Source organism: Seriola dumerili, unplaced genomic scaffold (genome assembly GCF_002260705.1).
Source record: "Seriola dumerili isolate Sdu_G_001 unplaced genomic scaffold, Sdu_1.0 BDQW01000110.1, whole genome shotgun sequence".
Lineage (NCBI taxonomy): Eukaryota > Metazoa > Chordata > Actinopteri > Carangiformes > Carangidae > Seriola > Seriola dumerili.
The window spans coordinates 12406515-12467462 of NW_019174365.1; the positions used below are offsets into that span (position 1 = coordinate 12406515).

At 41.0% G+C, this 60948-nt stretch overlaps 4 protein-coding genes across 5 annotated transcripts; 3 read left to right on the forward strand and 1 right to left on the reverse strand.

Moving 5' to 3' along the window:
- The first annotated feature begins 4510 nt into the window (after positions 1 to 4510).
- On the forward strand, positions 4511 to 15941 carry LOC111223541 (clumping factor A-like). The gene is made up of 16 exons (XM_022747732.1): positions 4511 to 4587; positions 5814 to 5872; positions 7987 to 8004; positions 8232 to 8264; positions 9853 to 9888; positions 9975 to 10013; positions 10382 to 10417; positions 10518 to 10550; positions 11018 to 11056; positions 11956 to 11997; positions 12514 to 12552; positions 12707 to 12742; positions 13334 to 14179; positions 14365 to 14421; positions 14720 to 14769; positions 15497 to 15941. The coding sequence occupies exons 1-15, from the start codon at positions 4577 to 4579 to the stop codon at positions 14728 to 14730; spliced, it is 1335 nt and encodes a 444-aa protein (XP_022603453.1). The 5' UTR covers positions 4511 to 4576; the 3' UTR covers positions 14731 to 14769; positions 15497 to 15941.
- Positions 15942 to 37473: 21532 nt separating this feature from the next.
- On the reverse strand, positions 37474 to 46325 carry hsf1 (heat shock transcription factor 1). 2 transcript variants are annotated; one of them, XM_022747357.1, is made up of 15 exons: positions 45901 to 46325; positions 44974 to 45082; positions 44616 to 44752; positions 43928 to 44052; positions 42674 to 42749; positions 42453 to 42514; positions 42051 to 42129; positions 41830 to 41948; positions 41562 to 41746; positions 41283 to 41421; positions 40189 to 40260; positions 38971 to 39076; positions 38765 to 38818; positions 38458 to 38515; positions 37474 to 38359 (listed from the first exon to the last, which is right to left on the reverse strand). In XM_022747357.1, the coding sequence occupies exons 1-15, from the start codon at positions 46024 to 46026 to the stop codon at positions 38172 to 38174; spliced, it is 1635 nt and encodes a 544-aa protein (XP_022603078.1). In that variant the 5' UTR covers positions 46027 to 46325; the 3' UTR covers positions 37474 to 38171. The 2 variants fall into 2 exon arrangements, with proteins under 2 accessions (XP_022603078.1, XP_022603079.1); XM_022747358.1 differs by lacking the exon at positions 40189 to 40260.
- Positions 46326 to 47924: 1599 nt separating this feature from the next.
- On the forward strand, positions 47925 to 56394 carry bop1 (block of proliferation 1). The gene is made up of 16 exons (XM_022747270.1): positions 47925 to 48085; positions 49407 to 49643; positions 49761 to 49871; positions 50163 to 50317; positions 50417 to 50534; positions 50869 to 50970; positions 51114 to 51326; positions 51438 to 51599; positions 51736 to 51816; positions 52155 to 52224; positions 54208 to 54340; positions 54917 to 55100; positions 55177 to 55468; positions 55607 to 55691; positions 55865 to 55972; positions 56065 to 56394. Exons 1-16 carry the CDS (start codon positions 47969 to 47971, stop codon positions 56216 to 56218), a joined length of 2322 nt encoding a protein of 773 aa, XP_022602991.1. The 5' UTR covers positions 47925 to 47968; the 3' UTR covers positions 56219 to 56394.
- A 732-nt stretch (positions 56395 to 57126) lies between these two features.
- On the forward strand, positions 57127 to 59751 carry wdyhv1 (WDYHV motif containing 1). The gene is made up of 6 exons (XM_022747563.1): positions 57127 to 57188; positions 57845 to 57944; positions 58227 to 58277; positions 58389 to 58537; positions 58680 to 58804; positions 58898 to 59751. The coding sequence occupies exons 1-6, from the start codon at positions 57127 to 57129 to the stop codon at positions 59041 to 59043; spliced, it is 633 nt and encodes a 210-aa protein (XP_022603284.1). The 3' UTR covers positions 59044 to 59751.
- Positions 59752 to 60948: the final 1197 nt, after the last annotated feature.

Sequence of the window (60948 nt, forward strand, 5' to 3'; positions counted from 1 at the left end):
TCCTTCAGCCTCTCAATAGTCATCATGAAGACATGACTGCTCACATACATCAGGTTTTATTTGTTTTTATGTATTTTTCCTCTGTGCTGTTTATTTGTATGCGTTCCTCCAGATGCTCTACATTTTTATGCCTCCACAACGTCAGAGCCGGAGGCATATTGTTTTCGGATCGTCTGTCCGTCCATATGTCCATCTGTCCCATTATAGTGGACACGATGTCTGACAGTAATGTCCTGACAGAACTTTATCACATTTGACAGAAATGTCCACTTGGACTTAAGGATGAAGTAATAAGATTTTGGTGGTCAAAGGTCAAGGTCATGGTGACCTCACAATACACTTTATAGCCATGAGTCAAATATATATGACTCTGGATAAACAGGAATGTAATGTGAAACTATAGTCTGAATGCAGAGGCACACAACCGCGAGGTGATACTTCTAATTATTCGTGTATTATGCCTGTATTTTTATTTGATTGTAATCAACAAATAATCTCATAATTCGATTGCTCTGTGAATCACCTGTTGAATTTAAGTTCTCAGTAAATAATCTGACTCAACTAAATATATGTAACAATAAAATCATAACAACAGTGATAATGAAAATTTTGAGTTCAAGCTGAGCAGGAAGCAGATCAGCTGATGACCAGAAAAATAAAGGTTTCTCGTTCAGTGAGTCGGGTTTCCCATAAACTGTCACAGCAAGGAAATACAGCACAGACTGAACACACACAGTGACACAACACACACACACACACACACTCAGCAACACAAAACACACAACACAAATAGTAACACAGTAGACAGACAGTAACACAACACATCAATGATGACATCACATTTCATTTAAGGGTTAGGATCTCAACAACACATGTTTGAAGTGGATCTGATGAGCAGTGTCAGATTGGATAGACAGACAGAGATTCCTCTATTAATTAGTAGCATAATATAATATAGTATATAATGTTGATATTATATAATATTATTTAGAAAAACGAAAAAGAAGAAAACCCAAACCACAAAACAGAAACACAAAATAAAATCAATCAAACTGAAACAGGATATTTGATAAATCCTGATAACAGACTGATGAGAAATAATAATTGTAGAAATAAATCATTATACATTCGTCTGATTTTAATTTGTAGAGCCTACTGAAAACATTTAGACCAAAAAGAACCAAATCTGTGAGTTTAGACTCTGATAGTGTACATTATATATACATATAAACATATAGTCATATGTATGTTTATATGTCGATACTGTATATATGCTGCACAGTGGCTAAAGATGGCACTCAGACCCCTTCAGTTTTTGGGAAACTTTATTTTATTGTAGATTTAACTGTAAATGAATGGAATTTCCATGTTTGTCCATCAGTCAACAGTCAGTACCCATAATGACTGTTCCAGCCTCCTTAAACAAAGACTGAAATATGTAAAAGACGCCAAGACTTGAGCCGCCCAGTGGCATCTTGATCCAGTCCTGGTTCTGGGTCATGTTGAACCCTGCACGTGTGTGGTTCCCATCAGTCCATTTTGTTGATTTTAAAGTGGTCTGGAATGTGGTCAGTCTGGTTCACACCTCGTCCAATTAGGTTTGAGTGTTCAGAATGTGGTTTATTATCCACCCAGCGCACTATAATTAATAGGTTGACAAGAAAGCTCATTATTAAAACTAGGAAAAGGACTCCTGTGCATTATTTGATTTTAGTCATTTACAGGTCTGGATTAGTTAAATAAATATCAGTAAATATTTGTTTCATTGCCCCTGTTGTGTTTTCTAAAATATAAAATCATACAGTCAGTGTTTTACACAGCGTTTGGAACAGCAAAAATATTTACCACTGTATGAGAGAGTGAACTTAATGTCGTTTAAAACAAGAAAAGAAGTGCGTGCCGAGTGTACATGAACACCCCCTCTGTTACCCTGGAGGGTGAAGGTTTACAGTCACTTAAATTTACATGACAAAAATTGAATAACATTGTGTTGTTGCAGTTTGAATAAAATGAACTGGGGTTTGTGTTACAGTTTTTCACTATTGCAAAAACACAGTTCATGAAACCAGGGCCCTGTTTCTCAAAGCTCCACACACACACACACCAAAACCATATACACAAAATACAAAACATCTTACATCTCTTACAAAAGCAAACACTACATCGAAAACTATATAAACTCTTCTACAAATGATACTTTAGCTTCCAAACTTTACACACAAATATCAAATATATAGATCTTTCCACGGCCAGCAACACAGAACTGTGCTAAATCTGAAACAGTTTTCACATTTCTACTTTTCTAATGATATATGCTATATCATAGATAAGAGTATAAAAAAACTATTACCGTATGTTTCTGACGTTTCTCATTTGTAGCATGCTGTAAATATGAACACAAATGCAATGGGGAAACAAAACGTCTTTATCCTCAATAGTGAACTGAAGATGACATGAACATACTGTACTGTAAAATACAGCAGGCCTGTACAGTATTTCAGTTACTGTCTGTCCCGTCTCTGATCTCATCTGTAAGAATTGCCCTGTTTCCTCTGACCCGTCCTCTGTCTCCTCTGTCTCCTCTGTCTCCTCTGTCTCCTCTGTCTCCTCTTCCTCCTTCACCTCTTCATCTTTCTGGTCTGCATTTTTCTCCTCTTGCTCCTTCTCCTCTTTCTCCTCTTGTTCCTTCTCCTCCTCCTATTTCTCCTCTTGCTCTTCCTCCTCTTACTCAAACACCTCTTCCTCAATTTCTTTTTCCAAAATTGTCCTCCATTGTTGTGCACACAAGAGCAAACCTGACTTGTAATTATGGTGATCAAGCTGTGATTTCTGTGTGATCTGACTGTTTACATGTGTTTTCACATATGCATTCTGAGTTCAGGTGATTGCTAATTGAGCGTGGTGTTTCAGTGGCAGTGTTTAGCAATTAACACACAAAGGCTTTTAGTTATGAATGATGTGTGATGAGAAGTGTGTTTTGCAAAACACTGTGTGTAGTATTTTTGCAAAATGTGTAAGGTCGAGAATGTGCGTATAGTTGTGCCAGGCTGACATTTTGCGTATGTACCTTGTGTATCAAGTTTCAAAATCTGTGTATTATTTTTAATTTTAGTGTGTAAGCAATCCTAAAAAACTGTAACTGATACAACAGTACCTGCCACAATCTACGGGCAATTATTTGTTAACATACAGTGATAGTCAGAGTGTAAATACACGTTAACAGTAACAATTTGAAAACACGTTATTTACATAAACATTTGTGTGTACATATGTGTGAACCTGTGGAAACTCTTTGCCAACTCCAGGTCTTTACTTTCAACTCTTTAATCACAGATGTGACAAACTGTGTGTGATGATGAGGAAGAGGAAACACTGTGAGAGCGTACAATTATTTATCACAATTATTTCTGACACAATTGGAATTTGAGGGTGTGTGTATCATCAGTAACACGTTAGGTAACATATTACTGACGTGTTCTTAAGTTCATGATCACGTGTTCTGTATGAATAGATTCCTTCTCATCACCTTTTTGTGTTTCTGGGACTTGTTGTCCAACCAGTTCTTCATACCACACATGGCACACACACACACACACATGCACACCATACACACGCACACACACACGCGCACACACATACTTAGAGAGGTAAACTCCACTCCTGTATGATCAGTTTACAGGCAGACTGCTCAAGTTTCCCTAGTGGTTTTCACAGAAATGCTCAAAAAGATTCACTGGAACAACATCTGGTATAAATCTGATATATTCTTGTATGAATCCGGTATATAAAGTTAATTTTGTCTTACAGTAATCATGTATGATATATTGTAACATACATGAAACGTAATATGTTCAGCTCCACTTCGTCCTGCTAAAATGCTCCCTACATGTTGATGAATTGTTAATAACAATTAATAATAATAGGCAACTGTAGCATTTTGCTGATAATAGTTTTGAATTTTAATTCATTTTGAATGGTGCATGTAATGCTGAAGGAAACTGAAAATGAAACTCATTTGATGTCTTTACTTTTAATCCTTCTTACTTCATTTTAGACAGTTTATCAAAATCAAATTTGTTCATTTTTCTTTAGTGGATGTTGTATCTTTAATCTCATTTTAACTGGATATTGTGTTTGCTCTCTTGCTGTTGTGTGACACTTGTCTTTGTGAGTTTCCAGCTTCTCCCAGATGTTGATCTAGCCTTAGCCTAAATCCAGATTAAATCTGATTTAATTATGGTTCTCAATCTGGATTGAACTCAGTGTAAATCTGGTCTAAACCCTGAGTGAATCTGGTCTGAATAATGTGATGAGTAGACATAAGAGGAACTGCTGTTTCTCATCATTTTGCCTTCACCTGAAACTAATTTAATCAGTTAAAGTGATCAAACAGTGCTAATGTGTGTGTAAACAGATGGGTGATCAGAGGGAGAAGGAGGAGGAGGAAGAGGAGGAGTAGAAGGAGGAGCTAAGTATAAATGCTGCTGCTCCCTTCAGTCGAGTTCAGAAACTCAACAATCTCTTAAGTTTTATTGTATTAAGTTTGTTTCCTGTTGACCTGCTGAACAACAACAACATGCTCCAACGGTGAGTTCACAGTCAATGATTCACTTTGTTCAACTGTCTGAGTCTCACTGAGATTTTATTTCAAATGACTGAGGTAAGAACATTTCTTCTACGTCACAGCTGCAGGTCGACAACTCTCTGCTCACTGTCACATTATCACTAATTACTGTAATCAGGTAATTAACCAAGGTTTGAACATTCTGTACTGTGAAGACCTGATGTTTTTAAGTCACATACTTCCAGAGAAAAGATCTGTTTTTTTTCTCATGTGATTCAGAATTAGACTTTATGATCAACACATGATGAACTGACTTATTAATTTAAACAACATGAAACTATATGTCTTTGATAACTGAAGTGAGACTGATGATGTTTCCTTTGAATCCAGGACTGACATGAGTATGCAGGTTTATTTGTTGGCTTGTCTCTGTGTGTCTGGTCTGAATAAATCCTGCAGAAGGACTCCAGTGTTTCAGGATAAAGCAGCAGTCTTCTCTGGTTTTTCACCCGACACTCGACTCTCATTATGAACCTTAAAGCTTTTCAGTCTCTGTGAGGATCTGAGCCGCTTTTCTCTCGCAGCTCATTTCTCTCTATACGTTGGAAAAGAACAGACGCTTTGTTTTTTTTTCTGTGGCGGAAACACAAAGAAACAGTCATTTAACCCTTAAGGCTGAAGACTGGTTTCACCCACCTGCCACTCAACACACCTGACATCCATCACTACCTTTGTCACTTTATTCTTTTGTTCACGTTCTCACATTCTTGTCTTTATCTGACATATTTGACATTCATTTTCTATTTTTATTCTTTATTTTACATTCTTTATTTTTTTTCTTTGTTTTTTATTCTTTACATTTTCATTTTCTGTTCTTTCATTTACATTCTTTACTGTTCTTCTGTTTATGTTCCTTGTGGGTTCTCTATGTTCTTTATGGTATATTCTTTACATTGGTCACTTTAGTTCTGTTGTCGAAGAGAGAAAACTTTGACTCACTGTCTGTGGTGGTGTTTGTTTACACAATGGATGTTTACTTTGAATTTAATATTTATATTTTGTGGTGTGTGCTATCAGTTTACACTGAGGAGATTTTTAAATCTTTGTCAAAAGTTTTGTCCTCCTCAATTCCTGTATGACATCATGCAAAACACCATGCAAACAAGCTGCAGTCAAATCAACTCATTCAATTTGAATTTAAAACTAATGTGTGCGCACGTGTGCGCGTGTGTGTGTGTGTGTGTTACAGGTGTGCAGTGTTGCTGCTTGTGGCACTTGCTGCTGTTTCTCTGGCAGCTCCAGTCCCAGGTAAGCAGGAAATCAGAAGTGATCAATAACAGAAGAACTCTTCACACACCTGTTTAGTGACGTAGATGTGTAGGAGCACTCTGTCAAATATGTAACCAATCCCCTCGTCCCACATAAATACACGTGGAATGTATTGATTGGTCATCGGTTCCCAGCCCCTCCAATTTAAGATGGCTCCTCATTGTTGATAACCTTCATCATGATGAAGGTCCAGTGCTGAAACTATGCAAATAAATTATTTATTACATGTCAGTCTGTTTGTGGGATTTTTTAATTGCTACTAAAGATTTATGGTAAAAATATCATCATTGTTAACTTAAAATCAGTTATAGATCATTATGATTTCTTTATTGTCTGTTGGCAATCACAATCAATCACTAATGTATGATTTATTGAGTCTTATGTATGCAGGTGTGCAGAGGTTTTATTGAACAGTGTTACTCAGATGTTATGACATAAACTTGAATTCATAACAGCTATAAAACAGAAATTTAAAATGATAAAGTTAGTAAATGATGAGTGAGGACCTCCGGATCTGACCTCTTTTTGTAAAACGTTTGGTAAGATGAAGTGTATCTTATCAATTTATTACTACTGATTATATTTTATTAATCACATCATAAGGTTAGAAATGATTACCTGGTTACCTGAAGAATAATTAATAATTGCCATGTGTATATTTATTTGAATTGACTATACATTTACAATAAATAAAACTATAACGAGGAAGCTTCTATATATCTGTTAACTTGGTTCATGTAAACTTGTGAATAATAGAGAACTTTTTAAGGCTCACGTTATAATTATCTTTAGAATGTCGTGACTGCAGCAGTTTGAATATCAATACATCAATAACTAATCTAACATTATTGACACGAGCACACACACCCGCAGGTTGGTGATATTGCAGTCATGTGACTGAGGTTGACCACTCAGTTCAATGAATGTTAGTCAACATCATCTGATGTTGTCATGTTTAGATCATTCATTCAATCAAGTATCACATCAATCTTCCTCTGGGGGAGACGATGTAGACGCGATGATGTAGAGATGAAACGATGTAGAGACGAAGCGATGTCAAGACAAAATGATGTAGAGACAAAACAATGTAAAGACGATGTAGAGATGATGTAAAAACAATATAGAGATGATGCAGGGACAAGATGATGTAGAGACGAAACGATGTAGAGATGAAATGATGTAAAGACGATGTAGAAACGATGTAGAGACGAGACGATGTAGAGACGATGTAGAGACGAGACGATGTAGAGACGATGTAGAGACGAGACGATGATATAGAGATGATGTAGAGACGATGTAGAGACGATGTAGAGACGAGACGGTGATATAGAGATGATGTAGAGACGATGTAGAGACGAGACGGTGTAGAGACGATGTAGAGACGAGATGATGATATAGAGACGATGTAGAGACGAGACGATGATATAGAGACGATGTAGAGACGAGACGATGATATAGAGACGATGTAGAGACGAGACGATGATATAGAGACGATGTAGAGACGAGACGATGATATAGAGACGATGTAGAGACGAGACGATGATATAGAGACGATGTAGAGACGAGACGATGATATAGAGACGATGTAGAGACGAGACGATGATATAGAGACGATGTAGAGACGAGACGATGATATAGAGACGATGTAGAGACGAGACGATGATATAGAGACGATGTAGAGACGAGACGATGATATAGAGACGATGTAGAGACGAGACGATGATATAGAGACGATGTAGAGACGAGACGATGATATAGAGACGATGTAGAGACGAGACGATGATATAGAGACGATGTAGAGACGAGACGATGATATAGAGACGATGTAGAGACGAGACGATGATATAGAGACGATGTAGAGACGAGACGATGATATAGAGACGATGTAGAGACGAGACGATGATATAGAGACGATGTAGAGACGAGACGATGATATAGAGATGATGTAGAGACGAGACGATGTAGAGACGGTGTGGAGACGAGACGGTGTAGAAACGAGACGATGATATAGAGATGATATAGAGACGATGTAGATACGAGACGATGTAGAGACAATTTCTGACTCTGTGATCTTGTGTTTTCTTGTGTTACAGAGGGAACAACAGATGAAGGTAAATATCAACTTTAAATTTCTTAGTAAATTAACCTTTAAGTTGCATAAACAACAGCAGCCAATCAGAGCGCAGCAGATTTAGTAGGTGAGACTTACAGTATACAGTGTTCATAGCGTCCTCTAGAGGCTGCAGTTGTCATCCCAGATGCGGTTCACTGTTGATTTAGTGTCAGTCTCTGAAAATGAACTGTGAGAAAAACGTTTGTGTTTACTGTTCTGATTCAGACAGAAGTGCACCACTGCTGGCTCACCTTAATGGTAACACACACACACACACACACACACACACATACTAATACAGAAACACACAAAAAAACTGACCAACATTAATATACAGACACTCAAACTTAAACAAACACATAAACACATACACACGTAAACACACACATACTGATTGCTCAGGTTCAAGCAACTTTTTGATTTATTATTAGTGCTACGGGTGCTCAGCTCCGAGGCACTCCTCTACAGCTAGAATAGCATCTATTAATATTCCTATATGCCAAATTTTGGCGCGTAACTCGTCCCGCAGCTTTGAGAAAACCCTGGTAATATATACATCAAAACGTGCGTCTTGATCCCGAAAGAGGTGCTATGACTTTTGGTGTTAAAATTCCAATTTTTCCCAAAGTTATTCCCAAAATACTGGGAATAATAATGCATTAGGAATGCATTGGAGTATTCATTAAAAACCCACAAAATTTCAGCTTTTTTCTACAAAATTTCACCTTTTTTCTGAGTCACCCAGCTCTCTCATACCTGCACGTAGAAATGTGATTCAAACGGTGGAAAACTTCTGCTCTCTCCAAAACACAACAACTGTTTTTACATAACATGTAAACTTTTCAAACTATGAGCACTCAAAGGAGGAGTGCAAATCACTTTTTCTTCAAAGTTAGAGTGACAGCGTCAGTTGGCTAGAGTGCGTGAAGCAGTAAAAAATAATTATAATTTCTGCAAGAAAGTGTCTTTTTTGACATATTTTTAAAATCTAATGTCAGTTACTGTTACAGGTCTATTATACACTGGTAACACATTTTGTACCGTCTGGGGTTCCTCGCGTCCAAAAAAGGACACACAAAGAAAATGCTATAAAATCATCATATATCAATATTTTTTTCTGCTTTTTTTTGCATACATCTCTTAAACCACTTCAGTTCTGCTCAAACCTACCAAATGTTTATTAGTTTTCAGGATTTTAACCCTTTAAATGCCGGTTTGAAGACATGTTGCCTCTTGTTTTATTAAAAAAAACAACACAGAATATGAGATATTTCCCACATAATACATGACGGGGGGATGTGACATTGTTATATATCAGAGTCTTTTATATCAAGACATTTCTCAAAACCAGAATATGATCAGGGTGGCTTTTGAACACTGGAAATAAGTAATGTACTCATCCCGGCAGTAGCCCCCGTGGCACTCAAAATTTCCCTGGAATTTTCTAGTTATTATTATTATTATTAGTAGTAGTAGTAGTAGTAGTAGTAGTAGTAGTAGTAGTAGTAGTAGTAGTAGTAGTAGTAGTAATTATTCACTTCTGTTTTGGCTCAAATTGCTGTGAGTTGGAATGAGCTAGAAAGAATTTGGCTCAGTAACTGGACATGATGTGCATGAGCCCAATCGAACAGATGGTGGCGCTGTAGTTAAGACTCCTCTCCTGAACACACACACACAGTTTTGTTCAAACTGGGGAACTAGTGGCAGAACGTTGTAGTGATGAAACGAGTGTGTCAGTCCTTGAGTGAAAACACCTGAGTGACTGTGCTCTGAGCCAACTGAGCTGCTTCATTCTGTTTGGAATCAGAGTCACACAGTTACATTTAATTTGTCATAACTGTTGTAGGAGGAACTACAGGTGAACCTGTGACTGTAAAGCCAGGTAACAACACTACACACACTGTATACACACTGTTTACACATTATACACACAACACACTAAATGCACACATTTATTTGTCTACACAGATCCTACTGACAGCCTCGACTCTGTTGAACAAACTGAAGGTAACTTATCTATGTACTCACCTGTCTGTCTGTGACCTGTCTGTTATCTGTCTGTCTGTTACCTGTATGTTACCTGTCTGTCTGTTACCTGTATATTACCTGTCTGTCTGTTACCTGTATGTTAAACCTGTCTGTCTGTTACCTGTATGTTACCTGTCTGTCTGTTACCTGTATGTTACCTGTCTGTCTGTTACCTGTATGTTACCTGTCTGTCTGTTACCTGCCCTTTACCTGTCTATTGACCTATCTGTTACCTGTCTGTTACCTGTCTGTCTGTTACCTGTATGTTACCTGTCTGTTACCTGTCTGTCTGTTACCTGCCCTTTACCTGTCTATTGACCTGTCTGTTACCTGTCTGTGTGTTTCAGCTCCCTCACAATCAGATGAGACAACTGAATCACCAGGTTAGTGTTTGATGTGGTTAATTCAGTAAATGTGAATTTAATTATAATCCAGTTTAAACTGAACAAGCACCAAATTCTCATTTCTATCTTTTCATTTAAGACTTCACAACAGAGGAAACAGACAACAATAGTGGTGAGAAGAACATTTCAGTCTTTGGTATCCAGACTCTGACACAGACCATACATGGACGGGTTACTGACCTGGCCAATTAAGGAAAGGCCCAGGGCCCAAGCAGTCAGGGGCCTTCTCGGCCCCAAGACTCAGAACCTCCACATAGAGACTCACAATCTCCACATAGAGACTTAGAACCTCCACATATAGACTCACAACCTCCACATATAAACTCACAACCTCCACATAGAGACTCACAACCTCCACATATAGACTCAGAACCTCCACATATAGACTCACAACCTCCACATAGAGACTCAGAACCTCCACATAGAGACTCACAACCTCCACATAGAGACTCACAACCTCCACATATAGACTTTCTCAGCTTCTATACTGTTGCTTTTGTTACTACTGCACATTTGGCATGATGTGCGTGACACATCATCATCATTATTGCATCACTATACATTTATTTATTGCCACAGATGATTCTGACAGCATCGACTCTGCTGAAGAGACTGAAGGTAAACTGTCTGTCTGTTTCTGCCTGCCTTTCTGCCTGCCTGCCTGCCTGCCTGCCTGTCTGTCTGTCTGTCTGTCTGTCTGTCTGTCTGTCTGTCTGTCTGTCTGTCTGTCTGTCTGTCTGTCTGTCTGTCTGTCTGTCTGTCTGTCTGTCTGTCTGTCTGTCTGTCTGTCTGTCTGTCTGTCTGTCTGTCTGTCTGTCTGTCTGTCTGTCTGTCTGTCTGTCTGTCTGTCTGTCTGTTGGTCTGTCTGGTGTCCAGATTTCCTTCTTCCTTTTTTGTCTTGCCCTTTTTTGTTTAATGTTAATGATGTCACAGCTTATTTCACCTGTACTTAAAACAAACAGCAGAGTGAGACTGGGAGGAAACAAACTCCAAACCCAAGAGAGAATGAGGAAGTTAAACTCCTTAAACATACAAGGAAACATGTTTCTGTTCAGTGCTGGGCTGAAGGTGTAGAATGTAGAATGTTTGAGTTTCATAGATTGACAGCCTGATATGTTAAAGTAATTTACTTCCTTTGATTCTGGTAACTGTCACTCCATTTTCTGGGAGAATAACTACAGGAAACAGTCAGTCAGTATACACTATACAGTAAAAGTGTTTACCCGTCATACATTTACAAAGTGATGAACAAAAGGTGAGAGGAGTCAGAAGAAAACATGATTGTTCCAGTGATGTAAGGCAGTAAGAGAACCAACAGCTTGATCTGTCATGGTGATGTGAACATTATGTAATAGGCCGTGATTGTTCTGTGTCAGGGTCATGTGACTGTGTGTCAGGGTCATGTGACTGGTGATATTTCATGTTGTCAAACTTCTGCAATAATTTCTAATTGAAGTTAGAAATTATTGCATGAGCTACTGCATCACTCTCATTAAATTGCTGTTGTGTCTCTGCAGAAGTAAACACGAAGGAGTCTGACGCAGAGCTCATTAAAACTGGTAAACACACTAAATATCCATCCAGCTGAGAACAAGGACAATCAGAAGAGAACAGAGGAAACAGAACACTGTTCTCATTAGTACACAGTGACATCACAAGTTCAACAGTCAGAGAAACAGATTTATTTTCCAGAAAAACTGAATCATGAAACATTGATCTGATACTAATGAGCCAAAAACACAGAGACAGAATATACTCATAGTACTACTACCTATACTACAACTACTACTACTGATACCACAACTACTTCTACTGATACTACAACTACCACTACTCTTACTACTGTAATCGCAGTTGCTACTCCTAATACTACTAACACTATTGTTACTGCCATGGCTTGTGCTACTACACAATACAACACAAACAACTCAAGTACACAACGCTGAATCATATGTCAGGTATCATGTAACGTTGTTTCATGTGTAAACAGACATAATGTATGTGTTATGACATCATAGAATATCCGACACACATCACAATACATTCTTAGACATTATGTTGATTTGTTTCCACAGTTACTACTAATGATGTCAACTCTGCCGAACCATCACAAGGTAATCTGTCAGTTCACCTGTCTGTCTGTTGGTCTGTCTGTTCACCTGTCTCAAAAAACAGCAGAGTGAGACTAAGAGGAAACAAACTCAGACCAAACCCCAGAAAGAATGAGGAAGGTCATTCACAAAACATGTTTCTGCTTCTCTGTTTCAGCTCCTTTGGATTCAGTTGAGACAACTGACGCACAAGGTCAGTGTTTGTTGTTTAAATCTGATGTGTTTGAAATCAAAGACATACATCTAGAATACTTACATCTCTCTAATGATAACATTATGAGGAGAACAGCGAGAGAACCTGCAGTCCCTCTTCAGTTTATTACCTTTCAGCCCTCAAAATGAACTCAGAGCGATCAGTCAACATTTTTTTTACATATGTGAACAGTCCACATGAATTACCCCTCTGAAGTGAACCAAACTAAGACCAGGTGGTTTAAGTTCAGTCCAAAGCAGTATTAACCCTTTAATAATAAATAAAATGGCCTTCCAGAACCAGTTGTTCACGAGAGTCAGCCAAAGGTCGTAGTGTTTTCACCCTGATGATTTGATCAAACACATGCATGTTTGTCTTTGGTACAGTGTGTATGAAATTTACATTATCTTATAGCCAGTCATATGCAAAATATATCTTGCATCAATCATCCTGTGATTCAGCGCAGTAATTGGCTCATTGACACAAGCCTCTGTGATCAATACCTTAGACCTACCTGGATAAAGACTGGGCCACAGACTCACCATGATAACAAATAATAACAGATACCTGTGCAATATCTTTAATCCTCAGAAACTGAGGACACTGCAGCCGAGGTAGAGACTGACAGCACCACCACTGGTGAAGACAGTGATGTTGACTCAACTGAAAACTCAAACGCTGATACTGAGGTTGAAACTGACAGTGACACTGACAGTGATACTGACACAGAGGTTGAGGATGAGGATGAGCCTGAGGTGACCCCAGTAGACCAGGAAGATAACAAGAGCCTTGACGTCAGCGTTAGTACAGAGGAGTTAGAGGAAGGGGAGGAGGTGAGTGAGAGGCCAACAGAGGAGGAGGGAGATGAAACAGAAGATACTGATGTGTCAGAGGAGGGAGAAGCAGCGGAGGAAGAGCAGGAGGCAGACAAAGGGATTGATGACAGCATGTCCGAGGACGATGAGGGCAGTGACGCCCTGAGTGAAGCTGACAGTGACGATGACGACAGTGAAGCAGACAGCAACACTGACAGTGACGGTAGTGACGTCGACAGCAACACTGACAGTGACGGTAGTGACATAGACAGCAACACTGACAGTGAGGCTGACGGTGACGATGACGGTAGTGACGTAGACAGCAACACTGACAGTGAGGCTGACGATGACGATGACGATAGGGACGTAGACAGCAACGCTGACAGTGACGCTGACGATGACGATAGGGACGTAGACAGCAACACTGACAGTGACGCTGACGGTGAAGCTGACAGTAGTGACGTAGACATTAACACTGACAGTGGCAGTGAGTCCAACAATCAGAACAGCAGTGACATGGTGGAATCTGATGTTACTGAGGAAGAGGAGGAGGAGGAGGTGAATGAGGACAATTCTTCAAAGTTGGATACTGAGGACCCAGAAACTTCAGACTCCACTGAAGGTAAACTGCAACTGATGATGGACAGAATACCAGCATTGATCAAGAAAGATGTCAGACTTCATGAATTCTTTGTTATTATAAAGTATTCAGGAATCAGTTTCATTTCAGTTTGAAGAATCCAAACACAATGAAATGTTTGTCTCAATAACCAAGCTGAGGAATGTTCATGTTGTTTCTCGTTGCAGCAACATCTGCTGACCAACCAGACCAACCTGATGACTCCACGCCCGCCACCACAGAGGGTAAAGGTCACACGCTACTGTGACATCACACTGTCTCTCAGCCAATCACAGTTCAGTTTAGTTGAAGCTTTCAGAAACAAATTCAGCATTACAGTATTTCAGTTTAATTCTGTGTCAATCGATGGTCGAAATTTAGATGCAGGACTGGATTCAGTGAAATCCACCAAACCCCAGCAGCTAAAGAGCTTGTTTAATGGATGAGACTGAAGCATGCTGTTGTAGAGGGGCAATCATTCTGCAGTTTATTTCCTCTTTTATGAACCAGAATAACTTTTTAAATCTCTGTTTTCTCCCTTAGCTTTGGTTTAGACGCTCAGCATCTGAACTGTGGAAGCTCAGTGACTCCAGGTATCATCACACACTTTCATGCCTGATGGAGACAAACCTTTCAACTTTAATACATGACTGCAATGTCCATTTCTATGTAGATGATACAGTTTCATATGCCCCAGGCTCTGACTCATCTTTAGTCTGCCTCTGATTTTTTCCAGTGATCACAATGATCACTCTCACACATGCAAAAGCACATTGACAACAGACCCATCGGTCGGATGGGCTAAAAACAACAACATAAACCTATATATTTGCATATAAAGAGTGGAAATGAGATCCAATCACAAGTGATCACTCGTCCAGGTTCCTTGTTGATTGTGGTTATCATGTGTTATATTTGTTTGCTGACTGTCTGATTGTAAATGTGACCTGTTACCTCTCTTAACAAAGAGATTTCAGTCTCAGGGATGATCTGATCAAACTGTTCAGACAAGATTCAGGTGGCCCTAGTGAAAACTAAAGAGAAACCAGAAACTCAACATCAGTCTGACTGTAGTTTTTAAACGTTTCCTCCTGTACTGTGTTCAGGTGAACTGGTGTGGAATATTAATGTGAACAAGCTAACATTCAACATGAGTTTGTCCAACATCACTGACTGTTTGAGTTTTTAATGAGCTGAGGACTCACACGTGAACAGCCATAAATCATTATAACTATAGTCTGAGGGGAGGTTGGGGACATGATCATCACAGATACTGAGTTCAGTTTTCAAGTCACATGTCTTTGTGTTTTCTCCCATCAGAGCCAAGCCCACCACACAGTGGAATACAGTCGCCATGACAACAACAACAACAATAACAACAAGCTAAACTACAACTAAACTTCAGCCTTCAACCCTCTGTTGTCTTTGTTCCTTCGCTCATTTGTGATTGCTTGTCTATGTTTTTCAGACTCTGGTTGCTTTAGTGATAAAAATGCATAAGAAATCTATCTTTCACCAATCAACTGTTTGCTTCTCTGCAGTGATGCTGTGCTTTAACCAGTCTCACTCTTTGCTTGTCCGTCTGTCTTCAGTCTAATGCAGAAACATTAAAAAGCTGCTGATCTCAGATGTGCTCTTTGTGCACATGCAGTCCATCGTTTACTTTACAAACATTAATTACTGTTTTTAAAACAAAGATGTCAGAGACAAATGATTGTCTGTACACAGAGGAACTGCTAATAAAGTTTGAACTTTCCGAAACTCAGAGTTCAGATACAGAGTCTTTATTTTAGAGCTGAACAGCTTCAGCCTCACATATTTCAGATATTGCAGTGCTGTAAAATACAATTTTATCAGAACTGTTTTAATTCAAACCCTGTAGAAAGGGAATATGTCTGGTTCTTCTACAGAACACCGGAGAATATTTAAAACGAGACTGGAGACTCTTGACAGACCACTGCACAGCGAGGGTCATGTGGCCAGTGGGAACAGCTGAGATTGTTGGTACGCCAGCTCTCTGCTATGAAGGATTCTGTAGAAGAGGTGACAGTTTAACCCCACGTTTATCCAGGTCTCAGTTTATGTGTGTGTGTGTGTGTGTGTGTGTGTGTGTGTGTGTGTGTGTGTGTGTGTGTGTGTGTGTGTGTGTGTGTGTGTGTTTGTTCCAACTTAGACATATTTTATATCATTCCAGCTGTTTTACTATATTGTCTTTGTTCATCATCTGTTTATTCAGCAGCCTCCATTGAGGAGTTAGTTAGGAGGAGCTGTTAACGAAGACATTAGTAAACACTGAGATCTGATTACAGCTGTATTAATATATGTTAGAGACCATTTATTACACCTTTATAAACTGATTATACACATCAGTAAATTGGTTATTATGTCTTTATAAGCTGATCATACACATCAATAAACACATGATTACAGACACGTATATATACACATACACAGACATGGGTGAGAGTATGTTGAATCAAAAAAATCACATGAACAGATTTGACAAAAAGGAAGTGATGTCATGTGATCTATTGTGTTACATGTGTTTCTGTTAAACAGTCTTTCAAATTGTACAACACATTTTCAGTTTGTGTTCACCCCTTCTATTAAAATGCTTTTATTTTTTAGTTTGTGAACCTCCTTCCTTGCAAACATGCTTCAAATATTTGATGGAAGCAACGTTTTATGTGTTTTATACATTATTTGTGCTGTATTATAATCTTAATTGTAGGTCAGTGGATATTTATGGTTTTGTTTGCATTTTCCCATATTCCTGCAGCAGAGATAATGTATGGAACAATAAGTGATAAGCACTCGGGCAGTGGAATGTGTCCAGAACATGATTCGAATAAAAACTCATCAAACTCACAGTACGTGTGTAGTCTTTGAGAAAACACTGTTTTCTGAACAGATAAAAGTGGTCAGCTGGCGGTGAGACCTCCCGCAATGTATCAGTCTGTAATCGCATGATTATGTCTCTACTATAACACCTGACCAGAACAGGAAGCAACTTCAAGTACCACCTGATGAAGGTGAGGAAGCTGAAAATGTTGAATTCCAGCTACACAAAAGAACAATACTGGCGTAAAAAGCATCAGAAAACTACAATACATCAGATTCAGTTTGATTTTTAGTTTAATTATTAGTTCAGCGGCAGTGGTGGGTGGTGCTGCATGGTGTGACTTTACCTGGTATTAATGAGTTTCAAAGACACCACCTCCCTTTTCTGGAAAAAAGATAACACAGAGAACTGGTCAAACCAGATTCCTCAAAGTTCGAGTTTTCCAGTCACCTACAGCTCATCCTCATTCTTCTGCTCCAGCAATGTTGATTACGTTGTGTTCACACCTTGCAACATATTCATAACACTGCTCACAACACTGTTCACAACACTGTTCACAACACTGTCCACAACACTGTCAACAATATTGTTCACAACAATGTTCATAACAGTGTCCACAACACTGTTCACAACACTGTCCACAATATTGTTCACAACAATGTTCATAACAGTGTTCACAACACTGTTCACAATATTGTTCACAACACTGTTCACAACAATGTTCACAACAATGTTCATAACACTGTTCACAACAATGTTCACAACAATGTTCACAACACTGTTCACAACACTTTCCACAATATTGTTCACAACAATGTTCACAACAGTGTCCACAACACTGTTCACAACACTGTTCACAACACTGTTCACAACATTGTTCACAACACTGTTCACAACATTGTTCACAACAATGTTCATAACACTGTTCACAACATTGTTCACAACAATGTTCATAACAGTGTCCACAACATTGTTCACAACACTGTTCACAACACAACACTGTTCACAACACTGTTCACAACACTGTTCACAACATTGTTCACAACAATGTTCACAACAGTGTTCACAACACTGTTCACAACACTGTTCACAACACTGTTCACAACACTGTTCACAACACTGTTCACAACATTGTTCACAACAATGTTCATAACAGTGTCCACAACACTGTTCACAACACTGTTCACAACACTGTTCACAACACTGTTCACAACACTGTTCACAACACTGTTCACAACACTGTTCACAACACTGTTCACAACACTGTTCACAACACTGTTCACAACACTGTTCACAACACTGTTCACAACACTGTTCACAACACTGTTCACAACACTGTTCACAACACTGTTCACAACACTGTTCACAACACTGTTCACAACACTGTTCACAACAATGTTCACAACACTGTTCACAACATTGTTCACAACAATGTTCATAACAGTGTCCACAACATTGTTCACAACACTGTTCACAACACAACACTGTTCACAACATTGTTCACAACACTGTTCACAACACAACACTGTTCACAACACTGTTCACAACACTGTTCACAACACAACACTGTTCACAACACTGTTCACAACACTGTTCACAACACAACACTGTTCACAACACTGTTCACAACACTGTTCACAACAATGTTCAATGTATCTTTTTTCATCAGTTATTCATCATGCAGACCAACATTTTCACACCTGTGCTGCACCTGTTGGTAATGTATTTGTAATATATTCATGTAAAGGACTGTCAGGCCTCTGGCTGTGGACGTTCAGACCAGGGCAGATCACCTGAAGCAGATTACAGGTGTGTTGGAGGGTAAGGAGTCAGATTACCTGGTGCTGCAGGTTGGTGGTGTGGAAGACTGAGTCCAAAGATGGAGCAGATGAAGTTTCTCTGACATGATGAATGAAAACTGACCTGCAGGTCCTCAGAGGTTAACTGACTCACACACTCACACACACACACCAACAAAGAAGAAACAGAGACATAGGGAAGGGGGGCTACTTCCTGCCAGATAAACAGTGTTTGTTTCAAAAAGACTCCTTATTGGTTAATGGGGTCGTGACCGAGGCCAATGGTAGGGGGTAAATCAGTGGAGCCTGACACAACTGTAGTGTGTGTGTATGTGTGTGTGTGTGTGTGTGTGTGTGTGTGTGTGTGTGTGTGTGTGTGTGTGTGTGTGTGTGTGTGTGTGTGTGTTTGTGCACACGTAATTTGTGTGATGAAAAATAAAACCTTTATTTACCTTTACCTGAGACACACACACCTTATTAGTGATGGGAGACGTATTCAGATGTTGTTGTTCAGTAGCATCAGACAGCCATGGCCCTCATCTCTAGCTGTGTATGGCCCTCAGACACTTAAACGTTTCCCTGGATCTGCTCATAAATTACTTTGAGGTCTGTTAAAAACTCTTTATTATCTTCATTTATCTTCTATCTTCTATTATCTTCACTTCACAAGCTTATCCGCTGTTGTTTAAAAATACAACAGTGTGAGTCCTCTGGTTGGAGACTACACTGTAAACCCTCTCCACAGGTTTCATGAATATTTATTAGTATTTATTTAATGTCTGTGGAGTTTTTCCTCTGTGTTTCTGGAGTTTCTGGAGTCTCACTGGGTTCATGTTACCTGACTGTCCCACAGCTCTCGGTTACAGTCGGACATCAGGATCACAGGTCTAGGTGATCTCCAGTCATTCAGAACCAAGCTGGACCAGACTATACCTTAAAGTGCCCTTAATTCCTCTTCTGGACCTGATCCCAGAGTCAAGCTTGGCTCCAGCTTGGTTCTGGTTTCAGGATGTCCTGCTGCAGATGGATGCAGACTCATGTTCTGCCCTGATTCCCACAGAAAGCAGGAACTCACTTCAAAATAAAAGCAAAGAAGGTCACTGGCTGTTCTAGCATGTAAGACTGAAAGGACAATCTGATGTAAACAATCTGTTATACACAATCTGATGTGCACAGTCTGTTATCCAGACTTTCAGAGGTGTTGGTGGTTTTGATTCTAAAACACTGTGGTTCAGAAAAGATGGTGGTTTTGGTTCAATACTGAGAAAGTCAACATGTCCTGTCAGTATTTAATGCCCATCACTGTTTGGTGTCAGGAGGTGACAATGGAGAAAAAATAAAACATACTGACAGTGAGCATTTTGTGACCATGTTTGTTTAACTTCAGTCATTCTGTTGATAGAAATGTTTCGAGGTGGTTTTACATTTCTCTGATGTAAACCCTGGAGGAGGTGCAGACTGAGGATGATCTAGTAATAAACCTGTTGCTCCTTTTTACTTTGTCCACCAGGGGGAGTTGTTTATATTATTGATTTTACAATGACAGATTTGTTTTCTTTTGAGATAAGAAACAAATAATAATTAATGAGGCAGTACAATCACTGGCTCTTCTCCTGTAATAATATATGTTAAAATGCGATGAGAGGAGGAGGAGAAGAAGGAGGTGTAGGGAGAAGAAGAAGAGGAAGAGGAGGAAGAGGAAGAGATGGAGGTTCTGGGTGTAGTTCAGAGGAAAGCTGGCAGATCTGTGTCTCTGTAATGATGCCTCCTCTCTATACATCCTCTCGCTGACACAGTGTGAGAGAGTAAAGTTCACTGAGGTGAAGCAAACTTTTCTTTCTCATCATGAAACTGAATCAGCTTCAGGTTCGTTTCAGGTTGTCACTGTGGACTTCCTGCTGTTCGCTAATCTGTCGTGGGTGAGTCAATGTTGAGAGGTTCAAGAGTTGAACAGATTGTAAACATGAAGCATGACCGTGTATTTATTTCATTCATTGGTTCATATGTCAGTGTTGAGACAGAGAAATGACACAAAGTACAGATCAGATCAGCTGTCACTGCCATGTATATATCAATATCAATAATTGGTTTGTTGTCTATTGATATGTGCATGTTATACAACATTATTTTATACTTTACATGCTGCATGTTTATGCATTTGTTGATGTATTTAACATTTGGGTGGTGCATATTACAGTTTTTATGAATTGCTAAAACACTAAATTCCATTGTCTGAACCAAATTCTCAGTGACCTGAACCCATTTATTGAGTCAATCACTGTTTTGGTAAAACCAAAAACAACTTTCACCAAGTTAAACACAAGTTTCAGATTTCATTTCACCCCGCAAAACTCTAAACTAACTCACTAAAACACAATTTGTACTGTGATGCACTCATGATGCATAATGGCAACCACAGGTGGCAGAAGTTAAATATAATGACAACACAGGTGTTATAGTTTACATACAACAACTAAAAACTAAAAACACACTCTAATGATATAATGAAACCAATATAGCCTACTGTAAACCTACATGCTCTGGACACTGTTTTTGATTCTATTATGTTGTGTGTAATGAATTCTGTGCTTGATTTTGAGCACAGAGGTGAGGTGATTGAAGAGTCAGATTTGGTGAATGTAGTTTGACAACAGGATTTTGTGTTTGCAGTTTTGAGAAAAGCATGGCAGGTTTCAAGAAATGTGGTTCAGCAATTGTGAAAAACTGTAACATTTGGGTGGTCTATAGTAACTTTACAGGTCTCTCCAGGATTCTTGTCTTTAGCTGCGAAATCTCATGTTTCTGTGGAACAATACGAGTCTGTTTTAACCAAGAAGTTAATTACACCTGAAACCTGAGGAGGAGACAGAGGAGAGGAGAGGAGAGGAGAGGAGAGGAGAGGAGAGGAGAAGAGGAGTTTTAACATTGTTCTAAAGTACTTAGAGCTGTACAGTGTAGATACAGTTGTGTTATTCATACTGAGGAATATTTAAACTCTTTGTGTGTGTGTGTGTGTGTGTGTGTGTGTGTGTGTGTGTGCGCTCCCAGTTGATGATGTCAGTGAGCCAGTGCTCAAGTCAACATATGAAGAGGCGGGTCTGGTCATGACTTCCACTGCAGAAGGTATCATCTGTTTGATGTCAGCTCTTGTTCTAGTACGAAGCCTTGTATTGATCCCATTTGCTACAAGTTACTGCATTACAAGTGAAAACACTTCCATTAACAATTCCCTTAACAATTTCAAATTAAGAGCCCTTGTATGAGGTACTTATTTATAGTCAGTGTATCACCTGCCGTAAATTTGAGTCAGCAGGCTAGAGTCTGGAGAAGCAGAAGGAGGACATCACAGGAGCTGAGTGATGTGCTATTGCGGATGGGGACCGGAAAAAAATATTTTAGCCACTTAAAAAATGTCCACCTGAAAACCAGTATGAGTTTAGTGTACAGTATATTTAGCATATTTTCATTGCTTAATCATCAAACATCACTCAGCTCCTGTGACGTCCTTCTGCTGCTTCTCCAGACTGGAGCCTGCTGACTCAGCTCTACTGCAGGTGACACTGACTACAGATAAGTACCTCATGCAACCCCCTTCAACACACATACACCCACAATGACTGAAACAGGACAGTTGTACTTTAGACAGGTCACCTGTCCAGGTAAACCCTGCCCCTCCCCCAGTGAATGCTGAGATACACCTGCACAGGATACATGCTACAGAGGACACATGATGGATGGAAGTAACAGTTACACAACTACTACCCAGAAGTAGTTAGTAGTAGTATTTCTTTGGTTTTGGGTATAGCAGTAGATGCAGTAGCAGTAGTAATATTTGCTGTAGTTTGTATTAATGTTTGTAGTATCTTCAGCAGTAGTATGAGCAGCCACTCCCCTCCCTCAGTGTGTATAAATATGAGTGTTTGAGGGAGGAGCAGCAACTCTTCAGCTGCTTCTCTTTAGTTTAACAGGAGAACTCAGACAGCAGCATGCTGCCACCGTGAGTACTACTACTACTACTATTACTACTACTTGTACTGCTAATACTACTATTAACTATACTACAAATACTGCTCTTACTACTAATTATACTGCTAATACTTCTATTACTACGAAGTATACTGCTTATACTGTTGTTACTAGGGTTACTGCTACTACATTATTATTACTATTGTAGGTTATACTGTGTTGTATGTGAATGTTTTCTGAATTTAATGATATAATACTTTGTACTGTTGTCGTAATGTAACAGTACTGTAATACTCTGTACTGCTATAGTAATATAATAGTACTGCAATAAACTGTACTACTAACAGTATTGTTATACTCTGTACTGCTCTAGTAATATAACAGTACTGTACTATGTTTTAAGTATCAGTGGTACTGCAGTAGTACATCAGTGGTACTGCAGTAGTACCACAGTAGTACAGTAGTACTGTAGTAGTGCTGTAATATTATATTATATAAATATGATATAATTCTATATAATTCTGAGGTGTCTGTTGTTGTGACTTTGTGTTTCATCCTGATTGGATGCACATTTTGATTGACAGGCTGTTCATCCAGTCAGTGTTCAGCTTCATTTTCATACATTAGTACTGTTGTCAGCTCAATCCTTGTATCTCCAGAATGTCAACAGCTGTGTTTGACCACTGGAGATATGAGGTTTTACTCTTCTGTTGGCTGATCAGAAGTAATTCATATTGATTATATTGACTGGTATTGATTAGTATTGACTAATATTTGCATCCCCTGTAACTGATTGGTGTTGTTCATTGTTGACTGCTGCTGATCTGTGCTGACTGGTATTGATATTGATAAATACTATTATTGACTGTCATTCTGTTGTATTGATGGTTTTGGCTGGTACTGATAGTCATTGATGAGGATTGATTTATACTGACTGTTACTAATTAGCAGTATTTCTTGGTATATAAGGAACTGACCATTGTGGACTGATGTACAGCATTTCAGTAGTGATAGTTATTGATCAGTATAGATCGGCATTGATTACTGAAGTAATCTCTATCACATCAGAAACCTGTTGATAGTGTGGATGGTCGTCTTTCTGGCAACAACTGTCTCTACGGCTCCTGTGGAAGGTAAGAATACACACACATATACAGTATATATTACAGTATATATATAGACACAACACACATGAATTGAATGGGAAAGCGTTGATTTTCTTTACATTTTATAATTTAATTTCACTTTATTTTTTATGCTTTCCAGAGAAGGAGAGGGAGGAGGTGGAGGTGGAGGCCACAGAGGAGGGGGAGGGGGAGCTGTCAGAGGAGGAAGAGGGTAGGCCTGAGTGTGTGTGAGAAACTGGCTTTTATTTTGAAAAGGCTGCTTCCTGTCAGTGTCTATACATTCAAGTATAAACTCTGAATGAGTGCTTCTACTCTTGACGAATAAAACTGAATCAATGAAAACTTGCTTTCAAATTAATCAATGTGGTCCATTGATTTATTGATTGGTAGAACTAATTTGAAAACACAAACTGAACTTGACTTTACTTAATCTGTTGTGACTCAGCTTGATTCAACTCTACTTGACCCAACCCAACTTGTCTCAACCTTACAGGACTCGACTCGACTTGTGCCCAACCTGGCGACACAGACGAAATTCTGTATCAGGCAGTATAGTTTGGAGAGATTGGGGTTTCACCATTCAAAAAGTGATCCAATCACAAACTGAGTTATTGAATAAAATGTGACAGGACACACCCAACACGAGCACCTTTGAAACATTAGAATTAGGAATAAGAAATGCGTTTATTTGGCAGCTGTTTGATCAGGTCATGTGATGAAGGTTGTTGGTGTCTGTGGCTTATATGATTTAGTCATTCACATCACTCTGAAACCATGGTGATTAGTGATCAGTAATTAGCTCTAATTTTCTCATATCACTGCTATGCATATGACACCCAACTATATCCGTCATTCACGCCAGACGACCCCACGGTCTCTGCGCAGATCTCGGCCTGTCTCTCTGACATATCCGTAAGACTGAACTCCGCCCAACCAGTCTCTCCATCATGAAATCAATATCAAAATTGCCTCTTCATCTCTTACCCCAATCAAGGTCACAAGAAATCTGGGTGTCATGTTTGATGACCAGCTATCCTTCTATGACTATGTTGCATCTGTCTCCTGGTCCAACATCAGAAAAAACAAACCGTACCTGACTCAGTACATCACCCAGCTCTTGGTCCAGACCATGGTTATCTCTCACTCGGACTACTGCAATGCCCTTCTAGCAGGCCTCCCTTCATGCACAGTGAAACCCTTAAAGATGGGCCAAAATGCAGCAGCCCGTCTGGTCTTTGATCAGCCTACAAGGGCACATGTCACTCCGCCACTCGTCGACCTACACTGGCTACCCATGGCCACCCAAATCAAATTCATGTTACTAATGCTGCCTTCAGAGGGACATCTGGGTCTGCACCATCTACTTCAACTCAATCATACATCCTTCTCAGCCACTGTGTTCATCCAAGGAATGTTTTCTGGCTCTGCTATCCCTGAACACAAGATGAACACTAGAGTTCTGGTCTGTGGCCCCGATGGTAGAACAGGCTACTAAATGCTATCAGAGAAAAGGCATCTTTCTGTATCTTCAAGAACATCTTGAAGACTCATCTCTTCAGAGAGCACCTCCTCTCCTAGCACCTCTAACACCCTAGGTCTCCCTCTGCACTGAAGCTTTAGTTATTGACCTTTGAGTTAAGATTAGACTACATACAACTGTGGACACCATGGACACCTAGTTGTTTTCATTTATACTCTGGTGGACGCCCTCTTTACGTGTGCAATAGATCAACGTCTACGAATTCTGTGCATGCGCACCTCAAATCAGAACAAAATTACAACATCCATGCAATAGAAGAAGAGATGCTTTGTGTGCTGTCCATCTTCTGTCTAAGATTAATCCTTGGTGGGCTCCTCACAGCCTCTCTTCAAATTCAGTGTCCATGTTTGTTTTCCAGCTCATGCGTCATCCGCACCAGAGCCTCATGTGCACCCTTCAATGAAGAAAAATCTGAAAATCAGTGAACTGTAGCTGGTGTGTCTGAGTCAGCTCAGTATAGCTTTTATGTTTGTGTCATGCAATTAAAAAAATAATCTTGGTGATGAATGAATCTAAATCAATCTCATATATGAATATTTGCTGTGAGAAACAAGTTAAATAGTCCATCAAAAAATATATTTACAAAGGTAAACATACACTTCCATCAGAGAATCTGTCCCTGTCGAGTTGATGCTTCATTCTGTTGTTTCATATATAAAGTTTTCAGCTGGGTGGGAAAACTTTCTGTAGTTTCTCCATAAATGTTTGGCCACACTGAGAGCAGCACATAAAATACATGATGGTCATTTCTTTGCAGTATTTGATCCATGAGTCTTTCCTGTTGGAAAGATGTGTTTCAGCACCAGATCAAGTGCTGATTCCTCGTCTGTCCTTATTAGTAATTTTTGACTGTCATGGTACAGGAGCATCTGAATGATCTTTTCTTTTGCAAAGTGAATCCATTTTCATTTCCTCATGACCAAACAGCCGAGCAAGAGCGAGAGTACTTACAGGCCTGACACAGGTAGATGACATCCCACATAGGCTAGAGTGCAATTAATCTTAATTATTTTTTTTCTAATGCATTATTTTTCTACGATGAACTAATTATAGTTAAAATTGTTATTTTAACAACCCTGGTTTATATACAAATACAAACACCATGACAGTGAGCCTTTGTTCATCCTCATGATCCATAAAAACATGCTGATGGCAGCTGATGCTACTCTGTAAAGTTAGTTAGCTTTAACAGGAGTGTGGCTGTGTTTTTATCCATTCTGATGAACGTAGCTGCTGCCTCATTCAGTTATGAAGAACAATGAACTGAATTATCAACATTATCATGGATCTGGGTGAAAAATCCAAAAAGTATGTTTTAGTATTAGTTTAATAAATGTTTGATAACCGTGAAGACAGCAGTTTTATAGTAAATCACATTTCACATAAATTGCACATTTTCATGTCATAATTATTGTTCATATTTACAAACACGTGTTTATTTATTGGTGCAATGTGACATAAGGACACATTGACACAACAACATGTAGCTACAACAACAGACAAAGCAGAGCTGATGGAGGAACTCATGCGAATGTGACAGTGGGATGTATGGGATCAGAAGAGGGAGGAAGAGGAAGAAATGAAACAGAAATAAAGCAAAATGGTGGACTGGTGCAGTCAGCAGTGATGTGAATTTTCAGTTTGACTCTGTTTTGTCTTTGAGTTGTTAAAAGTCAGAAACGTAATAACGTCACTGAACTTCGTCTGATATCGATGTTCTCGTCTGGTATTCAACAAAAAGGAAGAAAAATAACAAAAACAAAGAGGTCAGGAAAGAACGACTGATGACCGAGTGTAAGACGAAGAAGAAAAGATAGAGATGACACCGTTCAGGGAGAAAAGAGTCAACAGGTCTGACCCGGAGGAAGAGAGAGTTTAATCTGAGACCTGTGATCTTAAAACATGTTGTAAAAAACTTCTTAATTAGAGAAATAAATGTTGGATGTTTTTTTCTTTCCAGATGATGATGACTCCAAGAGTCAGGATAAGATTGAGGGTGAGAGGATAAAACACACTGTGACCTTTAACCTTACAACATAAACTTGCATAAACACAAAGACATGAAAAGCTGAGAGACTGTAAATGACTGAGGTGATGACAGATCTGTGTCGCTGACATCTGATGGAAACTCATCATCAAGTGGAGCCAAATAAAACCAGTTTGTTTGTAACAACAAGAGAAGAGTCATCATCAGATGTTAACGACACTGATGGAAACAGAAGCTTTATTCATGCTGAACACTTGGTACCTGTCGTCCCCGCCATCCTCCTCTCCCACCACCTTCACCCCTGTCCTCCCCCCTCTTACAGGCATTCCTGGTGGGCAGCAGACCACCACGGCGGCAGCCGGAGGTTCAGGTGAGTTGATCCTGATCAAGTTTTTCCCTTCTGAACAGTGTGTTTGTTCCTGTTTGGTCTCAGGTTTAATCCAGATTAACTGGCTGGTATTCAGACCAGGATTAACCTGATCTAGTCAGATCCACATGATGCTGCAGGTCTCAGGTTACTGCAGGAGGTCAGGGTTGGTGCCACAGCACCACCTGCTGAAACTGAAGACACAGAAAAAGACAAAGGATTAAAAATCTAAATGTGCAGAAAAGGGCAAAATACACCAGTGATAAAAAGTCAGGTGAACATATTTATATCAGTCTAGAAAACAACATTATTATTCATTTATCATGTCACACTGAAATTCATTTGAATTTCTAATGGCTGCAATATTAATAACTTTACTTAAGAACCTTTCACCTCTCACAGTCTTCACAGGTCCCCAACACCTGAGGTCCTTCCCACACAGGTCCTCAGGGAGATTCTGATATTCATTTTGAGGACATTTGCTGTTTTTTATTTTTGGTTTATTGTTTATTGATTTTGCACAGACAGAACCTGAACAGACTGAATCATTTGGATGAGAAATAATCTGCAGGTTGTTCTTGTACAATGTTTGACAACCAGTGACTAGTCGCAGTCCTTCTGCATGGTTACAGTAAAGCTGACAACAAACACATCACCTCACTAATCTCACAGCATCTCAGTGTGAACACTGCAGGAGAAGTGAATAACATTATTGGTAAAATATGAAATAATGAATTGAATCATCTAGATCATTCCAATAAATCCAGCTAATCTACTGTAAATAAATGTAGTTTCATTTGTTTATGTTCATTTTCAGATTCGAGGGGTCAGACAGCAGGAGGAGGGAGAGGTGATGGAACAGCAGGAGGAGGGAGAGGTGATGGAACAGCAGGAAGCTCTGCAGGTAAATGAGAAGAATAAGCCTGATAACAGGGTTTATTAAAAACAGACAGATTAGGGGCATCAAGTGGCACAGTGGGTTGAGCAGGCGTCCCATATGTAGAGGCTACAGTCCTCGCTGCAGTCGGCCTCAGTTCGAATCACGCATCGGGCCCTTTACTGCATGTCATTCCCCCTCTCTCTGCCTCCCCATTTCCTGTCTCTCTACTGTACAAATAACAAATAAAGGCATAAAAAGCCCCCCCAAAAAAAACAGATTATGGTCATGTATTCAGTTCAATATTTATGTTATCAATCAATCAATATGTTTTAACTAATCCCGTAGAAAATAATCAATTAATCAATCATCACAACCAAGAGATAATCATCAATCACTAATCACTAATCAATAGTCATAACTGGCAGATAATCACCAATCAATCAATCAATCAAGCAATAAATTACTAAAAAAACAGTACTTTACTTTGTTATACTACTTAGTACTATACTATATACAGTACTTTACTGTATTTTATTCCTGTTAGTTTGCTATTGTTCTCCTGTTTACAGAACAACAGTAAGTTCTCCTCCTGTTCTCCTGCCAGGTTCTGCAGGTTCTGCAGCAGCACCAGAACTCTCTGGTGTATCTGCAGGTCACACTCAAGCTGCAGGTAAACAGGTTGTATTAAATATAAGATAATAACGTGAAGTCTAGGGTAACGTGACATAAGGTAACGTGACGTGGGTGTGTTGCTCAGGTGATAATGAAAGCATGAACGAATACTGAATGATGTTATTGATGTTTGAATTTATCAGTCAATCCCCAAATAAGTTTGTCAGATATGAAACGTTTATGTCTGCAGGTTCTGACAGAGTTGACTCTGAGTCCATTGGTAAATATCTGTAAAATCATTGTCAATACATCCTGATCAATAACTTACTAAACTCACACTAAAAACACACACACTAAAGAATTAAATCAAAGAATGACTGATTATTGTGATGTGTGTTTCAGGTAATGGACAGAAGCTGCTTAATGGAGGAGGAGGAGGAGAAGGCAGAGCTGACAGTCAGACAGGTGAGCTGTAGGGGGCGGGGCTACAGGAAGAGATGGATAAGTGAGACAGGCTGTGAACTGAATGTAGATGTTTTTAAAACGTAAAGAAAAGTCACATGTCCTCTATGTTTGCCTGTCTCTCGCTCTCTGTTTACCTGTCCTTCTATTTACCTATCTGTCTCTCTGTTTATCTGTCTTTCTCTCTGTCTACCAGTCTGTCTCTCTCTGTCATCTGTCTCTCTCGTTTACCTGTATCTCTCGTTTACCTGTATCTCTCTCTGTTTACCTGTCCTTCTGTTTACCTGCCTGTCTCTCTGTATATCTGTCTGTCTTGATGTTTACCTGTGTATCTCTTTCAGGTGTGTTGGGGTCATTTGGGGTCGGAGTTTCTCACCTGGATTATACAGGTGAGTGTCCAGGTGAGGTCTGTCTGCTATCATCTCTTTTTCATCAGATCTGATTATTGAATATTGGTTATTGATCTTTCCCAAACATTAACTATACTGCACAGAAAGGTTCTGGTGTCTGAAGGATCCTGATCAGCTGTCACCATGAAGGAGCAGTGGTTCTCCTCCTCCTGGACCTCTGAGGTCCCCCAATGTCTCTCAGACAGACAGTTTCAGCTGCTTGGACCTTTGTAGTTGATCATAACTGATTTTCATTCTTACTGGGTGGCGTTGTCAGCACCAATCCCCGGCCTCTCACCTGGAGGACTGGTGTGCTGTCTGTCATCAGGCCCCTCACCTGAGATCAGTTCAGCCTGGGTGAACTTGCTGGGAGCTGAAACACAGATGTCAGGGTTTATGAGACACACAAGCTTCTACACAACAACAGGAGGGAACATCAGCTCAGGGTGAGTTTTACCAACTACACAATACCTGGTCCAAGCAGCACAACCTCAACACAAAGGTCCACCTTTACTACGTCAGGTCTGTCGTCATGTAGACCTCTGACAGCAGCAAACCAAAGCCAGCATGACAAAGATCTGTTCTTATCTAACAACATCACAACCCTGGAGTTCAAACATTAAGAGCATCATCAGTGAGATGACGATGATAAGACTGTGACGGCTGATCCCAAAGACTGAGCTGAGACAGACTGTGACCTGGAGCAGAACAATGGCAGACGAGTCAAGATCTGGAATCTCAATCTCTGAGTCACTACTCGAAGACCCGGTCCACAGCCGAGGACTGAGATAGAGATCCAGAGCTTCACCTTCAGGATCAGCTCCCTCTGAAGCACCACTATCTGATAGAGTCCAAATCACTGCTGACTGCACCAGTCCACCTCTTGATCTCACCTCAATCTGACCCTCACTGGTGAGACCCTGAGATACTCGAACTCCTTCACCTTGGGCAGTGACTCCCTCCCAACCTGCAGGGAACAATCCACTGGTTTCCAGTACAGAGAGTACACGGGACTCTCATCCCTCTCACTGGAGGTCCCGGTCTGATTAAACTAAGAGAACCACGGAGATACAATCCTGAGGTCACCCTATTGACACACCTCGACTGCACCGAGCCGATGACTCAATAATCAGTCGTCAGGTTGTTTACTGCGTTGTCTGTTTTCAACATGTCCACTCATCTGTGTGTCCTGCTTCTTCTTCTCCTCCAGGAATCATCGACCCATCCAGTCATGACTTCCTGCTTGGCCTTATGGGTAGGTTTACCTGACAACAGACAGAGTTTAAATCTAACAGTTTTCTACCTGTCAGGTGATCCTCGGGTGTTTCAGCTCATGTTGATGAAAATTTACAGTTTGAAAACTGCAAAATTTCCTTTAAACTATCATCAGCAGGTAGAGGAGTCAGCATACAACAGGTTAAAACCAGGTATCAATCAGTGATGATGTAAAAAATCAACACCTGGACAACCTTTTGTTACTGTAGAAACTTCAAATGATAAACAAATAAAAAAAGTCAACTAACTAACTAAGAGACAACACAGCTTGATTTCCACAAACTCTCACACATACTGTTAATGAAGTGTTTTATTTCTAACCTGTTTTTAACTAAGTAATGTTTATTCTTTATCTAAACTAAAATGAAACACTCTTAGAGTAAAACTAAAAGTTTAAAAGTGTCAGATCACAACAGTAACAACATGTTTCTGATCTGACTTGTGGTCTCATGTGTGTTCAGGTGGACGTGATCCATTCAGTCCAGATTTTCACATCAACATCCCTGGTCTGATCTTCCACGGCTGTCTAAACATGTATCTGTCTCTAAATATGGAGGTTAAATAACTTCATACAGGAAGAACACAGGATGAGGTGTTTAAAGATGACATCAACATGAGCTGTGATGTCTACACCTGAATGAATGCTCATTGATCAGGGCTTCTGATTAAGGAAAAGAAATCAAGATTGTTGAAATATACAACAAACCATTGCAGGTGTGACTGGTGCAGGTATGATCAGCACTGGTGTGATAAGCACAGCTTTGTCCTTTGTTCTGACAGGTCACATGACTCCACCCACCCAGCTGGACTCCACAGGTGTGTTTTTTCTTCAGGATCCAAACTCTCCAAGTTCAGATTCCCAAGTGCGGGAGTCTTGGTGTACTCTGTACTGAGAAAGGCTTCTTCTGCTTCTTCTTCTTCTGCTTCTTCTTCTTCTGCTTCTTCTTCTTCTTCTTCTTCTGTCAGTTTTAAGAAGATCAGCTGTGTCATTGATCAGCTGTATTACTGATCAATTGATCGGCCTGTTTTTGTCTGTGTGTCAGTGATCAGTTCAGATGTGACAGCAGCCCCATCTGCAGAGCAGAACAGCGGCTCCAGCCTTGACTCACCTGCAGGTATTGACCTTGCCCCCACAGGTGTCAGCTGATCAGGGATCAGGTTTGTTACTGTAAGACTCTGTACAACTCACCTGTTCTGGTGTCATCCTGTTGAAGATCGTGTTCATCAAGCTGACATCAGCATCGACCAATCAGGACTAGACCACACCGCTATGAGCTCAGGACCTGATCAATCACTGTCCAGCTCTGTCTCAGGCTCCTCCCACTCTGCAGTCCAGGAAGGTTGGTGCACAAAAGACTTTTTCTCTGAAAAACCAGAAAGACTTTTATTCTGATACCTGGTGTTTGTTGCTTTCCCTGTTTTTCTTTGTCAGCTGCAGCAGCTTCATCTTCATCACACAGTGAAGCTCACAGAGGACAAACAGGTAAACTCACCTGCACAGATACACATGATTCATGTGTTGATGGTTCATATGTCAGACACCTGCTCTGAGAGTCAGAGTTGAAAACAAGAGGTAGAAATGTTTATACCACACACACACACACACACGCGCGCACACACGCCCGCGCGCACGCACGCGCGCGCGCACGCACACGCACACACACACACACACACGAGGAGCTTCAGTTAATGTTTATCTTTATTTTATATTTTTCCTCACAGATGGAGGTGACTCACCTGATACTAATGGTAGGAGTCTGTTTGACCTCTGAGAATTATAGATACTTAATGATGTTTAATGATTCATGTGGGACTTTAATAATTTGTTGTTGTGATGTTTGAACCACGCTGGACAGTTGTGTGGCATTTCAGCTGTGAGTCACTGACAACTTGTGTTTTTCAGGAAATGGTCGACAGACTCAGCTGACAGACACAAACGCAGGTAAATTCTAGTTCTTCTCTGACGCTATATTCACCTCCATCGGTCTGAACCAGCTGATCTCAGGTCAGATATGTAGCTCAGTCTCTTGTCTCTGCAGTGACCGACCGACCAGTTCCCTTCAATGACCTCCAGACTGATCTCACTGGTACAGTCTGATAATTGATCTACTGGATCATTATTGATAAACTGTTGATTGATTAGATTTTTGTCAGGGACAAACTGGTCTGATTAACTTATTCAACAATTAGTGACCTAATTAGTGTTAATGCCTAATGATGATGTCAGCAGGTGGAGCACAGTCAGTGACCAGTCACATTGACCTCACAGGTGAGAGGAACTGATTAAGTCAATAAATCAATACACCAATTAATAGTTTTGATCACTGACAGAAACCTGACTCTGTGTTCCAATTGGTTCCAGCTTCAGGTCTTGGACTGGGACATGATGTCACAGGTAAGAGTTACTATGACAACCAACAGTAAGAGTTTGTTTTGCCTGCAAATTGTTAATTCACCTTTGGGGACTCACTTCCTGTCATGTGTTGCAGAATCGTCCCCTCTCGTCCTCCACACAGAGACTGTAAATGGTTTCACGCACACACTGAACTCAGGTATACTTGTCTGTTTACCTGTGTGACACACATCTGTCTGTCTGTTTATCTGCCTGACACACACCTGCCTTTTTATCTGTTTGACACACACCTTTTATCTGTGGGGACAAACCTCCCGTCTGTCAATCATCCTGTTGTTTTTGGGGTGGGTTTTTTAAGTTTCAGATGTGTACTCCCACACAGACCTGGTGACCATGGCAACCGACTCCACAGGGACAAACACAGGTGAGCTCCACCTCTGACATGGCCAAGAGTGAGTGATGCTGCAGAAAGGTTAAAGGTCAGACATGTTCAACATGTTGTTGTGTGTTTGTAGTGACAGCCGATCCAACAAGAAGTTCAACCGACTCCAGTAAGTTACTTTTATTTAAACAGTAGAAGAAGTTCAGGTCAAGTGTATCATGTCTTCGTCTACTGTAGAATTGTGTGGTTGTGTGAATTTGTGTGTGTGTGAATATACTCTATGTGTGTGTTTGTTTCAGGTCGTCCAGCTGTGACAGATCACACACAGGCAGCTGGTAAGTTTTACAGATGTTCAATGTTTAACATGAGAAACCAGTCTGAAACCAGTCTACAAACCATTTTGAAACCAGTCTAAAAACACTCCACAAATCATTCTGAAACCAGTCTAAAAACACTTCACAAACCAGTCTGAAAACACTCCACAACCCATTCTGAAACCAGTCTACAAACCATTCTGACACCAGTCTAACAACCCCCCACAACCCAGTCTGAAAATACTCCACAAACCAGTCTGAAAACTCTCCACAACCCATTCTGAAACCAGTCGACAACCCATTCTGACACCAGTCTAACAACCCCCCACAACCCAGTCTGAAAATACTCCACAAACCAGTCTGAAACCAGTTAACAACCCAGTCTGAAACCAGTCTACAAACCTATGTGAAACCAGTCAACAAACAAGTCTGAAAACACTCCACAAGCCAGTCTGAAACCAGTCTACTAACCAGAAAATCGGGCAAGAACTGAACCAATTTCCAGTTTCAGGTCAAACCATTTTAAAGGTCTCTGTAATAGGTTTCAGTTTGAATCCAGTGTGTGTTGTTCTTGTGTTCTTGGTTCTGGTTGGAGTTAACTGCTCTGATTAAGGGTTAGGATGAACTAGTCCTGTTTATGATTGTTCATATCTTACCTGAGACCAGGTGCTGAAGGCTTGTTCTTTCTCTTTTCTTGGCTCTGCTTGTTCTCTGCAGGTTCAGTCACTGAACAGTACAACCCATCTGGTCAGGGTCCTGAAGGTTCGTAACAATACGCACTGATCTCTGACCCTCTGTATGAACTCTGAATCTCTAAACCTGATCCCCTTTCACTCAGTCCCTGCTGGCACCAGGCTAGCACCTGCTTCATGCAGACTGTGATGACTGACTGTTCTCTGGAGAACCTGTCTGAAGGCTGCTCAAGTGTTTATTTATGACTTTTTTTCACTTGTTGCATGAACCACAGTAAAACGTGCAGATCATAAAGGTCTGGGCTCCTTCCAGACCTGCACCCTGTAATGTGAAAACTCCAGTCACATCGTGTAACCACTGGAAATCTAATTGATTATTATTTATTGAAAACAGCAGCAGTGCCCTCTGCTGTGGATTAAAACAACAGAGACTAGATGGATAGGTCAACCTAGATTAATAGACAGATCAATACCCAAAGTATCAACACTACTGATACTTAAGGTCTATTATGAAGTGTTATTTGAGTATCAATAACAACAAAGTGATTCATCTCTTTCAAACAATTCGCTCTGTTTTCTGTCTCAGGTGCAGAAAATGTGGAACTGGAGGATACCTGCTGACTTCCACATCAAACCACGAGTTCGATTCCTGCGCTACAGATTCCAGTGTACTGACCAAACAGCGTGGCCCAGGAAATATGACCCATCCCGCTAGCTGTAGTCTCCGCCCACTGAGCAGCAGTGGCTCATTGGTGTTTTTTAAATATTTAAAATGTGGAGTTTGTTTATAGACATTTATTTTGTTTTAGAATGGAATAAAAATAAAGTTTCAGCCAAATCTCGACTGGTGGATGATTCTGTTTTGACCTGAGGGCATCATGCAGGATGTGACATCATTTTCACTGTCTTGATTGTAAAATGTGGTTTTAAACTTATACAATAAATGTTTTTGTCTATTTTGAACATCCAATTGAGAATTTGTCTTCATTCCAAACTGATCGTCATCAAGATGTCACTGATCAGTTCTTTGTCAATAATATTAATATTATGGCATCATCATCACTGACATCAGGTGTATGATGTTGAACTGAAGTCTTTCATACTTCATACTATCTGGCCTTTGACCCTGTCTTTATTTCACACAATCCTCTGCTATGAGCAGATGAGGGGGAACTCAGACAGACCAAACATATGGCTTTAACCTATTTAAGTTGGTTGATAAAAAAAACAAATGCAAACACATTAATGACAGAGGATTTTATACTGAAGGGCAGCGCCCTGATTATACAGCAGCTGATAAAACGTTCAGTAGGACCTAAGGACTCACTTTTATATCATTAAAGAAAGAAAATAAAACTAGTTTGTGCTTTGTTAAAACTAGTTTTAAGAGATGAAGTATTGTACACATGAAACTGACTTAATGACACATTATGTTAAAGTACTCGACAGCTTTCAGATGAATTCAGTTTGTAGGTCAGTGGAACCAATCCTCCATCAGTGTGGTGTTTTTAAAGAACGTGGCTGGTGCAAGATTTCTGAGGTTGATGTTAATGTTTTAGATATTAAAAAATCTGATAATGATATATCAGCTGATTAATTGACTTTAGACAACTGATAACATAAACAAACATCTTTCTCTTCAATTAATTTTTTAACAATGATGACCAAGACATGTACTGGGCAGGACATTTTACACTGTAAAAATAAACTTGTAGTACGCAGGCACTGATCCAAAGCATTTGTTTTGTTTTTCAGCTTCTTGTCATTCATCAGCCGAAATGTTACTGATACCGATTCATATTCGATAAGCCAATATCAGCCGATACTTTGACCCAGTAGATCTGTGCACTGTATTCTGTGTTACACTCTGTGTGTATTAACTATATTCTGTGCTACATTGTTTTCTGTTACACTGTATCTGTGTGTTACGCTGTATTCTGTTATGCAGTATCTGTTACACTGTATGTGTTTGTTACATTGTATTCTGTGTTATACTGTATTGTGTTACACTGTATGTGGGTTACAGTTCCTGTTAACACTGTATTGTTACACTGTATCAATATTACACTGTATTGTTACACTGTATTATGTGTTACACTGTATCTGTGTGTGTTACACTGTAATCTCTGTGTGTTACAGTGTAGCAACAACAGTTCATCTTCAGGTAATCTTCAGTTTACTGAGTTGATATTTGCTGAATAATGAAGTAGAACCACTGTTTCTAAAGGGTTCAGATTTGATAAAACGTTACTGAAGCCATCTCTGAGATGAATGTTCGTGTAACAAAAAACACTGAGTGTTATAATGACACACTGATAAACAAACTGTATTTAATGTGGATCAATAACATATCATGGCTGATACCTGATCTGATTAAGCAGAGCTCAGACTGATCCGACAGATCAGATCAATGCATCTCTATCTGGTTCCATGTTGTCTCCATGGTAACGGAGGTGATGTGGGGGCACTTCTCATTCATAATAAACTTTTCCAAAAATATGTCTCTTCATTATATCTATATTTTACACATGAAAACAAAGACAACCATGAAATCTGACTTCAACATGCAGAACAGGAGAACACTTGGGTCACATTATCCTGCCTTACCTGTCCATGTGTGTCATCCCATCTGTACTGTGACATCATCTACATTGACTTCAGAGCTTTGTCTGATTGGACCGGCAGGTACAGATGCGACCCTTGCTCTGTAAGTTTTTTTTTTTTGTTTGTTTTTTGTTTTTTTTACAGCGATCGTCAAACAAATGATTTAATTAAAGCAGCAAAGAACCAAAAGCTAAAATAAAAGAGTAGAAGAAGAAAAGGACACAGATATATAAAGGGGTTAATATCGATCAATAACATCTGCATACTAAAAACATGACCTTTGACCTACTGATTGATCTACAGCTGATCGATTGATTTCATCATTGTCTATTGCTGATGCTGAGTCAGTGCTCAGACTGTCCTGTTGCTATGGTTATTGATGAGTCATCACATCCCTGATGATGTCAGAGGTCAGAGTCCAGTTGGGCGTGGCTCAGCAGGGCAGCGGCCGGGTCATCAGTGGGCGGGTCCGGTGTGAAGTAAGGCTCCGCCTCCAGCTCCAGCAGGGACGGCAGGTCAGTCCCACCCTCTCCCAAACTGAGTGGTTCAGACATCAAGACAGGTGTGGTGGTGTACTGCACCAGCTGCTTCCCTGGACCAATCAGAGAGTAGCACCATGACAGAGGGTAACACAGAAACACAGGTGTGTGTGTGTGTGTGTGTGTGTGTGTGTGTGTGTGTGTGTGTTACCTGTGTTCCTGGTGTTGCTGCTTTCATCACTTCCTTTAAGAGCTCCTTCAGACAGCAGCTAAGAGGAAACAGTGACATTGCAGTCAGACAGCTGTAACATCATCAACGACAAACAAACAGGTTTTTGTCAAAAACAGAAACCTGTGTGCACCTGTACACATCTGTATGTACATGTATATGCACCTGTACATGTTTATTGGGTTAACAAATGACTGACTGAACAACTGTATATATTTTGAGAATGGCTGAGACAGGAAGTGCGGAAACAGATTAAAAACAAAATAAGAGTCTGTATAGTTGAACTCACAGTGTCCAAACTGTCGAGGTCAAAGTCTCCAGAAGAACAGGGCGAACTGAAATACTAAACATGAACACACACATGTATAGTTAACACAATCATATATTGTTTTGTTCATATACAGTTAACACATTCACATACTGTTAACACATTCACATGTTAACATGTTAACATGCTGTTAACACGTTCATGTAACGACCATCTCTCTGACTGACCTCGAAGAGTGGGGAGGTGTCGAAGGTGAAGGTTTGTGTGTTCAGGATGTTTTGCAGGTTTTCTAGACTGTTGTCCACACTGTCAACATGGTCAGACAGCTCAGACCTGAAGCAGACAGACAGGAGAGAGAGACATGACAGAGAAACGGGAGAGACAGACAGGCGAGATAGATGAGAGAGACAGACAGACAGCAGAGACAAACAGGACAGAGAGACAGACAGACAGACAGGAGAGAGAGACAGGAGACGAGCAGGATAGAGTCAGGAGAGAGAGAGATGAGAGAGAGACAGTCAGGAAAGAGAGACAAACAGGGGAGACACATGATGTGAAGTTGCTTCATTCCTCTGTAGTTTTTCTATATTTTCTTCTTGTCAACAACCCCAAAGTGTTAAGGCTCCTACAGACAGAGAGATAAGCTTATAAGTTTATTGTAGGTGACACTGTGCGACATGGATCTAACACACTTGGGTACAACATGGAGGTTGATGTATGCAGACTGTACGATGATTAAAACCTGAATTGTAGGTTACTAAAAGCTAATAATAAAAAATTAATGTCATCAGCATTCTCCTACATTTCTGACACTGTCAGAAATTTGTTCCAGGCAATCTTTGGTCAAGACTGGGACAACAGCGTGATGTAGGACCAGGTTTTATAGCTATGACCAAAGATATCACCAATGTCATCTTTCATCTGGAACATCCCAATATCACACAAGGTATACCTGCCTTTAGTTTTTGAACACTTTCTGACTTCCTGTCTATGGCTCTCAGCTCCAAACACATTGGCACCTGACATGTAAATCATTTAATTTTTAACCTAGACTTGTACGCAGGTATACTGGGGTACGAACACGACACATCTCTGAGCTGAAGGCACCCCAGTCCGAGCAGATCAAGAAGCTGAGAGTTCGGCCATAGTTATATGTAGTATAGTATATATAGTTAAAAAGTTATAGAAAAAATTTACTAAAAGGGCTTCACATTGTAATTCTTATATAACGCTATTGATTTAATGGGGACTGTTTTCAGCGGTGAATGAATCCACATTTTGATCAGGCTCTGGATACGCACACCAAACTTTTTAGTGGGATTCATTCAGTGTTAATTTGAGTCTGCACATGATGACAAGAAGGAAAATACAGAATATCACCAAGATTACACATCAAAACAGACTAATATTTAAAATGTTAATCATTTATAGATTTAATCATTCACTTGTCAGCTTGTGTTGATACGAAGCGCCAAACATCAGGTGAAGGTTCACCTGCAGAGGGAGGGGGGCGGGGTCTGAGAGAAGCACAGGGGTTTTAATGACACATCTGACCTTCAAAAGGACTGAAAGCCTACAATAAAGGTACAAATTCAATGACACTAATACACTATAGCAAATACGATAACAAAGGGGAGAGAACAGGTCAGAGAAGGGGGGTGGGGGTCAGTCAGTCGGTCACTTAGTTAATAAGTTTAGTCAGTCAGTCAGTCTTTGCAGCAGTGTGGGTGATGTGTGTGAGTTTGGGTCGGTTAGAGACAGACAGCACGTTAAAGAAACAGGTGGAGCAGTAGAGCAGAATTGGTAGAGCCATAGGAGGAGGTGGGGGTGACATAAAGTCCTTTCAGTTTCCTGATTACTGATAGTCTTTGATGACACCTTTTTTGAATATCCTTTGTGTGCTGGTTGAAGCTGAGTTTACTGTCTGGTCTGAGTCTGCATTATTTGAAGCTGTTCTGTTTTTGATGAGGCTGGGGGTGACACTTATTACAGCTTATTACTAATTCCTTTGTTTTGAATAGTGTGGTGGCATTCTCGAACCAGTGTGGGGCGCTGTAGGATTGTGGTTTGTGACATTCCTGTTTGCACAGAGGGAGTAAACAGATAATGCTATAGTCAAGTCTGAGTCTGCAGTGGGTATAAACAGGCATGAAATCCGTCGACAATGCTACCATAGATACTTTCCCTTCTGCTGAGAAGTATGTCCACATACTGTTGAAATGATAGCCGAACACTGTCCAGTTTGCAGCTGTTATAATACCCCAAGATAAACACCATAACTCTGGGGTACTTAGCCAACATAGCATTATAGCATCCTCAGTTACAGGGCAGTTGTTTGGACATGTGGTTGGGCAGTTGTTGGGGCAGGTGTTGGGACACGTGTTAGGATAGATGTTGGGGCAGTTGTGGAGACAGCTGTTGGAGGTGTGGGGGAAGCTTTTGGGACAGGTGTTGGGGCAGTTATTAGCTGTCGCAGTAAACATCAGGTAGCACCAGCACCTGCAGCCACCCCGACTGATGTGAGGTGTAACAGACTTACCTGTCGATACAGGCGATGGTCTGACATTTCTGCTGAGATATGCTGGGGGTGGAATTTGGGGTGGGATTGGAGGCAGGTGACTGGCTGGTTGGGGCAGGTGGGAGGGGCCCAGTGGAGGCAGGGCTCATCACAACAATGGCTATAGTAGAGACAGAGAGACAGACAGCTCAAACTGTTATCAGACCGGGAATCAAACTACCAGCCTCCACATGTAACACTACAAATACAGATTCAGCAGAAGCTGAACCTTTGACAGGCCGGCTGTCTGTCAGCTGTTACCTGGTGTAGGGTTTGCGGTGGAGGTGTTGGGAGTTGGCTGCGTCTCGTTGTCCTGTAGGATGGAATTGATGAAAGTAGTGGGGGAGAGGGGCGTGTCTACAGGTGTAGTCCCACCCTCCAGAACAGGACACACCTCCACCTCAGGACTGGACGGCTCCTCTTTGACATTAACTGATTCGCTTTCTCTGGAGGTAAACACAGTGAAACCAGTATTAGTGAATGCTGACGGACAAATCAGTTAATGACTACAGATCTGATTTGTCCTCACCCTGTGTCCGTCCAATCACTGACCACATCCTCTGAAGTGGGCGTGGTCACCTCTGTTATGTCAGAGATGATTGGTCCAGAGGTTACTGGGGACTCAGCTGAGAACAGACTGGCTGCAGCCTAAAGAAGAACCGTAAGACTGACTGGATCACTATCCTCTGATCTGACTCAAAAACTGACTGATGTGAAAAAAACTCAAGCATACAAGTGACGTCACTTTACCTGCATATGCTCCAATGAGAACTGACGACTGTATTTAGGCATGGAGTGGGCGGAGCTGGAGTCATTCAGCATCAGAGGACTGCAGAGAGAGACATGTTCACTATGAACTGAACACTTTAAATGAGCCGATAATTATTTCATTCAAAGTCTCATTACACTGAGGAAGGAAGTGGTACTTCAAAATAAAAATTCACTACATTTCAAACTAAAGTTGACCCTCTGACAGTTGGAAACATCTGGTTTAAAGTTTTTTTAAACATTTTTCACATCTTCATGAGACCTGAGTTTAATTATTCAAATCAGTGGAAGATACAGCTGTGAACTCTGTAGTATTAGTAGTTAAGTGTGTAGTTTTTGCAGTATTTTTTGTAGTATTTGTAGTATTATTAGTAGTAAACTTGCATCTTCCTCTTGACTCCCAGGATCCTGTTGGTTTGGACGAGAGACACCAGAAACTGGATCAACTGCAGAGAGAAAGAGTTATTATTAGCTCAGATAGAAGCTAAGCTAACATGCTAATGGGTGATATAGCTCTGTTAGCATTGTGCTGACTGTGTGTTCTCGACTGTGTGCTCTCGTCTGTGTACTCTGTCGTCTTAGTGTACTGATTTACGGAGAAGTACCTTGTTGACGACTTTCTGCTGTTGAACGTGTTTCTGTCTCAGACTGGCCACCTCCCTCCACAGAGCCTCATTCTCACTGCAACACAGATAAATAGATACATACACATATACACAGATATAAAGTATACAGATACACTCGTTGAGCACTTTATAAGGAACACCATACTAACACTGTGCAGGGCCTCCCTTCACTCTGACTTTAGCTTTAGCTTTGTGACATGGAGCATTATCCTACTGGAAGTAGCCATTAGAAGATTGTAAACTGTGGCCATAAGGGGATGAATATGGTCAGCAGCAATATTCAGATAGTCTGTGGTATTCAAACCATGATTGATTGGTATTAAGGCCCAAAGTGAGTCAAGAAAACATTCCCCACACCATTACACCACCAGCCTGGACTGTTGACACAAGGCAGGTTAGGTCCATGGATTCTAACTCTGACCGTACCATCTGCTGCCTCAACAGAAATCCAGATCCATCGGTCCAGGTAGGTTTTCCCCAGTTTTCAACTGTGCAGTGTTGATGATTCTGTGTCCACTGCAGCCTCAGGTTTCTGTTCTTGGCTAAATGTTGTTCATTCTGAAGCTTTTCTGCTCACCAACAGTTGTAAAGAGTGGTTATCTGAGTGACCATAGCCTTTCTTTCAGCTCCAACCAGTCTGTCAATTCTGCTCTGACCTTTCTCATCAACAAGGTGTTTCCTCTACAGAGCTGCTGCTCACTGGATAGTTTTGTTGTTTGCTCCATTCTGAGTAAAAACTCTAGAAACTGTTGTGTGTGAAAATCCAGGAGATCAGCAGTTTCAGAAACAATCAAACCAGCCGTCTGACACTAACAATCATATCACGCTCAAAATCACTGAGATCACATTTTTCCTCAATAACTGAAGCTCCTCACCTGGACCCGCACAAGTTTATACACTGCTGCTACATGACTGCGCGATTGGATGATTGCATTCATAAGCAGGCAAACAGGTGTTCCTAAGAAAGTGCTCAGGGGGTGTATACATAAACAGGTATATGGACATATGCAGATGGAGTATATACAGGGGTTAATATTGAGTAGATCTACTGACTGCTGGATTAAAGGGGATCTGGTTCTGGTCTATGGTGTTGAGAGTCTGGTCTTATAGTGGAATCAGTGGTTTCCTATTTCATTTTTGTGAGAATGTAACCTTTAGATTTGGATCTTGAGGTTTTATAAATGAAGCCCCTGACCAGGTCTTTAACAGGTCTTGACCTGGTTCTGGTCTTACTGTTTCATGGCAATGATCCTGGAGTCAATGGTCTCCTGTTTTCCCTTCATCAGCTGGACGTCATTGAGGATTTTGTTCACTTCATCTGTAGAGATCTTGACTTCTTCCTGACGTACAGAGGACACCTAAACCAGTGACAGAGAGATGGTCATCATGGAGACCGGGGCAGACTGATGTACACCATTTGTACAGGTGTGTATCTGCTCCAGGTATATACATTAATGAGTTGATGTGCATACAAGTGTATCTGCAGGTATGTTCTTCCATGAATTACTATATAATAACATATAGAAGCATTTTAGCATTTTAGTTGCAAAGTATTTTGTATTTTAAAAATAAATGAACTGAATAACACAGCTCCATTGCCCTCGACCCAGGTCAGGTCAGTGAGCACAGTGCCCGCACACAGCAGCTCTAACGTACACCCTGAATGACAGGTACACAGAATGGGCCAGTAAAGAGACGGACAGAGGCCGTCAAAACTTCATGGATGTTTTGACGGTGAATCAATGCACTAGGTGCAGTTCTACAATTGAATAAGATTTCATTTGAAAGTAGAAAAAAATATATAAAATGAATATGTGGTGGTAAATGTTGATATAGTATTGTGCTGCCACAAATAAATCAATGTATGGGAAACACTGACAAGTGTATACAGGTGTGTACAGGGGTATATACAGATGCATACGTTGGTGACTTTGCGTTTGATGTTCTCCAGCAGGTGTTCTTGTCCTCTGATAAAGAACGGATGTTGGAACTCTGTGTCGTCTCTCTCTGGTTTCAACAAACCGCCCTGCTCAATGTGCACCACCTTACGGAAGCCATCTGTACAGAAATCCATTCACAAAACAACAAATTTAATGTCATCATACAAACAGACAGCAGTCAGCTGTGTTTCATTACAGCTCCTCACTGAAAGTGCCTCATTCTGACTGTTATAGCTCCAAACCAGAACTTTCTTCATGTGTTTAAAAAGCTGTTAACTGTGATGTAAAGATAAAACTTGATATGATATATGATCTGTCAGTGATGCTGTTTATACTCACACATGTTGAGCTGTCTGATGAAGCTTGCCATGTTGTTGTGTTTGAAGAATTTTGGAAGAACTTCTTTAGAGAACCGACCCTGATCAAACACATGAAAACTGGTTCCACTCTGAAACAGAACACACAGAGAACACACAGATAATCATCAGTATTAACAATGAAAACACATGAAGACACCAGAGTCTTCAGCAGGACTCTGATCTTCCTGATAAACCAGGATCAGTCTGTTCCAGTTTATCCAGCTGAGTCTGGTTTGGTTAAACTATTACTACTGTAATTACTACTATTACTATTATTACTACTGTGAACACTACTGTTACTATTATTACAACTGTTACCATTGTTACTGCTGTTATTGTTATTACTACTGTTATTTTTGCTCTCATTATTGCTACTGTTATTACTACTGTTACAGTTTTTACTATAGGTGTTACTACAACTGGTATTGTTATTACTACTGTTATTATTATTATAACCATTACTGTTAATACTACTGTTACTGTTACTAGTGTTATTGTTATGTGTGTGTCTGTGTGTGTGTGTCTGTGTGTGTGTGTGTGGGGGGGGGGGGGGGGGGTAGATCTTCTTTTAGCTGCTCTAAAAGAAACTGTGACGTTACACTGTCAGAAAATCAGTTCAGCTGTTCAGCACTGACACAAACCAACAGGTGATGGACTCCTAGTGGACCGGGAAAGATTAAACTGGTCTGATCTAATTCAGGTGAGCAGGTTGTTTTCCCTCTGCTGATGATCTCATTATCTCTTATCTGCTGTTAGCATGTTAGCTCGGGTGATGAGCGTCACCTGACAGGCTAACAGCTAACATCTATTTACCCTGTCTCTCTGATTAAAGTGGAACTCTTCTCCTTGTCCTCCGCCGGCTAACTGTTAAACGTTAGCTCCCTGCTACAGTAAAATAAGTGAGTACCGGGCTCCAGCAGATAAGCGGGTCGGTGTCCGGATCCTCCACCAGGGTCCACAGTTTAGTGAGGAAGGCCGGGACGTTCCCTCCGCTGATAACCGCCCCTCCTCCACCTCCTGTTGGATACTCCATCAGAGAAATAAAATCGGCCGCACTCTGGTTTATAAATCTGAAACACCGCAACTAATCTGAGCTAACGATGCTAAGCATTAGCATGCTGTTAGCACCATCCGCTGCTCAAACCAACGAACAAACCGCGACACTGATCCGGAATGAGGTTTGACCCGGATCACAGGGGCCTCGGTTCCGCTGCTGGACTCTGTCGGTCTTTAACGGTCCACAGAAGGTTTATTAACGTCTATTTAAGTGAAAATCCCACGGTGGAAAATTAAAACAACCCACAAACCAACAACTGCGTAGCGAGTAACCTGACGCCACCTAATGACGTCGCAAACGTAACGTGGACGTTTGGTCGCGTTGTGACGTACGTGATTCTAGAAAGGGGAACATCGAAATCGACAGCATCTAAAGTATCTGATGTTGTACCTGCATCGACTGTTGCAGCAACGTGTCTGATGAGCAGACTATGTTTGAGACAGGTGTTTTGATAAAATCTTTAAATCAATATAAAGGACAATAAATGTAACTTTCTTAAATTTATGTTATGATACATTTCCCTATAATACTGGCACAGAGACAACTGCATTTATTTTACTGAATACATTCATGTTACATTCTTGCAGAATGATGTTGAAAATGTTTTCCATATGTTATGTGGGACTAAGAATAATTTACAGAAAAGATAGATCTGGACAGAATCAATAAATGGTAAGTTTAATATCCATAAATTCAAATGGTCTGAAAGGAAACCCACAGTATCCAGTTCAAGCGTGAAATGAAACTGTACTTTGAAACAGTCAAAGGACTGACAAATCAGAGAGCCATTAGGACTATGGTCATCTACACTGCCTTAAAACCTATTTTTAATTTAAACATGTATGTACCCTTTTATTATCCTTGTTCTTCTTTTTGTTTCTAATTGTATTCATCCTGTTTTTTGTATCCTTGTAGGGTCTTTGGATAAAAGAGGTTTGAAATCATTAACTTTTCGTCAGGTTCTTTTGGGGTAGGCACTGATTTCAAAGCACAGTTTCTCTCCACACAGATGTTGTTTGAAACAACTGTAATAGCAAGTAATTATTTTATGATACATGGTTTAACAATGGTGTTATTGTAATGATTTAACAAAGTTGGACTGATGTTTAATTACTCACAATTTCTAATAAAAAAAAAACAATAACTCCAAAATAATGTTCAATAGTTTTTGATGCTGTTTCATCTGATCCATGCGATTTAGGAATGGTGACCTCTGTCAGTGTCAACCCCTGAGGACATTCATTCATTAGGCAAACTCTGTTTTTCTTTTAATAGATGTATGAACTCCAGAATAAGGGCATTGTCTCAAGACAATTTGGTTTCTACTACTTTAGCAAAATATTACTGGAGTCATTTTGTTAGTAATATGGACAGGAACAAAGTTTGGAGTTAAATGGTGACACAGATGTAAACTGCTCTTTGTGTGAGCTACATCCTGAAACCTAAGGATTTTATAGCTGACAGCTTTTCCCAGATTTCTCTTTACTATAGAAATATTATATTTGGTTGCTATAGCGATGAAGAAGATCATGCATTTCTTCTTCTGTTTAGTTTAACAGCCACTTGTTCCTTCTCTTTTACGTGGGTGGAAGAATTTCAGAAGGATCAGGTGGAGATTCACAAACAATGAAAAACTGTAAGTTATAGGAGTAGTAAACTATAGGAACACATGGATTTACTGACACAAATCACTCTGTATTTATTTGTGAATTTTGTTTCACTGGAAACGTAACTTGACATTTGTTTGTGAATACTTTTGAGACTGTTCAACCCCAGGCTTCCTGCAGTCATCGACAGTTTACGTTGAACAAGTCAAAGTCGAAAACCAACTAAATGTAAAGACCAGAAGATGGCGCCAACAGTAAACTCCTCTGCTGTGACGCATTACCTTTGACCCCGGGGGCTCCCACGTGGGTCAATGGAGGGGAGCAGCGGAAACATGCGGAGTAGCGAACAGAGAGAAGACATGAAGAAAGTCCGTGAGAAAACAGCAAAGAAGAGAAGTAAAGAGAAGGAGGACGAGGATCAGGACCAGGTGAGAAACATACAGACAGGACGAGGTCTGGGTTTAGTGGGTAAAGTGGGGGAGCTGGTGAAGAGCTGGCGGTAAGCTGTTAGCATGCTAACGAGAGGAAGGTACACCAAAACACGCTGCTGTCGCCAGTCAGAGAGAAAAATAATTAGAAAAAATATAGAGTAACCGACGGTGTGCATGTTCAGAGAGCTCAGCCGAACTGAAGAGGAGACCAGACCAAGTCCAGCTGACTTAACCAGAACCTGAACCCAGTTTCTAAAGGGATCAACAGAAGCCGAGGGCAGAAAGATGATCAGATTCTAAGTGGAGTTCTGAAAAGAAATAGGACAGCATCCATCAGGTCGACTGTCCTGGAATAAACCGCCTAATCATACCTAAAGCCAGATCATGTTATTTTGGGTTCATTAGTATTATTCACTTAAAACACAACAGGCAATACAGTGAACATTTAACTGCTAGTTAATGTTCAGTGCGCAGACGGACAGAGACGCACGCCCAGCTCCATTCAGAATCTTTCCATTTTATGATGTTCTGCTCTTCCTCAGACCATATATTTTTCAGACCAAATACACGAATAACAGATACTGACTCTGGTATCAGCTGCATAATTACGGTGATAAATGGTCGTATTGTGAATGGAGTTTTGTTGCAGTGCGATCATGAATCTTAAGGAAAATACATTTTGGTGTTAGCTAAAGCTAGCTACTGTTGTACTGGAATCAACAGTGCTATTAACTTTGTACCACCAAACAGACAGTTGGCATCTGAATAATAATGATATTGTAGCATTGGTTGTTAGCATATTAGCTGTTTACCTCGAATACTCTCTGAGCACAGCGAGCAGACGCTGCTATGACTGAGACTCAAACCAAATGCCAAATGCCATTCAGAATCTGACGGTTTTACGATGCTCTGCTTTTCTTTAAACTGTGTTAAACCTTTTCAGACATGACTGAGAACCTGCTCAGTATCAGGACACTCTGATTAACAACTCGGCATATAAACAGTCTCCTATACCTTTACTTAAATTAGAGTTATTTGTTTATGTTTGTTGTTACTGTCAGTGTCCCCCCTGTAAACACTAATTTAATAAAAAAATCTATTTTCATCCTTTAAATACAGTTATGTTGGAGGTGATGTCAGATGACTGAGAAACAGTTTCTCACATTTAAAATAATTTTTTTATGCTGATATAAAACGAAGTTTCTGAGCTTCTGAAAGACTGTGTGTTTCAGAAATGCTCTGCTACAATCAGCAGGTTTTGAAATGAGTCTGGTGTGGTATTTGGTCATTTAAATCTAAGTCTCTGTTTATTCTTCAGATCTTCAACTTCAACCACAAACCTGCTGAGGAAGATGAGGAGAATGAAGATCTGTCAGACAGTGAGGACAGCGTCTACTCAGGACTGGAGGATTCTGGGAGTGACAGTGAGGATGATGAAGATGAAGAGGAGGGATCAGAACATGATGAGGAGGAGGAGGAGGAGGAGGAGGATAATGATGATAATGATGATGATGATGTTGTTGATGTGAAGACGGAGTCAGAGCAGATTCAACAGGTAGAGTTTAACCTGTCAGCTTGACAGATAAGCCGGGTGTGACTCACCTGTGAAAAAGCTGCTGCTGTTATCAGTGTTCTCCTGGAGAGCATCACCTGTGTTCTCTTGTACCTGTAGACAGAGGAGCAGAAGGAGAAGAAGAAAAAGAAGAAGAAGAAGGAAGGAGTGACAGAAGGGGAAGAAGAAACGAAGGAAGACGAGTATGAACATGATTCTTCAGACGAGGAGGTGAGGCCAGTTTGTGTTTTAAATCACAGAACCTGTGTGTTGTTCAGGTTCCTCTGGGTTCTCTAAGATCTGTAGGGTTCACATTCTTCAGAATCAGGGACTTTGTTCTGTTGGATTTTGTGATATTTTTCAGGGTTCTCCTTAATCATTTGCTCTGTTGGGGTCCCTAACTTTCTCCTGGGTTCTCGACTCTTCTCTCTCTACTGTTTACCAATCCTCTATTATTTTCTCTGACACTTTCTAGAGACATTAGCTCTGTTGTTCTGTCCTGATGTTCTTGTGGTTCTGCAGGACATTAGGAATACTGTGGGAAACATCCCCATGGAGTGGTACAGAGATTTCCCACACATTGGCTATGACCTGGACGGGAAAAAGATCTACAAACCAATCAGGAACAAGGATGAACTCGATGACTTCCTGGACAAAATGGAGAACCCAGAATACTGGTGAGGCTGCTAGCATGATGCTAGGTCCCCTATTGTTTTAAAGAGGGAGTGGTAATAATGCTAACAAGCTGTTCTCAGCTAACAGCGGTCTGTTTTCAGGAGAACGGTCCACGACAAGAAGACAGGAAGTGACATCGTCCTCTCAGACGAACAAGTGGAGCTGGTGAATCGTCTGCAGAGAGGACAGTTTGGGGACGTCAACTTCAACGAGTACCAGGTACGCTTATGTTACTCAGGTGAGACTCTGCCCCTTAGCCTGTGGATGTCTTAAAACATGTTTGTGTGTTTTCTGTCAAAGTAAACCTTTATTAACCTGTCTCTGCTGGACAGGATGGACACATCCGGACACCTGTTGTCCCATAACAAGCTTTTAAATGTTACATCATCAGACACAGCGAAGCTGAAGCTTTATTTGGTTAAATATGATGCATGGATTCTTGTTTTTAGCCTCACATCAAAACATGGCTGATAATGACCTTTGATCCACTTCCCTCCTTTTACCTCTATCCGCTCCTCTTCTCCCTCCTTCACTTCCCCCTCTTCCTCCTCAGCCCTCAGTTGAGTTCTTCAGTAAAGACGTGATGCTTCATCCAGTCACTAACAGACCTGCAGACAAACGCAGTTTCATCCCCTCACTAATCGAGAAGGAGAAGGTAAACACACAAACACACTGCAGCTCCTTCACTGTGAAAGTCTACAGATTCTCCACCTGTCTGTCTCTCCCTCTCTCACCTGTCTGTCTGTCTCTCCCTCTCTCACCTGTCTGTCTGTCCCTCCGTCTCTCATCTTTGTGCAGGTGTCTAAACTGGTCCATGCAATAAAGATGGGTTGGATCAAACCTCGGCGGGTGGAGGAGGACAGTAGGGGACATTACTATGACCTCTGGGCCAGTGAGGACTCTTCTATTCTAGCCAAACACAGGATGCACCTGCCTGCCCCCAAAACGCCTCTACCTGGTCATCAGGAGTCCTACAACCCCCCACCTGAGTATCTGCTCACAGACGAGGAGGTATCTCATCCGCTGAAGAGTTGAACTTACCTGGTTATAGAATAGATAGAACTATGAATCATCCCATCTCTCTCTTTCTCCATCTGCCTCCATCTGTCTTGCTTTCTGCAGCGAGCTCTGTGGGAGCAGCAGGATCCGTCAGACAGGAAGTTGCCTTACGTTCCCATGAAGTTCTCCAGTCTCCGTCAGGTTCCTGCGTTTCCTCGTTTCATCCACGACAGGTTTGAGCGCTGCCTCGACCTGTACCTGTGTCCTCGACAGAGGAAGATGAGGGTAACTACCGTCAGGTCTTTCTTCTGAGCAGCTGGTGTCGCTGGAGTCTGAAAAAACCTGAGAGAAAATTGATACAGTAACAGCTAATCGGAGCATCTGACTGTGGAGATGATCAATAATGTCTGTGTGTCTGCAGGTGAACGTGAATCCAGAGGATTTGATCCCAAAACTTCCAAAACCCAAAGACCTGCAGCCGTTTCCTACAACACAATCTCTGGTTTGTTTTTAATTCTTCTGTGATGGTTTAAATGTGGAGATAACTTATTTTGTCTCTCCTGAGGACGCTCACGGCCACGGCCCACACACACACACACACACACACACACACACACACACACACACACACACACACACACACACACACCTCCACACTGCTGACCACCTAATTGAACCACTCACCTGTCCTCACAAACCAGGAATGTCCTCAGTGTGATGGTTTAAAACTGAAATTGGTCTTCACTAATATAGATGTACACACACACTGCCAGCAGACTGGTGTTTCCTAACTAACATCATGTACCTGTATGTACCTGTGTTACCTGTGTCTGTGTTCAGGTGTACCGGGGTCACAGTGGTCTGGTCCGGTCCATCAGTGTGTCTCCATCAGGACAGTGGCTCGCTTCAGGTAACTCATCTATCACTACATGTTCCACCTGTTTGACAACATGCTGCTGGTTGTTTAGAGGGATGCCCTCGGGTTGCTATAGTAACAGTGATGATATTCTCTTTACTCTCTGTTGAATTTCTTTGTTTTACTTGATCCATCACTGAGGTTTAAACAACTCCATCCCTGTGAGAGCTGTGCTCCTCCAGAAAAAAAACTAAAAGGTCCTCCTTGGTCTTAAGGAGGACATCTTTCTGATGAACATCTGTCCAGCTTCATGGATGTGGCAGCTGGGCGGTCCAAACAGGTTGCCTCTCTCAGGGCACAGTTCTGTGGGACCCCTCCACCTGCCCACGGCTTTCTTCCTTCTCGACACTGATCCATCTGTTGTCCTGTGCCAAGGTGGTGGCCCATGGTCCCAAGAGACACTCAGACAGCCTGCCTCTTCAGTAGCTGTATGACCCGGCCTTATGACATTCTGGTCCTTCACGCTTCACGTACTGCGGTAGATGCCCCTGCGGTAGATGCCCCCGCGGACACGCTACCAACTGACGTGTCACTGGCATGGATCAGGAATCAGGCCGGCCCATCATGGGACCCTCAAACAAACATGGGTTCCACTCTTCTCCTCCAGTCACAGGATGCTGAAGGAGGCTGTGATCAGATGGTCTGGCCAGCTGGACGCTCAGAAGGTCCACGTAGTAACACGCATCATCACCTCCTCCACTGCATTAATTATTGGAGATTCCTTAACCAGAAAGGTCCACTGTGTCCCTGGATCCCCTGACACCTGGATCTACTGTCCTCATTTCTGACCTCTTTTAAGAAAAATAATAGTTCATTTGAGAAATGTGGAAATGTCATGACCCTTCAGGAATCTGAGCTCACCAGAAACGAAGATCACTGCTCTCCTACGTCCGCAGTGACCTGTTCATCTCTACGAGCAGAGCCAGGTGGAAAATACACGACTGCTTTGTTCACTACACGCAAAGATTTGATGATCAGCTGAATCAAAAAATGACGCAAAACACCAACTGTTTATTTCAATAATCTCATCACCACAAACAAAAACAGTCCCAGGTTATTTTCTTATTTTCTATTTTCTTATCTCTAATCAGCCACCTGCTTGTCCCACCTTCAGCTGAGGATTGTGAAAATTTTTTTATCCTTTTTTTGTGGATACAATCAACAGAATTAAACTGTCTGTTGTGCCCCTCAGCCTCCCCAGTCCCAGTCTTGTCCTCGTACGCCAGTTCTCTCCCATCTCCCTCAGTGATTTGATTGACACTGTTTCCCACACTCCTGTCACTTTGACATGGTGCCTCCCAAATTAATTAAGAGGCAGTTAGTGTTTCTGGACCATCTCTGTTCACTATTATCAACCAGTCCCTCTCATCAGGCAGCATACCTGAATCCTTCAAGGTGGCCCCTGGATCCTATCTTACCAATGAACTACAGAGCTGTGTGTAAGTTATCTTTTACATGTCAGATTGTAGAAAACATCCAGTACTGGTTGTAGACTGGTGGACTGACATCTTCAGGCAGTTAGACCGGTCATTTTAGTCCTTTTACTTTGACACTATTGATCATAGAAAACTGGGTGTAGCACTAAGCTGGTTTTGCTCATATTTGTCTCACTGGATGTTTTTTGTTTCAGTTGATGCTGCCAGCTGAGCTCCTTTGGCCCTATGGGGTGCCTCAGGGATCAGTTCTTGGACCCGTTTTATTTTCATTGTTTATGCTCCCCTTCAGGCACCTGATCCATTTGGTTGTGTCTTTTGTCTTTGCTATGCTGGTGATGCACAACTCTTATCTGTTAGATCTAGTGACTGGTGTCTGGTCCAGATCAGCAGCTGAAATTTGATAAAGATGTGAAGACATTCGTTTAGTCCTGTTACTGTCACATGAGGAAAACATACACCCTGGACCAGAACTACAGCATGTGTGATGATGGCTCTGTGTATATAACTCTATACTGTGTGTACTTGTACTGTGTGTATCCAGGTAGTGATGATGGCTCTGTGAGGTTCTGGGAGGTGTGTTCGTCTCGCTGTATAAAGACAGTCCAGGTGGGCGGAGCTGTGAAGAACATCGCTTGGAACCCAAACCCATCTGTCTGTCTGCTGGCTGTTGCCCTGTAAGGACCCGTCTGCCTATCCATTCATTTACATGTCCACCTTATTTACAGTTGGTCCCCATGTTGGACTGAGCTCAAGGAGGATGTCCAGGTTCTGCTGTAAAACCCTCTCTGTGTGTGGGGGGGCATGAGAACCAGGTCGTCAGCAAACATCAGACCTTTGACCTCTGAGTCCAGCAGAGTTCCACCGGGAACTGAGGATGTTTTCAGTTGTTCTGCTTTAATTTATTAATTTGTAAAATTTGATTTAGAAAAATGTATGATGTTATTAATATCTTAATATCTATTAATAAAGGTGACTACCTGGACAGGCTGAAATATTTTGGAGTCTTAGTAGGACATGAACAGTTTTAGAATGTTTTAGAAAAGGTCGAAGGTCGTCGTGATAAAGTGGCCTCTACTTTAACGTTTTACAGAGGTTGTGTGGTTATTATTAACCTGTGGGGGGCGCTGTGCTCTGTAGGAGAGGATCAACTCATTTGCAGGCCAGTGCTGATGTGAATCTGGACAAGTGTAAAACAAAGTGTAGTTTTGTACACAACAAATAAAGATCTGTTCAAATTCTCTGTGTTTCAGGGACTCGGTGGTCTTGATCCTGTCTCCCTCTCTGGCAGACAGACAGGTCATCTCGTCATCAGAGCGTCTCCTCTCTGGTGAGCAGGAGACAGAGCCAACAGAAGGGGCAGGGCCTGTCATCTGGAGTGAGACTGAGGGGGAGGAGCTAAACCAGGGGATCCGCCTCAAAATACAACATCCCAAAGTGAGAAAACACTCATTGATTGTAGATTCCTGATGAACATTTGGGCAGAACTAACTGATCAGTATTGATCCCTCAGGCCGTACACCAGGTCGTGTGGCACGCTAAAGGAGACTACCTGGCATCGGTGATGCCGGATCACTCAAGCCACCTGCAGGTTTTCATTCATCAGGTGAGCCGGAGACGGAGCCAGAATCCCTTCAGGAAGAACAAAGGTCTGGTTCAGTGCGTATCCTTTCACCCCGTCCGGCCCTACTTCTTTGTGGCCACACAGCGCTCTGTCCGGATCTACAACCTGGTCAAACAGGAAATGACCAAAAAACTACAGGCCAACTCCAAGTGGATCTCCAGCATGGCCATCCACCCTGGGGGTAACCACATCCACCAAATTCACCGCCACACCGGCTTCATTGTGACACCCACTTTATTACACAATATGGTTTGTCAGTATGTGACATCACTGCTAAGGGGCTGAGCCGCTGTCTCACCTGTCTCTCTTCTGTCTGAAGGTGATCATGTGATCTGTGGGAGTTACGACTGCAGGCTGAGCTGGTTTGACCTCGACCTCTCAACCAAGCCATACAAGGTGTTGCGGTATGTATCTGTCCATCAAACTCACAGCTGTCATTGTTCTCGTGAATGAATCGTCATGTCACAGTTTTGGACATAAATGTACTGATGTGTTAGTATTGATTAGGTTGTGATTGCTCCTACTATGAGTTGTAGTATTGATCTTATTGATCATATTGATCACTGCCTGTCTGCAGACACCATAAGAAGGCAGTGAGGGGCGTGGCCTATCATAGAGTTTACCCACTCTTCGCTTCAGCGTCTGATGATGGATCGGTGATCGTCTGTCACGGGACTGTTTATAAGTAATACACGCATTCATATGTACATTCATACACACATAAATACACAGACACACACAGATAAACACTAACCCCACCCACCTCCTCCTCTCCAGTGACCTGCTGCAGAACCCGTTGATTGTCCCAGTGAAGGTCCTCAGAGGTCATGTGAGTACTCATGACCTCGGTGTTCTAGATGTCACCTTTCACCCCACACAGCCCTGGATCTTCTCCTCCGGAGCCGACGCCACCATCCGCCTCTTCACATAGCAAACTGCCTGGCAACCCCTACAGCAACCAACCAGTCGACGAGTCGGTGATGTGGTTGCTAGGATACAGGCTGTTGGAGAAACTGTGCTGTTTGACTGTTTTCATCTTTAACCTAAAATCTGTTTTTTTTTTCCCCTTTGTTTGTTTTTAATTAAACTCAAACTTTCTGACCTGTTTATTTGCCTGTTATTGTTTGTTATTCACACTCACACCTATGGGCAATTTAGAGTTAGTTAACTTAACCTGTTACATTACGCTACGAGTACTGAAAAAATTTGCATCAGACTTATTGGAGGGATGGGGCGTGGACCAGGGAGAAACCCACATTTTGGTGCTGATCCAGTTAAAGGGGTGGATATAGGAGTTGTTTTTTTTAATCACCTTCCTTAACAATGTGAGATAGAGCGTTTTTCAACACTGTCAGAACATTGTCAATTTATCATGAAATAATGTTTGGATCTTGATGTAAAAATCTGATATTTTTGGTGTTGACCTACGTGTGTATAGTTTGGTGCAGATAATAATCTGGACCTGGGGGAAGAGAATGCTGAATCCACATCACAGAACTGTATTATTAATAGTAACAGTACATATGGCGGCAGCTGCAGCATTGAGGAATGATTACATTAGTATCTCATTAAACATGAAGCTAATACAGTGAGTGTTTGTGACACAACAATGAGACAATTCATACAGCAATGGAGCTGCTGACGTCATCATTTCACAGGTAATAAAACCATACAGGTGTGTTGTGTGACTGAAGAAATAAAAGACGTGTAGGATTGATTGGTCTTGGCGGAGGAAACCAATTAAAACAAGTTTCTCTGCTCACGCTTTTAATTACCGTGCTAACTGGATGTAACGTCATACATTTACTTCCGGCGGAGCGTTTTCAGTGTAGCACCAAGATGAAGAGCGAAGACAGAATCATACCGTCCCGCGAAAGCTGCGTTTACACCAGCTGTTACTGGTAAATCGGCTGTTACTACAAACTATACTGCAAATTACACTACAAAGTATACTCTGTGATGCTACAAGTTACACTGTAAATATTTACTACATATATTGTGACACTGCAAAAAATCAGAAGCTTCTTCTACTTCATTGATACTATCGAACAGCTATTTGTCAGTTGTGTTTTCACATTTTAACAGCAGCAGTTTAATCATCAGCATATCAATAGGCGATCAGCTGTTTCTGTTGATAATTGTTGACACCAACAGATCAATAATCGATCAGCTTCTTATTGATCAGGTCAGTTCTGTACTGATCTTTATTTAGACAGAATTCTCACATGCTGATACAGAACACCAGGTTCTGTTCAGGTGAGACAGCTGAGTGGTCTTGGACATCATCAACCTTGGGGCAAGTCTGTTAGGACAGTCACTTGATGTAACCTGTGTTCTACCTGCTGACAGATAGATCCTCGTTCTCCATTCTAGGAGAAATCAAACATGTAATTTATAGAACGTTCTAACACCTGATTGGCTGTTGAGTGTGTTGATCAGTTGGGGTCTGCTCATTGCAATGTTAGAGTTTTACTCATAGAAATTGTAGTTAAATCCAGTTCAACACAGACTGGTGTCTGACTGTTTGAGGTCCTGTTGTTTGTTCTTGTTTTCACAGTGAGGAAAATGTTTGGAAACTCTGTGAGTTTGTCAGACAGGAAAGAACTGTACCACTGGAACAACTGTTTGTGATTTTCATCTCTAATAAAAACAGAATGGTGAGAACACACAGTAGAACATGAAGCTACGTGCCAAGTTCCACAGAATGTCCAAAATATCCGTCAGAATCTGTGATGTTCTATAAAACATCTGTCATGTTCTTTAAACATCTGTCAGGTTATAAAAAGTTCTTCTCTGAAAAATCTATAAGGTTCTATAAAACATCTGTGAAGTTCTGTAAGGTTCCTTAAAACATCTGCACGGTTCTACAACATTCTTTGAAACATGGTTTTATAAAACATTTGTCAGGCTCTCTGAAATATATGTCTGTACTCCATCAGGTTCCTCTGTGGAAACAGAAGTCTGGACATGGAGACCGGCCAGTGATCTGGGTCTGTGATGTCACTGTGTTTGATAATATTAGTGATGTCACAGACAGTTCATCGAATAGTTACAGTAATATGTCATTGTGACATCACTAATGACATCATGGTGTGTTTCAGGACTATCACGTGATCCTGCTGCAGGCGGGTCTTCAGTCGGACTCTCTGGTTTATGATCTGGACTCTGAGCTGTCGTTTCCCTGCAGCCTGAAACTATACGCCGCCCAGGCCTTCCGTTCAGACCGCAACATCAGACCCGAGTACCACAGGTGACACACCTGAACACCACATATCACACACCTGTATACCACAGCTAACACAGCTGAACACAACAGCCAACACACCTTACTACCACAGCTAACACAACTGTATACCACAGCTAACACATTGTACCTTTCTCTCCACTAACAGGAAGTTGCGTGTTGTACCTGCTGACAGTTTCCTGTTGAACTTTGCATCTGACCGATCTCACATGAAGACTTCTGATGGATCCTGGAGGATGCCCCCCCCACCCTACCCACCCATACACACCACAGGTCACATGACACCTCCTGTAACCTCAGCATGTCTGATGATGTATGCCATATGACCTCATGATGACATCATGCTGTGATGCATTCCCTCCTCAGAGAGTCACATGAACCTGGATGACTTCATCAGTATGGACCCGGCTGTTGGCTGGGGGACGGTCTTCAGTCTGGACCACTTCCTGCAGAGCTATGCCGGAAACTCTTCATCATCATCATCATCATCATCATCATTGTTGTCCTCATAGTTGTCATCTCAGACAGACTGCAGCAGACACACCTGTTTCAGATTTGTAAAAGAGTCAACGTTACAAACACGCATGGACATAAAAACTTTGAAGTAGACATTACCTACGACTCCGATGGTGCATTTCTACGAAGCATAAAATGAGCTTCAGCTCTCTGTTTAAAGCTGTTTAAATCAGAGCACTGAACAGCAAAAGCCATGGAGGCTCATGGGTAATGTAGTATTTAAAGTGTTAATCCTGCAGGTCAGAACATGAAGCAGGATGATGGTTCCATTATCAGGAGAGTCCTGACGTTCTATGTTCTCTAACATTCAGCAGATCCCCAAACTTCCCCCGTCTATTTAAGCATGTGTTTACCTGCACAGTTCTCACCTGGTTACTGCACCAGAAGCTTGTTTCTTACAGACTTGAACTGTGGTTGTGACAGTGACAGCAGCAGCAGTGTCTCTGTGTTCGATAAGGTTCTACCAACCTGATTCTAATGTTCTGACAAAGACTTTTGTTGTTCTTACTACAGAACAAGTGATTCTGTTTTAACAGCCACATGAGACTCTCCTATGTCCCTTAGACTTCTACAGACGACATGAGAAAAGCAGTGCTTCTCATCATTGTACAGAAGTATATTTGTACTTTGTTCTTCTTCTACTTTACATTTACCTGAGAGCTGCATTCACTTTGACTCAAATAAAATGGCTGATCAGTTTCTAAGATATGATGTATTCTTACAGAAGGTCCTGCATACACACAGGTGTTACCAGGTACTGTGTCTGACTACACCTGTTCAGGTGGGAGTGAGGCACTGCTGGGCTTACATTAGCGCATCAGATCATCTTTCGGGACCTTTGGCTCTATCATTTAACTGTTCTGTACAACATCTACTTTAAATATTTTATATATGTTTTTACTGTATTTTTATATAGCAGTATTACTACTTTACTTAACTGTAAAAAAAAAAAAAAAACACATTTAATTTTTTTTTTTTAAAATACTCATACATACTGACCAGTGTCAGTAAAGTTTGATTCAGAGCCTAAGTTGAGTGACAGGTGTTTTTAAATGAACCAATCAAACCTCCGTCTGCCTTCTGGTGATAGTGTAACTGCAGTGTTTATGTTCGACCTGTGAAGGCGCTGTGAGTTCACTCTGATGTTCTCACGCTGACCGGGCCCAATGATCGATCAAAGGTTATTGATCAGTGATCGCTCACAGAGGAGCCGGGTCAGGATCCAGTTCAGACTGTAGTTGGAACCGGTTCCGACTGACAGACAGAAAACAGACCGGAAGAATAACGGGAACGTTTATTTGTAGTTTCGGTTTCGTACACACTTGGTCTACAGTCAGAGCGGAGTCATGTGAGTGATTAAAACCGTTTGATTTGTTCAAGCTTTATGACACGCCGCAACAGTGTGGCTAATGACCTTTAACCTTTGGCCACCAAATTCTAATCTGTTCATCTTTAATTGAATGTTTGTGTCAATTCCTTAGAAATTCTCTGCAGGTTTCCGTGTGATAAAGTGTCACGAGGCCAGGACGAACCACCACAGCAGTCAACTTCAGTGTGACATCAGGTGCGTTCAACATAGCACTGATTTAACGTGGTGCATGTTGGGTAGGAATTTTGTCCAACTTTAGCTGCGTTTGACGTGGGCTGCGGTCTCTTTTCCTAACCACTTCTCCACGGAAAACGTCACGACGTCAAAGAAGGAAGTGAAGGAGAGTTTATAAGGACTTAGGAAAGAATCTGCACTTGCGCAAGGTTTTCAAGTAGAGATATTAAAATGATAATTAAATAAAAATGAGGAACTGAGTAAGGGATCAGAATTATATTATAATTATAGAATTATATTCAGACACAAGTTTATAGAGTTTTCTGACATTGGCGCTTTGACCATTTTATACATACAT

Bases quoted from the DNA above. Each gene is read 5' to 3' on its own strand.
- wdyhv1 (XM_022747563.1), top strand. From the start codon at position 57,127: ATGAAGAGCGAAGACAGAATCATACCGTCCCGCGAAAGCTGCGTTTAC. The intron at 57,189-57,844 runs GTAAATCGGCTG...TTGTTTTCACAG, and splicing joins GTTTACACCAGCTGTTACTG to TGAGGAAAATGTTTGGAAAC. The intron at 58,278-58,388 runs GTCTGTGATGTC...GGTGTGTTTCAG, and splicing joins GAGACCGGCCAGTGATCTGG to GACTATCACGTGATCCTGCT.
- hsf1 (XM_022747357.1), bottom strand. From the start codon at position 46,026: ATGGAGTATCCAACAGGAGGTGGAGGAGGGGCGGTTATCAGCGGAGGG. The intron at 41,949-42,050 runs GTAAAGTGACGT...GTTCTTCTTTAG, and splicing joins TCTCATTGGAGCATATGCAG to GCTGCAGCCAGTCTGTTCTC. The intron at 40,261-41,282 runs GTAAGTCTGTTA...TGCTTCTCTCAG, and splicing joins ACCATCGCCTGTATCGACAG to ACCCCGCCCCCCTCCCTCTG.
- LOC111223541 (XM_022747732.1), top strand. The intron at 8,265-9,852 runs GTAACACACACA...TAACTGTTGTAG, and splicing joins ACTGCTGGCTCACCTTAATG to GAGGAACTACAGGTGAACCT. The intron at 11,998-12,513 runs GTAAACACACTA...TTGTTTCCACAG, and splicing joins CGCAGAGCTCATTAAAACTG to TTACTACTAATGATGTCAAC.
- bop1 (XM_022747270.1), top strand. From the start codon at position 47,969: ATGGAGGGGAGCAGCGGAAACATGCGGAGTAGCGAACAGAGAGAAGAC. The intron at 49,644-49,760 runs GTAGAGTTTAAC...TTGTACCTGTAG, and splicing joins AGTCAGAGCAGATTCAACAG to ACAGAGGAGCAGAAGGAGAA. The intron at 55,469-55,606 runs GTAACCACATCC...TTCTGTCTGAAG, and splicing joins CATGGCCATCCACCCTGGGG to GTGATCATGTGATCTGTGGG.